The sequence below is a fragment of the Peromyscus leucopus genome, chromosome 22 (assembly GCF_004664715.2).
Source record: "Peromyscus leucopus breed LL Stock chromosome 22, UCI_PerLeu_2.1, whole genome shotgun sequence".
In the NCBI taxonomy this organism is placed as follows: domain Eukaryota; kingdom Metazoa; phylum Chordata; class Mammalia; order Rodentia; family Cricetidae; genus Peromyscus; species Peromyscus leucopus.
In genome coordinates this window covers 10323503-10395591 of record NC_051081.1, presented here as the reverse complement: position 1 = coordinate 10395591, position 72089 = coordinate 10323503, and the positions used below count along the sequence as shown (strand labels likewise).

The following is a 72089-nucleotide window of genomic DNA, read 5'->3' as shown; positions in this document are numbered from 1 at the left end:
GGTACATGGATGGAGCTGGAAAAATCATCCCAAAGGAAATAACCCAGACCCAAAGAGACAAATATGGTATATATTTGCTCCTATGTCAGTGTTAGGTGTTAAGTCTTTTGATAATCAGGCTAAAATCCAAATGACACCAGAGGATAGGTATAGATTAATTGACTAGTGGGGAGAAGTTAATAACCCTAAGAACAAGAAATAGAATAGATAGCTTTGTATGGATGTGGTGACCTGGAGCAGGAGGGTCACTTTGGGAAGTAAGAGAAGAGGGGGTGAAGGAGGGACTATGGGCCATTTGAGAGTGTGTAGAAATCTAATAAATTAAAAATGTCATAAAATATATACAAATATGAAGATCTAAATGGAATTATCAAATATGAGGGAGACAGAGGTTCAAATATGTATCTTTCCTCACCAAATGTCATTCCAATTCTGGCAAAAGGTTGCATTTAATTGAGTTGTTGGCTACAGAATCCCATGGGAATTGCCGAACAATCCACACTATTGCCAAGTATATTAGTTACTTTCCACAAAATGATGGTAATGCGCTAATGCTGAAGACAACACCTGTACAACTCACTGAAACATGGAGATGGCAAGCTGGTGCCTACCTAGAACCTTCACCTTTATGGACTAGTGTACGTGGTATTGGAAGGTACCCTGCATGCTACCAGAAAAAAAAGCCTGAAAGTAGATAGGCCATGGACATAGGAGAAAACTAAATATTACTGTGAAACATATGACTCCTAACAACATTCTCCTATACTCCTAAATCAATGTCTTGCTCAGACGTCATTGGAGAAGCTGCCTCCTGCACTATATGGATGTAAATACAGAAACACTCATTACGCAGAGCATGAATTATTGTAGAACACTTAGTGCTAAATTGGGTCTTTCCATTAGTTCCTTCCCCCTATAGCTCAGGGTACCTTGCAGAAGTGCTGGTGGAAAGAAAGTTAGTGCAAGAATGGATGGAGAACACCAAAAAAACACATCCTTCTAAATACATCAGTACTAATGCACATATGAATGCACAGACTACACCAGCATACCTAGAGTCTTGCACAGGTTTGGTGATCATGGTATCTTAGTGCTGAGTGTGGAGGTCAATAACAAGCCTCTATCTGTATCCCAGAAAGTATTTTCAAATGAAAACTACTCGTAAGAAACAAAAAATAGTTTTCTTTCCTGAGTGTCACAGGGTATAGAAGCCACTCTTGAGGCCAGGCCCCATACCCAGCAGTAGATAGCCAACATAAAGCAAACTGGATGGTATTGTTGTCTCATATTTTGTCTTGACATTTTCTTTCTTACTCTACAGGTCTTTTGCTTATGTATTATGGTTTTTGATTTTATGATTTTAGGGGATTCTGTGCATGATAAAATGTGTGTTTCTCTTTATATATGTATATCTTGTGCTTTTTCTTTGGCTCTATGTTTTTTTATTCATTTGTTTGTTTTCCTATTCAGGTTGTTTGTTATTATTTTATATTATTTCAATTTTCTGGATGCCTGTTTATTTTCTAATGATAGAGAACAAAAACATGTGGATTAGGGTGGGTGGAGAGGTGGGGAGAATCTTGGAGTAGTTAGGTGAGGGGAAACCATAATTAGAGTATACTGTGTGAAAAAAATCTATTTTCAATAAAAAAATAAAATTTTCTTCTTAGTGTCTTTGTAAAGTTTGATTGGTGAGCATAAATTTTTTAAATTTGTTTGTATCATAGTATATTCTTTTTCCCCTCTGATTTTAGTGATAGATTTGCTGGTTATAATCATCTAAACTGGCATCTGTGGTCTTTCAGAGCTTGTAGAACATCAGCCTAAGACCTTCTTGCTTTCAACTTGTTCATTGAAGTGTCAGCTGTTATTCTAATGCAGTAGTTTTCAACTTTCCTAATGCTCTGACCCCTTAATATGGTTCCTTATGTTATAGTGACTGCAACCATAAAATTATGTTCATTTCTACTTTATAACTTTAATTTTGGTATTGGTGGAATTGTATTGTAAATATTTGATATGCATATGGTCTTTGTTGACCCCTGTGAGAGGTCATTTGGCTACCAAAGCATTCACAACCCACAGTTTGAGAACCACTGCTCTATAGTAAAGTACATAAAAGGATATTTATTTTTAATATTTTTAAATTATGTACTGAAAATTTCATACATAAATAAAATGTGTTTTGAAAATATCTACCCTTAACTCATTCCAGGAACAACTTCTTTCCATATTCCCCTTCCATCTTCATGATTACTGTTATTTATAACCCACTGACTCCAAACTTAGTGTTACCTATGTATAAACCTGTGTTAAGTCATTCACTGGAGCATGGGCACTCTTCCAGAATCCATACCCCTGAAGAAAACTGACACTCCCTCCTCTCAGTCCTCAGCTGTCAACAAATCTTCAAGTATGGGCCAAGGCACATGAACCAACCACAAACCATTCCTGGATTTGTACAGATGTGGACCTTTGCAGGTCTTGTTAAGACAATGATATAACCTCAATTCATGAGTGCAGCATACCTCTGTGTGCAGATGTCACAACTTTAAAGTATGCCTCCCTGACCTATGGATTTTTCCGTCTTTCTGTCCCGTTTTCCCCAATGTTCCCTGAGCCTTGGGAGTAGGGTGTGTGATGTAGATGTCTCACTGAGGATTCTGAAGATAAATACATTCTTCATTTTGACAAATTATATACCTCTATTAACTGTCAGAGCTTCTTTGAGGAGTGCGGGGAATTTGTGTAATCTATTTGTATGGAGATAAATATTTTTTCTTTTTTTTATTAAGAGATTTTTTTCTATTCACTTTACATACCAACCACAGATTCCCCTGTCGTCCCTCCTCCTGCCCTCTAGCTTCCATCCCCCCCCAGGCAAGGTCTCCCATGGGGAATCAGCAGAACTTGGTACTTTTAGTTGAGGCGGGTCCAAGCCCCTCCTCCTTTCACCAAGGCTGCGCAAAATGTCTCACCATAGGCACTAGGCTCCAAAAAGCCGGCTCATGCATGAGGGGCAGGTCCCGATCCCACTGCCTGGGAGTCCCCCCTATACAGTTCAATCTAAACAACTGTCTAGCTTATCCAGAGAGCCTAGTCCATTACCATGGGGGCTCCTCAGCTATTGGTCCAAGTTCGTGCATTTCCACTGGTTTGACTAGTTGTCTCTGTACTTTTTGCAGTCATGGTCTCTGTTGATATCCCTTGTTCATAGAATCCCTCCCATCTCTCATCAGCTGGACTCCTGGAGCTCCGCCTAGGACCAGCCATGGATCTCTACATCTGCTTCCATCAATCACTGGATGAGAGATCTATGATAACAGTTAGGGTATTTAGCCAGCTGATCACCAGAGTAGACCATCTCAGGCACCCTCTCAACTATTGCCAGTAGTCTATGGTGGAGTCATCCTTTTGGATTCCTGGGAACCTCCCTAGCACTCTGCTTCTCTGTTCCAATGATGTCTTCATTTATTACGGTATCTCGTTCTGTGCTCTCCTCTGTTCCCATTCCAGCTCAGACCACCCCATCCCTTGCCCTCCACTACTCACCATCTCATCCTAAGTTTGCTCATGTAGATCTCATCCATTTCTCCATAACTGGGCAATCCATGCGTCCTTCCTAGGTTCCTCCTTACTAGCTAGCCTCACTGGAGCTGTGGGTTGAAGTCTGGTTATCCTTTGCTTTATAGCTAGTAACCACTTATGAGTGAGTACATACCATGTCTGTCCTTCTGAGTCTTCTTTGTTCTCACTCAGGATGATATTTTCTAGTTCCATCCATTTGCTTGCAAACCTCATGATGTCATTGTTTTTCTCTGCTGAGTAGTACTCCTTTGTACCGTATATGTACCACATTTTCTTTATCCATTCTTCAGTTGATGGACATCTAGGATGTTTTGAGGCTCTGGCTATTACAAATAATGCTCCCGTGAACATAGTTGAGCATGTGTCCTTGTGGTATGATTGCGTATTCCTTGGGTATGTGCCCAAGAGTGGTATAGCTGGGTCTTGAGGAAGATTGATTACCAATTTTCTGAGAAAGCACCATACTGATTTCCAGAGTGGCTGTACAAGTTTGCATTCCCACCAACAGTGTAGGAGTTTTCTACTTGTTCTACATCCTCTTCAACATAAGCTGTCTTCAGTGTTTTTGATCTTGGCCATTCTGATAGGTGTAAGATGGTATCTCAGAGTTGTTTTGATTTGCATTTCCCTGATGACTAAGGATTTTGAGTAATTTCTTAAATGTCTTTTAGCCATTTGATCTTCTTCTGTTGAGGATTCTGTTTAGCTCTATAGCCCATTTTTTTTTAATTGGACTGTCAGGTATTTTGATGTCTAGTCTTGAGTTCTTTATATATCTGGATATCAGCCCTCTGTCAGATGTGGGGTTGTTGAAGAACTTTTCCCATTCTGTAGGCTGCTGTTTTGTCTTACTGACTGTGTTTTGCCCTACAAAAGCTTCTGAACTTTAAGAGGTCCCATTTATTAACTGTTGTTCTCAGGGTCTGTGCTACTGGTGTTATATTTAGGAAGTGATCTCCAGTGCCAATACATTTAAGACTAGTTTCTCCTTTCTCTTCTTTCAGGTTCAGAGTAACTGGATTTATGTTGAAGTCTTTGATCCACTTGGACTTAAGTTTCATGCATGGTAACAGATATAGATCTATTTGCATTCTTCTCCATGTTGACAGCCATTTATGCCAGAAGCATTTGTTGAAGATGCTTTCTTTTTTCCATTGTGCAGTTTTGGCTTCTTTGTCAAAAATTAGGTGTTCATACATGTGCAGATTAATGTCAGGGTCTTCAGTTAGATTCCATTGGTCCATATGTTCGTTTATATGCCAATACCAAGTTGTTTTTTTAATTACTGTCACTCTGTAGTAGAGCTTGAGGTCAGGGATCATGATGCCTGCAGAGGTTGCTTTATTGTACAAGATTCATTTAGCTATCCTGGGTTTCTTGTTTTTCCACATGAAGCTGAGTATTGTTTTTGCCAGGTCTGCAAAGAATTGTGTTGGAATTTTGATGGGGATTGCATTGAATCTGTAGATTGCTTTTGGTAAGACTGCCATTTTTACTATGTTAATCCTACCTATCCATGAGCATGGGAGATCTTTCCATTTTCTGATATCTTCTTCAGTTTCTTTCTTCAGAGACTTAAAGTTCTTATCATACAGGTCTTTCACTTGCTTAGAGTTACCCCAAGGTATTTTATATTATCTGTGGCTATTGTAAAGGGTGATGTTTCTCTGATTTCTTTCTCAGTCCTTTTATCATTTTTATATAAAAGGGCTACTGATTTTTTTGAGTTAATCTTGTATCCTGCCACATTACTGAAGGAGTTTATCAGCTGTAGGAATTCCCTGGTAGAATTTTTGGGGTCACTTATGTACACTATCATATAGTCCACTAATAGTGAATTTTTGACATCTTCCCTTCCAATTTCTATCCCTTTGATCTCCCTTTGCTGTCTTTTTGCCCTAGCTAGATCTACAAGTACTATATTCAATAAATACATGGAGAGTGGACAGCTCTATCTTGTTCTTGATTTTAGTGGAATCGCTTTCAGTTTCTCTCCATTTAATTGATGTTGGCTATTGGCTTGCTGTAAATTGCCTTTATTATGTTCAGGCATGTTCCTTGTATTCCTGATATCTCTATGATATTTATCATGAAGGGGTATTGGATTTTGTCAAAGGCTTTTTCAGCATCTAGTGAGATGATCATGTGGATTTTTTCAGTTTGTTTATATGGTGTATTACATTGATAGATTTTCATATGTTGAAACATCCTTGCATCCCTGGGATGAAGCCTACTTGGTCATGGTGGAAAATTGTTTTGATATGTTCTTGGTTTCAGTTTGCCAATATTTTATTTAAAATTTTGGAATCAATGTTCATGAGAGATTGGTCTGTAATTTTCTTTCTTTGTTGCATCTTTTTGTGGTTTGTGTATCAGGGTAATGGTAGCCTCATGGAAAGTGTTTGTTAATGTTCCTTCTGTTTCTATTGTGTGGAACAATTTGAAGAGAATTAGAATTAGTTCTTCTTTGAAATTCTGGCAGAATTCTGTGCTGAAACCATCTGGTCCTTGACTTTTTTGGTTGGGAGACTTTTAATGCCTGTTTCTATTTCCTTAAGGGTTATGGGTCTATTTAAATAGCTTATCTGGTCTAGATTTAACTTTGGTATGTGGTACCTATCCAGTAAATTGTCCATTTATTTTAGATTTTCCAATTTTGTGGAGTACAGGTTTTTGAAGTATGACCTTATGATTCTCTGGATTTCCTCATTGTCTGTTGTTATGTCCCCCTTTTATTTCTGATTTTGTTAATTTGGATGTTCTCTCCCTCTGCCTTTTGGTTTATTTGGATATGGGCTTGTCTATCTTGTTGATTTTTTCAAAGTATCAACCCTTTGTTTTATTGATTCGTTGTATTGTTCTCTTTTTTTTGTTACATTGATTTCCCTGCTCATTTGATTATTTCCTAGTGTTGATTCCTCTTGGGTGAGTTTGCTTCTTTTTGTTCTAGAGCTTTTAGGTGCTGTTATGTCACTAGTGTTAGAATTCTCCATCTTCTTTATGTATGCATTTAGTGCTATGAATTTTCCTCTTAGCACTGCTTTCATAGTGTCCCATGAGTTTGGGTATATTGTACTTTCATTTTTATTGAATTCTAGGAAATCATTAATATCTTTCTTTCTCTCTTTCTTCCTTGATACAATGGTCATTCATTTAGTCATTGTCCAGTTTCCATGAGATTGTAGGCTTTCTGTAAATTTTGTTGTTGCTGAAATCTAACTTTATGCTATGGTGATCCAATAAAATACAGGAGGTTATTCCATTTTTTTAATCTGTTGAGATTTGCTTTGTGACTGAACATGTAGCCAATTTTAGAGAAGGTTCCATAGAGTGCTGAATAGAAGGTATATTCTTTTGTGTTAGGGTCAAATGTCCTGTAGATATCCATTAAGTCCATTTGAGTCATAACTTCCATTAGGTCCCTTATTTCTGTTAAGTTTCAGTCTGGCAGATCTATTAAGTGGATGAGTAGGATGTTGAAATCTCTCACTACTACTGTGTGTGGTTTGATGTGTGATTTAAGCTTTAGTAATTTTTCTTTCACAAATGTGGGTGCCCTTGTATTTGGGGCGTAAATATTCAGAATTGAGACTTCATCTTGGTAGATTTCCCCTGTGATAAGTATATAATGTCCTTTCTGATCTCTTTCGATTGATTTTAGTGAAGTCTATTTTATTAGATATTAGGATAGCTACACTAGCTTGCTTCTTAAGTCCATTTGATGGAAAGTCTTTCCCCAGACTTTTACTCTGAGGTAGTGTCTGTCTTTAAAGTTGAGGTGTTTCTTATATGCAGCAGAAGGATGGATCCTGTTTTCATATCCATTCTGTCAGCCTGTGTCTTTTTATAGGAGAATTGAGACCATTGATATTAATGGATATTAATGACCAGTGATTGTTAATTCCTGTTATTTTTTGTTGCTAGTGTTGTGTCTTTGTCTTCTTTGGTATTTGCTGGTGTGAGATTATCTATTGTCTGTATTTTCATTGGTGTATCTGACTTACTTAGGTTGGATTTTTTCTTCTAGTGCTTTCTGTATGGCTGGATTTGTTGATAGGTATTTTTAAATCTGGTTTTATCATGGAATATTTTGTTTACTCCATCTATGGTAATTGAGAGTTTTTTCTGGATATAATAGTCTGGTTTGGCATCCATGGTCCCTTAGTGTCTGCATAACATCTGTTCAGTACCTTCTGGCTTTCAGAGTCTCCATTGAGAAGTCAGATGTTATTCTGATGGGTCTGCCTTTATATGTTACTTGACCTTTTTCTTTTGAAGCTCTTAATATTTTTTCTTTATTCTGTATGTTTAGTGGTTTGATTGTTATGTGGCAAGGGGTCTTCTTTTGGATCCAGTCTATTTGGTGTTGTGTAAGCTTCTTGTACCTTCATAGGCATTTCTTTCTTTAAGTTGGGAAAGTTTTCTTCTATGATTTTGTTGAATATATTTTCTGTGCCTTTGAGTTGTTAGTCTTCTTTTTCTTCTATCCCTATTATTCTTAGGTTTGGTCTTTTCATGGTATCCCAAATTTCCAGGATGTTTTGTTGTAGATGAACAGTCTTATTAAATAAGAAACACAGAGCCAATTGCAGGGTTAAAAGCCCAAGAGGTCAGAGCAGTAGCTGAGAGCTGAGCTCAACCTTCACTGCCACTGCTGTTCTTCCTCTCAGCAAGAGCACTACTTCCTGTTTATAAACTTTCAGTTCTGCTTTCTCATTGGTTATAAACCCAACCACATGACCTCCTCATCACTGCTCATCTATACAGACCTCTAGGTCTTCTATGGTTGGTATTGAGATTAAAGGCGTGTGTCTCCACGCTGGTGGTATCCTTGAACACACAGAGATCTGCCTGTCATGTGATTGGGATTAAGGGTGTATGCTACCACTGCTACACTTCTGCTATGGCTTGCTATCAGCTCTGACCCCCAGGCAACTTTATTTATTAACATACAAATAAAATCACATTTCAGTACAAATAAAATATCACCATATTTTGCGTTACAACTTTTTTGGCTTTAGTGTTTTCTTGGACTGATGAATCTATTTCCTCTATTGTATCTTTAATGCCAGAGATTCTCTCTTCCATCTCTTGCATTCTGTTGGTTATGCTTGTATCTGTACTTCCTGTTCATTTCCTCAGATTTTCCATTTCCAGCCTTGCCTCAGTTTGTGTCTTCTTTATTGCCTTTGTTTCAGTTTTCAAATCTTGGACTTTTTTGTTCACCTGTCTAATTGCTTTTTCTTCACTTTCTTTAAGGGATTTACTGATTTCTTCCAATTTTTTGTTTGTCTTTTCTTTGAATTCCCTAAGATTAGTTTTCATTTCCTCTCTAAAGGCCTCTATCATCTTCTGAAAGTCATTTTTAATGTCTATTTCTTCTACTTCTTCTGCTTTAGGATGTTCAGGTCTTGCTAATGTAGCACCACTAGGTTCTGATGGTGCCATGTTGGTTTTTATGTTGTCGACTCTATCTTTTCACTGGCATTTACCCATCTCTTCCTCCATTCCATGCAAGTGCTGTCTGTATCTGAGGGATTCTCTTTTGGTCCGATTGATTTTCTTGATCTAATGGGAGCTATTGGTCTAATCTGGACTCTTGGTCCAATCTGTGCTCATGCCAATCTGTGCAGGGTGGGCTTATGTCATTGGCTTTTACTAGTATCACAGGGTCCTCTGAGATAAATATTTAAAAGATAGTTTTTATTATGTCAACATAATAAAACAGCAGCAATAGCCTCTCCCTTATGTCCTATGAACTCCACTGTCATTGGTGTCTGACATGTATTTCCTAATTTTTTAGTCTATTTTCCATATGCTGTTAGCCTTTTGCTGATCTTAATTTTCAAAATAAGGTATCACATTTTCCATGTTTGCTTCTTTACTTTTGATTAGATTAGAACATTTATTTCCATTTTTCCTTTCTAACATCATCATAATTTCTCTGTTCTTAAGGAACAAATATCAATCACTTAATGTATATCTCATCAAAACACTGATATATAGAATATTTAGTGCCAACTTACTATTGTATAAGGACACTGAACACAGAAGTTATCATGTTTTGTGACTTGTCCTGGTTAGTTATCTGTCAACTTAACATAAGCTAGGGTCATCTGGCAAGAAGAACTAAATTTGAACAATTGTATCCTTGTATTTATCTTGGCAAAATCTTGAGGAATTTTCTTGATTTTAATAAATGTAAGAAGGTCCAGGTCACTGTGGTAGCACCACCCCTGTACTTTGGTACTAGAAACCACTCCGGTAAGCTATGGAAACCAAGCCAGTAATTAGCCTTACTCTGTGACATCCACCTTAATTTTTGCATCCAGTTCCTGCTTGTGTTCCTACCCTACTTCCCTCTATGATGAACTGTGACATGGAGGCATAATCAAAGTAAACTCTTTGTTCTCAAGTTGCTTTGTATGAATGTCTTTATCACAACCATACAAACAGACTAGATCATAAGTAGCAGATATTTATTACTGTATTCACTAGGGGTGAATTCCCACAAAACTACTCCTGTTCCTAACTCTGTGAGAGTAATACCAACTTCTGTTCTAGGTGTGATGTACTTTCACGCCAGTGGTCAAAATGTATTGGGCATAAAATTTCATAAACAGAAAGCATTACCACTTTTTAAAAAATTAGACTATCCCTTCTCAAATTGAATTGTCATGGGTATCTGAAATTATAACTGAATCATCACTAAATCAAAATTAATATTAAATCTAATTTATATACATATCTGCATTTAGACACACATTCACACACACACATACACACACAAAATCACTTATTCACTCACATATACACACAGTTCAAAGCTGATTTTGAGACAAATCATAGAGACCCAGAGCTTATATTAAACATTTTAGGCAGGTAAACATTTTCTTTACATTTTGAATAGCATACAATACTTTGCTTTTCTAAAACAATTGTAAAAGAATACTATGTTTCCAATAAACATAATGTAGCCAAATGAAAACTAATGGTTACCCACTGGAGGCAAACCAAACCTAGTGCTGTTCCAAATCAAGCATGTCCATAATAGACAGGGATAAATCTCATAAAATAAATAGAACAGTATTAGTTTTAAATTTGGGGAAATGAATCTATAAAGAAAAAGTCAAGTTTCCAGAAATATTTAGAAATAGAGTTTAAACAATCCAGAAAGTCAATTATCAAATACAAAGTAGTGACACACAGACATGTGTATTTGAAAGAATTAAGCTTAGTGAAGTCAGTAACTTTCCCTTCTGTTCTATGACAAATTGAATCACCTTGTGACTACATACATTTTATTCTACAACTCTTCCTGTTTCTGTCATTTAAAGTTTCATATTGGAGTTTTTCTAATTTCAATCTAACCCTAACTCTACATAAAACTATTCAGGTTCAAAATAGAAAACCTACTTTAAAAAAACACCACAAATAGTGTTTGCTGTGTTAAATGTCAATGTATTTTTCCACAGGGACTTGAATATCATATGATCACTGTCATATTGCAGCACATCATCAACAACAGCACCTTAAAGTACATCCTGCCAGCAGGCAGTGATATTGATGGTAACCTGAGTAATGTTGAGAATTTCCTCTCCATTCCCTCATTGTGAACTCATAGATCTAGACAAATGAGCCCATATAACAGATATGGGTAGATTCGCTATGAAAAATTAAGTCAGCATAGAATGATTAAAAAACACAAAGAAAATGTTCTTTAAAATTATCCGGACAATGAGAATAATGTTTCCTGATAGAATTAAAATTATGATTAAGATCAGTGTATCTGTTTGCTTGAAACATTTTAGATATAAGGATTAAAATAGTTTTTGTCACTATCGAAAAAAAGGTAAGAGCTTTTCAAACAATTCTTCAGAAAGACATGCAAGCACATTACTAACTGTTTTTGAGTTCCTGTGACAATAAACAATTAAAAGGAGTTGTGGTGGATTGAGGTTTAAAATTCAAATGGATACAGGACATTATGGTGAGGAATGATGTTGGTCACTTGGTATGCAGTCAGGAAACAGAGAGTGTTCAGTCAACATTCTTCTATTGATGCTGTTAGAGACAAAAACCTGTTGGGAGCCATACCTATTCAAGACTTTCTCTGATCCCCTAGAGAAGACTGAGAGAACATTAATTCTGTGTCTTTGCCCAGGAGCAGACATGGCAATGCCAGTCTGGGGCTGGAACCAGTGCATCCAATGAGTTGATGCATTTTCTGGAGAGCCAACATATCTCATTGTACAGGAAAATGGTTGTTATTCTCACTCAAGTCCACTGTGTACTTGGTTTGTAATTGTCATTAGACATCCTCTGTTCCTTTTGTGCAGCATTGTTTAGTTGCTCCAGTTAACTTAGTTCCATTGTGTGGTAGTTTCTGCTAACTTTATCTCATTTGAAGATAGCAAATGAGAAATTGTACTTCATAACAATCTTGCTTGGCATAAGAAATGGAGTATTCAGGACCTCCTGATATAACAATCTTTATCTCTGATCCTCTGAACCTTCATTCTCAGGTTGCTGTCATTAAAGAATGACCTTGTCATCCAGGAATGGTGCCAGCCCCATATTTGGATCAGTCATCTTTCCTGCTCAGATCCTTGATTGCTATGTCTTCATTCCTCCTTTCAAGAACTAGAATGTCAGTTCTACATACTTGTCACATATTCACCATATGACTTGAATAATTAAGCATCAAGACAGAAAAATAAAGTACAAGTTAAATCCCTGTGCTTCAAAACAATATGGGACTCATTCTATGGAAAAAATTGGAATTTGGTTTCTGACCTGCAGTTCTGAAACAGCTTCAATATATTATGTGAATCCTGTTCTGATGTGCACATGCAGGCAATATCATTCTGGATGGTTGTCGATGGCTCAGAAGTGTGATTCAGAGCTGCTGCATGGGATGCTGCAGTCACAAAGTCTCTGCACAGTCAGGGCACCATGGAGAAACAGCATCTAGATGGGGGAAATGCTCCCACTTCATTTCATCTGGAATTAATATCCATAATACACAGAGTAAGAAAAATCTCAAACATCCAAATGCTCAGTCCACCCAAGTCTGAGAAGAGGTTGAGCAGAAGATATTAAAAATAATAATTATTTGAACAGTTTATGAAAAGAGATCAATTTTATACTGACAGAGAAAGCACAAGCTAATCCACATGAGATTCCATCCCAACCTATTGAAGACAGCAAACATTTAAAAAATAATTTCAACAAAGTAGGTGATGATGCAAGAATTCCCTCCTTTTGTAGTGGTAATAGAATCTATCTACTGTGGCCACTATGGAAATAAGTGTAAGGTTGGATCAAAAATTACAATTCAAACTAAGTGATCTCTCTCAACTACTTGTGGGAATGGAGCCAACATGTGTAACTCAACATCCTAAGACATATCCATATTAATCGACACATAATCCAGGGGAGACAGGATATGGAAATCACACAAATAACATCATTAGAGAAACTAAAATCATACAAGATATATTTTTCCATAAATAAATGTGGCAGTCACTATTTTGATATACTGTCTAAATATATTCTCTCTGTCATACATAATAATACATGAAAGAACCTAAGCCACACTCATTCATGAGATCTCTATCAGGCAATGTATATCCTGCATTCCAACAAAACAAAGGTTCTACATATGGACAAAGTCTTAAAGGAAGAGACTGCATCTGAAAATTAGATGTGATGCCCAGCAATAGGAGCAAGTGTGGAAGAAACCACAGTTCTGAGTGGAGACATGTTTCATTACAAGACACTAAATATGAGAACTGAATAGCAGACAAGGAGATCATGTTTTAGAACTTGTTTTGAGTGTAAACATCTGCATTGGTAAGAATATTGGACTGACTGAGTGGGTGTTGAGTCACAATAATTTATTAATTTCCTGGTCAATACCAGGCAATTTGGCAGGTTGACAGGTTATCTAGAAGGCAGGAAACAAGTATTTTCAGGAGATTCTGCATGTGTGACTAGCATACATTAGCACATGAACAACACAGAAAGTGCTTTGCTGCTGGCTGAATGTTGTATGTGATACTGTCCTTTCCTATCATGATCAAAAACGTACATGTTGTCCCATGATTCAGATCAAGCTCTAAATGACATAGGCCCTTTGTGATAATCTCATCTCTCACTAATATGGAAATACTGATGAAATCCACTGAAATGATCTCCAATGGTGTTCATGCACATGGTTGTTGAAACAGGATGAGGCCCAAGCTTCTCAGCAGGAGATTGTCCCTGGGGCATTTACACTATGGGCATGAATGAAATCATGGCACCTGAGGCTGCAGAATATGATTCTCACAACAAGTTTTCCTACCAGTGTTGATGAAAAGGTTGCAGACCTCAGATGCAGATCCTTAGACCAGAAATTTCCAGATGTATCCAAGAATCATGACACAGATGGGCACATGGGATCTGGGGTATATACACATGCTCCCATTCAGCAAAAGCAATAAATCAGGCACATATATTTAATTTCATATGTGATGTTTGTCTGCATGAGAAACAGGTTTCACCTCTGCTCAGTCTTAGATCTGGGAGACATGGGGAAGCTGTGTGTTCTTATTATTTCCCTCTTGCTCCCGAAGTTTTTTCTCATCTTGTGCAGTTTTATGGAAACCAACTGCTTTTGGAGAATAAAGAACAATGAAAAGGATGATGGAGATTTGAGGAATGACTGTGAGTTTTTACTTTTCCTGTCTCCAGAATCTATAGAGGAAGCTTTTTCTAATATTCTAATCAATTTAAGGTAAGTCATTTCCCACATAAATGTCATGAATTAGAAGTCTGTGCCTATGTAGAAAAACTTGATGAGTTTCTATCCTGTATTTCCCTCTGTAACATTTGAACTATAGAAAAATTTCTCCTTTATTGATCATTATTTTGGTATTTTCTAATGTATTTTATTGTACTGTGGTTTTCTTAGATTCCAGTTCACTAATCTAGAAGGTGAGAGAGACAGGTTTCTTTTTCTTGTCTCCTCATGCATCTCCTTGTGTTGAAAGTTGTCATTGCACAGGGTCTCATGATCTGACATGAAAACACAAATACAAACCACTGACATGAGTTTGGCATGAAGAGACTGTGTTACAGTGCCTCTTCAAGTGTGTGCCAAGGATTCCTACATCAGCAAGTATAACTAAAGTCATCATAAAGAGGTTACTTAATTTTGATCTCTAACCATAAGGCTCATGTTCATACGTAGAAATAGAGGTGTATGACTAGTATGTGTGATTACAATATCAAATATTACATACATATTTGTGAGTATACATATATATGTTACAATATATATACATATATGCAATATATAAAAATAAAAGTAATCTCTGTACTAGTCCCTAATGTCATTCTTGAGATGAAAATGAGTATGAAAAAAAAACCTGTCAGATGCTATGTCAACATAATCTTATTTTGCTTCACTTTCACACAAGTTTTGGGGTATGATTAATATCAGATAGGTGATCAATATTCCTTTTAATTAGTGAACAAATACAACATTAAGAGAATTATAGGAGAACTAATATATTCTTACTGGAAAAGTAGATGCAATTTGTCTATGAGGTTTTCAGATCCTATGTGTCAGATGTTAACACTGGTAGATGCAGAGCAGAGATAGAATAGAAGGGACACAGTATTGATATTCCTCGACTTTGCTGCTGTATACTGTGTCTGGACCTTTTTATCCACTTACTGAGGTTCTCTGTGCTTTCTCATGGGGATTTAAAAGAATCTATTGTAACTGTTACCTTAGTGTACTGTGCACACTTTGATTCTGATGGTTGCTTCACATTATTGTTTTTCAGTGTCAGGTCACCAGGGTTTGCATTTCTGTTGGCTCATCTTTGATATTCTGCCTCATAATGGAAATTCTCATTAGTGACACTTTTAAAAAGTTATTACCATGGCCTATACTTTATTACAAAATGCATTTAAGCAAATATATACACACATAATATAGCATTTAGATCTTTCACATAATTATTTGCATATAGATAGTGTATAATGATAAGCATAATTAACCTTTCCATCTCTACCAATGAAACAAAACATTTGATGAACACTTAATTATCATATTTACTTAGTGGACAAAATGTAATATAAGACTAGGCACAAACACACATATTAAGGAGGACAAAGCAAACTAGTAAGAGGAAAAGGGTCCCAGAAGCAGGCAGTAAAGTCAGACATACCCTTACTCTCACTGTTAAATGTCTCACAAAAACTCAAAGCTAAACAATCATAACATGTGCATAGGACCTAGCACAGACCCTCCAGACACTGTGATTTTCACTTCAGTTTATGTGACCCCTATGAGCCCTTCTTAGTTGATTCTGTGAGCTGTATTCTCCTGGTGTCCTTGACCACTCTGTGTCCTACATCCTTTCTCCCCCTCTTTTTCAGGGTTCACTAACTCTGCCTATTTTTTAGGTGTGGGTATCTGCATCTTATCCCATCAGGTGCAGGAGATAGTCTCTCTAATGATGTTTGAGCTACACTGTTCTATTGGTATAGCAGAATGACATTAGAAATCATTTCATTGATATCCTTCCTTTTAGATTTCTTTCTTCTTTTGTTTGTTCTTTCTTTCTTTCTGTCAGTCATGTTCAGTTTTACTCTATGTTTCTGAGCCACCCATCTTGCAGTTCCTGGCCATCTAGGAAGTATCTATCATGGGTTATCTCTCATGGCTAGGGCCTCACCATAGACCAATCATTGGTTAGTCCCTCTTAGAAGATCTGGATTGCCATTGCAACAACTAATCTTGCAGGTAGCACAGGTGTAGGCTTAAGTTTTTGTGTGTGGGTTGGTGTTTCAGTCCTACTCCTAAGAGTCTAGCTTAGTTACAGAAGATGGTGTGTTCAGGATCCATATCCTCCATTACTAGGATTTCTTGCTAGGGTCACCCTCACAGGATCCAGGATGTTTCTAGTGCTCTAGGTTTCCTCACAGCCCCCTAAATGCTCAATATTCCAGTTGTCTTTTTCTGTACTCTCTCCCTCCATTCATTTGTCCCTCACCTGATCCCTCCTGTTCACATCTCCACCCACTCCAAGTCCACCTGCAAAATCTATTCAATTTCCCCTTCATAGGGAGATTCATATGATCCCCTAGAACCCTTCTGCTCATTTAGCCTTTTTGGGTCTTTGGATTGTAGTATAATTATCCTTTACTTAGCTGCTAATATCCACATATACATAAGAACATACTCTGTTGTTCTGGATGGTCTCGTGGCAAGTTTTGTCTACTTCCATTCATTAGCCTGTAATGTTCATGATGCTATTTTCTTTAGCACCTAGTAATAATTCATTGGGTAAATATACCACATTTTCTTTATCCACTCTCCTCTTGATGGCCACCTGTGTCATTTACCGTTTCTGGCGGCTATGAAAACTCTGACTATGAACATAGTTGAGTAAATGTCCTTGTGTAGGATGAGGGCATCTGTTGAGTATATGTCCAAGAGTGGTATTGTTGAATTTTGAGGTAGATTGATTCTCAGTTTTCTAAGAAACAGCTATATTGATTTCCAAGGTGGCTGTACAAGTTTAAACTTTTATCAGTGAATTCTTCTCTTGCTCTACATCCTCTTCAGCATGAGCTCCAATTTGTGTAATTGGTCTTACATTCTGACAGGTGTAATATAGAATCTCACAATAGTTTTGATTTGTACTTCCTGTTGATTAAGGATGTTGAACATTTTTTTAAATGTCTGTCAGCCATTTGAGATTCATTTGATGAGAATTTTCTGTTTAGCTCTGTACCCCAATTTTAAATCGAATTATTTGTTTTTTTGTGGTGATATTTTATTGGTGCTGAAATGTGGTGATATTTTACTTGTGTTTTAATAAAGTTTACCTGGAGATCAGAGGAAAGAGCAAGCCATTTTAAGTAAACAAAGAAGTTGTGCAGTAGTAGCACACTCCCTTAATCCTGTCATTTAGCAGGCAGGGGCTCTATGTGTTCAAGGCCACACTAGGGAACAGAGTCAAGTGTGGTGACACATGCCTTTAATCCCAGTATCAACCATAGAGACCTGGAGGTCTGTACTGATAGACAGAAAGTGACAGAGCTGTGTAGGAAGAGGAAGTGAGGTAGTTGGGCTAAGAGAGCCAATGAGAGGGCAGAACAGCAAGGCAATAAAAGTGTGGGTAGGCAGGAAGTAACTCGCATTTGGAAGCTGCAAAATTGGTGAGGTAAGGTTGGCTGTTGGCTTTCCCTATTTCTCTGATCTAAGGATTTCACCCCTATATTTGGCTCCATGTTTTTCATTTAATAAGACCATTTTAGAAATTCATCAACAGTTTTGTTTGTATCTAGTTATTTGACTTCTTAATTTATTATTAGTCCATGATTCAAGGTGGAGTTGCTGAAAATCTTTCCCATTCTTTAGGCTTCTGTTGTGTCTTATTGATGGTGTTCTTAGTCCTTTGTCTTACAGAAGCTATTCACTTTCATGAGGTCACATTTATTAATTGTTAATATTAGTTACTGTGCTATGGGTATTCTGTTTAGGATAGTGTCTCTTGCTCCAATGCATTCAAGGCTATACCCTAATTTCTCTTTTTTTCAGTTTCTTGGTTTTTGGCTTTTCCATATGAAATTGAATATTGTCATTTCAAGATCTTTAAAAAATTATGTTTAAATTTTGATGGAGTTGCATTGAGTCTGGTATACATCTTTTGGTAGGATGGCCATTTTTAATTCTACTGATATATGAACATGGGCAATCTTTCCATTGATATCTTCTTCAATTTCTTTCTTCAAAGACTTAAAGTTTTTGTCAAATAAGAATTTCACTTGCTTGGTTAGTGTTGCATCTATGTATTTTATATTGTTTTTGGCTACTTTGAATGTTGTTGTTTCCCCCAACTCCTTTCTCAGTCTATTTATCATTTGTATGCAGGAAAGCTACTAATTATTTGAAGTTAATCTTATATCCAGCCACTTTGTTGAGGGTGTCTTTCAGCAATATGAGTTTCCTGGTAATTTTTTTATTTGCTCATGTATAGTATCACATCATTTGAAAATAGCAATACTTTGATTGCTTCCTTTCTGATTTGCATTCATTGATCTAATTCAGATGATTTATTACTCTGCTAAAATTTCAATTTCTGTATTGAATAGATATGGAGAGAGTAAGTGGAAAGCCTTGTCTTATTCCTGATTTTCACAGAATTGCTTTGAGTTTCTCTCCATTTAATTTGATGTTGGCTAAAGACTACTGCAAATTGCCTTCATTATGTTCAGTCTGTCCTTGTATCTCTGATTTCTCCAAGACTTATCATGAAGAGGTATTGGATTTTGTCTAAGTCTTTTTCAGCATCCAATGGGATGATCACGTGGGTTTCTGCTTTCAGTTTGATTATATGGTGGTTTATGCTGACAGATTTTCCTAGGTTGAACCATCCCTGCATTTCTGGGATGAAACTTACTTGATCATGCTGGATGATATTTTTATGTATTCTTGGATTTGGTTTATGAGTACTTTATTGACCATTTTCACATCTATGTTCATGAGGGAAATTGGTCTGTAATTCTCTTTGTGGAATTCATTTTTGTTTTGGGTATCCAAGTGACCGTGGCTCCCTAAAATGAGTTTGGCAATGTTTTTTTTGTTTATTTCTGTTTCTGTTTTGTGAAATAATTTGAGTAAATAAATTTTGTCTTTGAAAATCTGATGAAATTTATCTGTAATAACTGAACTTTGGTAAGTGGTATCTATCACAGAAATTATTCATTTCTTTTAGATTTTCTAATTTTGAGAAGTACAGGTTCTTTGTTTTTTCTTTCAGAGTCAAGTGTACTGTCAGTCAATACCAAGTAACCCCAGGTTTATTGCTTCACTTGCTTATATACAAACTAAAGGCAGAAGCAAGCACTTTACACAGCATAAGCAGCCAAGCACTACCATAAGAAAATAACCTCATTCCTACTCTGTCCTTGAATTAAGGGATACATACCTTTCTTTCTATCATGTGCCTCTTGCTAGTATCAACAGCCTGCATTAGCTAGATAATGGGTACTTTGCCAGGTGATTTATTGGCCCTTTCCCACAGCTTCTTAAGAGACAAGGGCAACTCTTTTGGGTCAGCATGGACTTCAGATTCAAACTGAGTCACCATGGAAAACTGAGTAACTGTAGGCTCCCACACCAAGCAACCAAGGACTTTAGTTTGAGCTGTGCAGACCCCTCTTCTAATAGTGCACTTGGTCATCTGAGAGCCTGTATGTACTGTGCACACACTCCACTCTAAACAATAGAATACATTTGTCTTCCCCTTAACAACCATCAGAATTAAACATTCTATTAAATCATATTCTGGTTATATTTAGGTATAAAAGTAGGAAGGCCTGTGACAGAGCAATGTTCCCTCCATCTGGTCTCAACTGGGTCAACCTTTGTTTTAATCTGAAACTGACACCCCCTTTAACTCCCTTCCACTGAGTGATTTGAAAGAAAATGGCCCCCAAAGGGAGTGGCACTATTAGGAGGTATAGTTTTGTTAGAGTAGGTGTGGTATTGCTGGAGGAAGTATGTTACTCTGTTGGTGGGCATTGAGGTCTCATATATGCTCAAGATACCACCCAGTAAGTCAAACAACTCCCTGTTGCCTGCAAGATGTGCAAGACTCACAATTACCTCTCTAGCCATGTCTGCCTGCAGGCCGCCATGTCCCACCATGATAATAATGTACTGAACCTTTGAAATATAAGTGAGCCACTACAATTAAATGTTTTTACTTTGTAAGATTTGCTGTGGCCATGGTATCTCTTCACAGCAATAAAAACCCTAAGACTAAGTATACCTTTTCTACTCCTGTTATGAAGTCTCATGAAAAAGTACTGAACCCTGTGTTAAAAACTTGGGTCCAAATATGCCAGCTAACTACATAATTTTGGCTTCTGATAAACTGCATGCTTACTTTACTTCACCCTGCCAACCAGGATGTAGATTTCCTGTGCTCTTTACCTTTAAAACTGCCTTGTAAAATGCATTCAGTGCTGCTTTCCAGGCAGTTGCCAGCTGGGTTAATGCACAGTCTCAATTTTCACTTTGGTCACTGTGAGTGGTCTTTTGGTCTCTACTCTGCAACAAAGCCAATCTTGACTGAAGTAGTTTTGAGTGCATAATAAAAGCAACTGTCCTCCAAGTGAACTTTCATGGATAATCCCCTATTAAGACTAACCGTCTTATGACTACAGAGCATTCAGTGTGTATATGATTAAAATCAGATACAGTTTGGGGACAGGCACAGTACAGAAGTAGTTATATACTTTAGTCTGCCAGTCAAAATAGAGAACCATACAAACTACATCCCTCCTAAGCAAACTCCTCCTGAGAACCCATGAAAAGAAGCCCCAACAACAACCTGGAGCCCTGGGCTATGTTATTCCATGTGGCCTCTTTTCTAATCAGTCTTCTGTTTAAAGTAAATTTCCTTGGTATGTTTACAGTGTTTGAGCCTTTATTACAGATCCTTGAGGAGGCCAAGAACCTGAAAACTCAGCCCAAACTTAAACTACTATAACAGCCATGCTAGAAATCTACTCACAAGGCCAAAGTTAAGATAAGAGTTCCATTTCATGTAAAATCATGACACCAAAAACTTTTAATGTAAACATTTTGGTATTTGGAGGAATAAAGGCTTCATGAAAACATAAATTTGCATGATCTCATTTTATTAGCTTGGCAGTGTAAGTCATTTAATGAATTAATACATACAGTTTTAAAGATTGTTGGTTGTATCTGAATGCATATGTGAACATATATGCAGAATCCTTTTAAGAACTAACAACTTAACACACTTTGAAGTGTGATGATGTTATTAAAGAAAAATAGAGCTTCCATTGGCTGTGATAGTTTCATGATAGTTTTGAGTTTATAAAGGTTTTAGTCCTGGCAAGAAGCCACATCTGAAATTAGCTGACAGCAGAGAGTTCATGCGATCCTGTCTCCTGAAGGCACAGATGAACAATCCATAGGCTCTGGCAAAGACTACAGAGCATGTGGGACAGAGCTGATCCACTTACCAGTTCTCAGAGGTGCTGTGGAAATGTCTGGGACTCCAGTCACATCTGAATGGCTTTAATTTTTTTTTTTTTGTTTAACACAAGACTAATAGGTGGTGTTTCTTTCATAATTTTTAAACTTGCTCACTTGCTTTAAAGGCAAAATCACACTCACTGGCTGGCAGTTTTCACATACTTTTCTCTCCTGAGGTATCTCAACTCGGACTTCTTCCTGCTCCTTTGTGTTAACAGAAAAACTACATCAAGGAATATGCTCTCTGTGAAATTTGTCCACAGCAGAGCAAGTCTGTTAGTGGAATCTCCAAAGCCACTGATGTGATCAGAGGACAGTCTGCTTCTGTGTAGCTCATTCTTAGCTCTGTCCATCTGGGCAGTGGCTTTGCTCTCTAAGATTATTTGGGACCATCAAACAGCAGTAAGATTTTCTATCCTATTGAAGTTTTCTGGCTGGAGATGAAGACAAGAACTGGAGCACTTACCCAGCATGTCCAAGACTCTATGGTAAACAACCCTGCACCTCTGACAGAAAACAAAGAAATGTGACATGTGATGTACAACACACTTCTGGCAATATTTAACTTACTTGTCTCAGCCTAATGGTTGTCTAGAACTACACAGTACTCACCAGTTAAAAAAAACAACTTGGTTACATATTTTAATTTAAACTTCCAATAAGAGGGTATAATGTATTTATTGGCTTATTTTCTTTCTTTTTTAAAAATAACATTTTTATTAGCTGTATGGTGTTTTTTCTGTATCTCTGTATGTGCACCACATGCATGACTGGTGTCTACGTAGGTCCAGGAACTGGAGTTACAGACAGTTGTGAGCTGCTATGTGAGTGCTAAGAATTGAACACAGGCCAGGTGGCAATGGAGCACACCTTTAATCCCAGCACCCAGGAGGCAGAACCAGGTGGATTTCTGTGAGTTTGAGGCTGGCCTGGTCTACAGAGTGAGATCCAGGACAGGCACGAAAACTACATAGAGAAATGCTGTCTCTAAAAACAAACAAACAAACAAACAAACAAACAAACAACTCAAACCAAAACAAAAGAATTGACCACAGGTCCTCTAGAAGAGCAGCTTGTTCTCTTAACCCATGACCCTACTGATTATTTTTTAAGAGCAGCAGTTATACCCCAAACAATCTGCTGGGCACCAGTGCACTTTGAAAACTTTATGCATGTGTTTACAAAGGAACTTGACAAATTTCTGTGTAGGTTAGTCTACTTGTTGCTACTCTCAGACTGCAGTCCAACTTCACATATTTCTGTTTTTCAAGGGAAATATCAAGAGGAGTGCATATCTGATTTGGATACCCATTATGTGCAGGCTTATTAGATGTGCCCTCATGGGCATGTTTATATAGAGCCAGCTCACAATTTCAAGCTCATCCTCTTTTGTGGGAGTGTCACTTAATTAGGACTAGGGGTTACACAGGCTGTGATATGTTATAAATACTGCTATATGAAGACTCAACCTAACCCCTGTCTGAAATGCAATCCTTTCAGTCATTTCATGAAATAAAGGCCCAGTTACAGAAATAATTGTTTCAACCTTGCACAATTATTCATGTACATTAATTTGCCAATTTGGAAGACTTCAAGCCTCTCACTGATGCCAGTTTTACTTTCACTTGCTCTGCTTCTTTTTGTTCTGTCCTAACCTAAGGGATGCACAAAGTAATAGGTGCCATTTCTTTTACCATTTCACTCCAGCTTTTCCTTCCTTAGTCACTAGCTGGTAGCTACAGAGAAACAATGGCCTCACAATTCAATACCATGACTGAATTCTTTGCATGAGGGGTAACAGAAATGACTGAGAACATGAACAATGCAATCATGGCAGGGTCAGAGTGACTGGCTGGCAAAGGAGCCAGAGTGCAGCACCAGGAAAGGCACAGATTTCCTTAAGTTTTGAACAAAGCCACTGACAGAGAAAGGCCTCATCTGAATCATCTCAGTAGCTGAGTCAAAATGTGGTATTTTAAAGTAAAGACCCTCTTGGGATGGAGAGATGGAGAGAGAGGTTGGGAATGTGTAGTGCTTTCAAAAGACCCAAGTTTGGGTCTGAGCACCCATGATGGGTGGCTCACAACTGCCTGTGACTCCTACTTCAGGAGATCCAGTGTCTCTAGCTTTCCTGAGAAATTGTACTCATATGCCCATACCCCCACACTAATGCACACATACACATAATTAAAAATAAAATAATAAATCTTTAGAAAATAAAATGAAGAGCCTCAAGATTGAAGTAGATGATGTTGTTTTCAGAAGATGAATTAGTTTTAAGTTATTCAAATGGTGTAACTGAGAGAAAGAAAAACTGAGAGAAAGAAAAAGCACTACTATATAATAAGGCTCTTCCTTTAAATTCAAACAGATAATTAGGAATCCTTCCAATTCCATGTGAGCATGAAATTCAGGTCTGACATGTCAGAAGCTCATTTTTTTTAAATCATGAACTCAGTGGCTGATGAAGATCTACATCTATGGAAGAGCATGTATTTCTGTATCTTTTGTTGATCTGCATTCATTGGTCCAACATTGATCTTTGCCACATCTTCTGTTGAAGGTTGAGGTCTCCTGTTTGGGTTATTTCTATAAAAAGCTTAATTTCTAGGAGTATCCTGTGTGCAAATGCCGAGTCCACCCCTATTATGTATTCTATTTCTCCCTCCTATTGCAATCCACATGTTCTCCATCATGTCTCCTATACCTAATTTCTCTGGATCTACAGTTTGTAGCTGGGTTATCATTTGTTTAGCAAATAATATCCACATATAAATGAGTATGGATCATATTTATCTTCTGGGTCTACATTATCTTACCTAGGGGAAGTGATGGTGATTGTGTTGAATCTATATATAGCTTTTGGTAAGATCGACATTTACTATTTTAATGCTACCAATCTCTGAGCATGGGAGATCTTTCCATCTTCTGATATTTCATTCACTACCTTTCTTCAACGACTTGAAGATTTTGCCATACAGGAATTTCATTTGCTTGGTTAGAATTACGTGAACATAATTTTAAATTTTTGTGGCTATTATGAAGGGGGTTGCTTTCCTCATTGCTTTTTTAGCCCATTGATCATTCATATATAAGAGGACCTGTGTGATATTTTTGAGTTAATCTTGTAGTCATGTTTATTGGCTGTAGCAGTTCTCTGATAGAATTTTGGGGTCACTTATGTATACTATAATAACATCTGCAAATATCAATAGTTTGACATCTTCCTTTCTTATTTGTATGCACTTGATCTCTTTTAATTCTAAGTAACAGCATAAGGCTAGGGAGGAGCAGGAGATATCTACATGGTGTTGGGGGCCAGGATCTATTGTATGACTTTTGATATACTCAATATGGTCAAGACACTTTACATACATAAATGAAATTTTTAGTTAATAAAATCTGTTAAACTTTAATCCTTCATTAATTACCCTTTAAAAATGAAAGGATAAAGTGCAATCCTGTAGATACATGGTTCATAAAATGGGTTTTTTCATGTTTCTCTGGAATGACAATCCTAAAACAAATATATAGCACACTTATTATCTAGGGTTATATTCTAGTTTATGGATGGCATTCAGGGATCACAAAAGACCTTTATGTATTTTCACATAGAGAAAAACTCTTACATCAGAATGTTCTATTTAGATGAATGCTGGAAATGCTTTCATCTTTAAAATCACTTTTTCTATGCCCTTACATGAGGATATATAGAATTAATACAGACATTTAGAGGGGCCATAGAAAAAGGTTTACTTCAATGGCTTTGAAAATTTCATATTTATAATGTCCTCTATGATGCTCTTATGTCATTTTTAGAATACCAACAAGGAAATTTGAGTTTTTTCTGGTATTGATTTTTGCTACTGAAGAGATCAACAAGAACCCATATATTTTACCCAACATGTCTTTGATATTTTCCGTCCATGCTGACATGTGTTTTGATTCATTGAAAGTAATCGATGAAATACATTCAACACAAAACAATGTCTCAAAACTTCCTAATTATGACTGTAGAAAATCTACATGTGATGTATCGCTTACAGGACCATCATGGAGTACATCTATAAAAATGACAACCTTTATCAAACATCCAAAGGTGAGACAGAGTGGTAAAAAGTAGAGATAACAGCTTGTCTATGCCAATCCCAAGTTTCTACAGAGAATGGGCAGCATGAGTTTGTGTGTGCTGATCTATATATTCTAAAGAATTAAGAAATCACATATTGGTATGTCACCAACCTTTCTTTGTATTACAAGATTAGATGATTTTGGGGAAAATGCAAAACTTTTGTTGAACATTCAAACTTGTCATAAATATTCTAGAATCCAATAGAACTAAAACACAATATTTACAGGTTAATTTTATTGTCTTCTATAGGAGTTCTGGAAGGTGAGTAACACAACTCATAACTATGAATGAACTTCCTTCATTGGAATGATAATCCAATATTATTGCTTTCTTTGTTCTTTATCCTTCAGATTTTCTTTGGACCATTTCATCCTATCGTGAGTGATAATGTCCTATTTCCCTATGTCTACCAGATAGCACACAAGGATATATGTTTGCCGAAGGCCATGGTCTCTTTGATGCTTTATTTTACATGGACCTGGGTAGGGCTGGTTGTCTCAGATGATGACCAGGGAATTCAGTTTCTCTCAGATTTGAAAGAAGAAATTCAAAGAAATGGAGTCTGTTTAGCTTTTGTGAATGTGATTCCAGATAGCATGCAATTATATACAGCAAGGGCTGGAATATATGACAAACAAATAATGACATCATCAGCAAAGGTTGTTATTATTTATGGTGAAATGAACTCTACCCTAGAGGTCAGCTTCAGAAGATGGGGATGTTTAGGTATAAAGAGAATCTGGGTCACCACCTCACAATGGGATGTCACCACAAGTAACAGAGATTTCAGCCTTGACCCCTTCCAAGGGACTGTCGCTTTTGCACACCACCATGGCAAGGTTTCTAAATTTAGGAATTTTATGCAAACAATGAACACTTCCAAATATCCAGTAGACATTTCTCAGATGAGAACAAAGTGGAATTATTATAATTGTTCAGTCTCTGAGACCAACTATAGTTCAATGAATCATTGTTCATTCAACACTACATTGGAATGGTTTTCACAACACAGATTTGACATGGTCCTGAGTGAAGAAGGTTACAATTTATACAATGCTGTGTATGCTGTTGCCCACACCTACCATGAAATCATTTATCAACTACTAGAGTCTCAACCTATAGCTAAACTAGAAGGAATATTCTATGACTGTCTTCAGGTAAATTATCTTACTTTCCATCATGCTTAAGTCATGATATTTTTATTTTTTTTAAATATTTATTTATTTTATTTTTTCTTTTCTTTTAATTAAGAGATTTTCTGTTGTTTTACATATCAACCACATATTCCACTGTCCTCCCTCCCCCCACTCCCAGCCTTCCTCCCACCCTATTTCCACCTCCTCTAAGGCAAGGTCTCCTCTGGAGTCAGTAGAGCCTGGTACCATCAGTTGAGGCAGGTCCAATCCACTCCTCCCTGCACCAAGGCTGAGTAAAGTGTCTCAGCTTTGGCACTAGGTCCCAAAAAGCTAGCTCATGCAATAAGGACAGGTCCCAGACTCACTGCCTGGGGGCCCCCTAAACAGTTCAAGCTAAACAACTGTCTCACTTATCCAGAGGGCCTAGTCCAGTTCCATGGGTGTTCCTCAACAATTTGATCACAGTTCATGTGTTTCCACTAGTTTGGCAGTTGTCTCTGTACTTTTTCCAATCATGGTCTCAATGTCTCTTTTTTGTATGATCCCTCCTCTTTCTCATCGATTGAGCTCCTGGAGCTCTGCCTGGGGTTTGGCCATGTATCTCTACATCTGCTTCCATCAGTAGGTCAGCTCAGGCACCCTCTCCACCATTGCCAGTAGTTTATAGTGGAGTCATCTTTGTGGATTCCTGGGACCTCTCTAGCACTCTGATTCTTCCTCTTCCCCTGGGGTCTTCATTTATCATGGTATCTATATCCTTGTTCTCCCATTCTGTTCCTGATCCAACTAGGACCTCCCGCTCCCCTAAGCTCTCCCACCCAACCCTGCACTTCATTCCCCTCTCACCCCCAGTTTGCTCATGTAGATCTAATCAATTTCTCCATCACTGGGCAATCATTGTGTCTTTCCTAGGGTCATCTTTACTAGCTAGCCTCCCTGGAGTTGTGAGTTGCAGTCTGGTTATCCTTTGCTTTACATCTAGTATCCACTTATGAGTGAGGACATAGCATGTTTGTCTTTCTGAGTTTGGGTTACCTCACTCAGGATGATATTTTCTGGTTCCATCCATTTGCCTGCAAACCTCATGATGTCATTATTTTTCTCTGTGGAGTAGTACTCCATTGTGGATATGCACCACATTTTCTTAATCCATTATTCAGTTGAAGGGCATTTAAGTTGTTTCCAGGTTTTGGCTATTACAAATAATGCTGCTATGAACATCGCTTTGCATGTGTCCTTGTGGTATGATTGAGCATTACTTGATTATATGACCAAGAGTGGTATAGCTGGGTATTGAAGGAGATTGAGACCCAATTTTCTGTGAAAGCACCATACTGATTTCCAAAGTGGTTGTACAAGCTTGCATTGCCACCAGCAGTGGAGGAGAGTTCCCCTTGCTCCACATCCTCTCCAACATAAGCTCTCTTCAGTGGTTTTGATCTTAGCCATTCTGATAGGTGTAAGATGGTATCTCAGACTTGTTTTGATTTGCATTTCCCTGATGGCTAAGGATGTTGAGCAGTTCCTTAAATGTCTTTCAGCCATTTGAGCTTCTTCTGTTGAGAATTCTCTTTTTAACACTATAGCCCACTTTTTAATTGGACTGTTAGGTATTTTGGTGTCTAGTTTCTTGAGTTCTTTATATATTCTGGATATCAATTCACTGTCAGATGTGAGGTTGTTGAAGATATTTTCCCATTCTGTAGGTTGTCATTTTGTCTTATTGACCATGTCCTTTGCCCTGCAAAAGCTTCTCAGTTTTAAGAAGTCCCATTGATTAATTGTTGCTATCAATGTCTGTGCTACTGGTGTTATATTTAGGAAGTGATCTCTGGTGCCAATGCATTCAAGACTACTTCCTACTTTCTCTTCTATCAGGTTCAGAGTAACTGGATTTATGTTGAGGTCTTTGATCCACTTGGACTTATGTGTTGTGCACAGTGACAGATATGGGTCTATTTGTAACCTTCTACATGTTGACATCCAGTTATGCCTGCAGCATTTGTTGAAGATGCTTTCTTTTTTCCATTGTACAGTTTTGGCTTCTTTGTCAAAAATTAGGTTTCAAAAATTACATATGTGGGTTAATGTCAGGGTCTTCAATTTGGTTCCATTGGTCTACATGTCAGTTTTTATGCCAGTACCAAGCTCTTTTTATTACTGTAGCTTTATAGTAGAGCTTAAAGTCAGGGATCATGATGCCTCCAGGGGTTGTTTTATTGTGCAAGATTCTTTTGGCTATCTTGTGTTTTTTGTTTTTTTCATATGAAGTTGAGTATTTTTTTTCCAAGTCTGTGAACAATTGTGTTGAGATTTTGATGGGGATGCATTGAATCTGTAGATTGCTTTTGGGAAGATTGCCATTTTTACTATGTTACTACTGAGCATGGGAGATCTTTCCGTTTTCTGAGATCTTCTTCCATTTCTTTCTTCAGAGACGTAAAGTTCTTGTCATACAGGTCCTTCCCTTGTTTAGTTAGAGTTACCCCAAGGTATTTATAAATTATTTGTGGCTATTGTAAAGGGTGATGGTTCACTGATTTCTTTCTCATCCTGTTTGTCATTTGTTTATAGGAGGGCTACTAATTTTTTTTAGCTAATCTTGTATCCTGCCACATTACTGAAGGAGTTTATCAGCTATAGGAGTTCCCTGGTAGAATTTTTGGGGTCACTTATATATACTGTCATGTAATCTGAAAATAGTGAAAGTTTGACTTTTTTCTTTCCAATTTGTATGCCCTTGATTTCCTTTTGTTGTCTTATTGCTCTAGGTCATACTGCAAGTACTGTATTGAATAAATATGGGGAGAGCAGACAACCTTGTCTTGTTCCTGATTTTAGTGGAATCACTTTGATTTTCTCTCTATTTAATTTGATGTTGGCTGTTGGCTTGCTGTAAATTGCCTTTATTATGTTTAGGTATGTTTTCCTGTATTCCTGATCTCTCCAGGACCTTTATCATGAAGGGGTGTTGGATTTTGTTAAAGGCTTTTTCAGCATCTAATGAAAGGATCATGTGATTGTTTTCTTTCAATTTTTTTTATATGGTGGATTACATTGACAGACTTTTGTATGTTGAACTAATCTTGCATCTCTGGGATGAAGTTTACTTGATCATGGTGGATAATTGTTTTGATGTGTTTTTGGAGTCTGTTTGAAAATTTTTATTGAGTATTTTTGCATCAATGTTCATGAGGGAGATTGGTCTGTAATTCTCTTTGTTTGTTGCATCTTTGTGTGGTTTGGGTATCATGGTAACTGTAGCCTCATAGAAGGAGTTTGGTAACTTTCCTTCTGTTTCTATTGTGTGGACCAATTTAAAGAGTATTGGTATTAACTCTTCTTTGAAGATCTTGTAGAATTCTGTGTTGAAACCATCTGGTTCTGGGCTTTTTTTTGATTAGGAGACTTTTAATGACTGTTTATATTTCCTTAAGGGTCACTGGTCTATTTAAATAGTTCATCTGGTCTTGATTTAAATTTGGTATGTGGTACCTACCGAGAAAATTGTCATTTCTTTTAGATTTTCTAATTTTTTTGAGTACAGGTCTTGGAAGTATGACCTCATGATTCTTTGGATTTCCTCATTGTCAGTAGTTATATCTGTCTTTTCATTTCTTATTTTGCTAATTTGGATGCTCTCTCTCTGCCTTTGGTTAGTCTAGATAAGAGCTTGTTTATCTTGATGATTTTCTCAAAGAACTATTTGTTTTGTTGATTCTTTGTATTGTTCTCTTTGTTTCTGTTTTATTGATTTCAGTTATCATTTTGATTATTTCCTGGCATCTCTTCCTCCTGGGTGAGTTTTCTTCTTCTTGTTCTAGAGCTTTCAGTTGTGCTGTTAAGTCACTAGTGTGAGATTTCTCTAAGTTCTTTTTTTTTTTTGTCTTTTTTTTTCTTTATTAAGAAAATTTCCACTCACTCCACATATCACCCACAGATCCCCTGTCCTCCCTCCTTCCAACCCCCAGCCTTCTCTCCCAAGCCATTCCACATCACCATACCCCCCAAATCAAGGTCTCCCATGGGGAGCCAGTAGAGCCTAGCATACAGAACCTAAGTAGGTCCAAGCCCCTTCCCACTGCACCAAGGCTGTACAAGATGTCACACCATAGGCACCAGATTCCCAGAAGCCTGCCTATGCACCAGGGACAGATCCCGATCCCCTACCTGGGTGCTCTCTAAACAGTTTGAGCCAAACAACAGTCTTCCATGTCCAGAGGGCCTAGTCCAGTCCCATGGGGGCTCCACAGCCACCAGTCCATGTTCATGGGATTCCACTGGTGTGGCCTGATATCTCTGCATGTCCTCTCATCATGATCTCAACATCCCTTGCCTGCTGAATCCCTCTACTCTCTCATGGATTGGATTCCTGGAGCTCAGCCTGGTGCCTGGCCGTGGATCTCTGCATCCTCCTCCGTCAGTCACTGGAAAAAGGCTGTATGATGACAGCTAGGGTTTTCACTAGATCAGTCACCAGAGTATACCAGTCCAGGAACCCTCTAGACTACTGCCAGCAGACCAAGGTGGTGTGATCCTTGTGGATTACTGAGACCCTCCCCAGCACCCTGCTTCTTCCTATTGCCATGTTGTCCTCATCTATCATGGTATCTTTCTCCCTGCCCTCCCACTCTGTCACTGTTCCAGCTTGACCCTCCCATTTCCCTGTGTTCTCATCCCCCACCCCTCACCTTCTGAGATTTTTCCTACTTCTTTATGTGTTCATTTAGTGCTATGAATTATCCTCTTAGCACTGTTTTCAAGTGTCCCATAAGTTTGGTTATGTAGTATATTTGATTTCATTGATCTCTATGAAGTCGTTAATTTCTTTCTTTATTTCTTGCATGACACTTTGGTGATTCAATTGAGCATTGTTCATTTTCCATGAGATTGTAGACTTCTGTAATTTTTGTTGTTGAAATCTAACTTTAAACCATGATGGTCTGATAGAATTCACGAGGATATTCCAATTTTTTGTATCTGTTGAGGTTTGCTTTGTGACTGAGTATGTGGTCAATTTTAGAGAAGGTTCCATGGGGTGCTGAGAAGAAAGTATATTCTTTTGTGTTAGGGTGCAATGTTCTGTAGATATCAATTAAGTTCATTTGAGTCATCACATCAGTTACGGCCCTTGTCTCTCTGTTAAGTTTTGATTTGGCAGATCTGTACAATGGTGAGAGTGTGGTGTTGAAGTCTCACTCTATTAATGTGTGGGGGTTGATGTGTGATTTAAGCTGTAGTGTTTCTTTTTCATATGTGGGTGCCCTTGTGTTTAGGGCATAAATATTCAGAATTGAAACTTCATCTTGATAGATCTTTCCTGTTATGAGTATGTAATGTCTTTCTTGATCTCTTTTGATTGATTTTAGTTTGAAGTCTATTTTTTTAGATATTAGGATAGCTACACCAGCTTTCTTATTAAGATCATTTGATTGGTAAGACTTTTCCTATCCTTTTATTCAGAGGTATTGTCTATCTTTGAATTTGAGGTGTGTTTCTTGTATGCAGCAGAAAGATGGGTACTGTTTTCGTATCCATTCTGTTAGCCTTTGCCTTTTTTAGGTGAATTAAGTCCATTGATATTAAGGGATATTAATGACCAGTGATTGTTAGTTACTGTTACCTTTTGGTTGTAGTGTGTGTGTATTTCTCTTCTTTGGGATTTACTGCTGTGGGGTTATCTATTGCCTTTGTTTTCATGGGTGTATCTGACTTCCTTAGGTTGGAATTTTCCTTCTAGTGCTTTCTGTAGGGATGGATTTGTGGATAGGTATTGTTTAAATTTGGTTTTGTCTTGGAATATCTTGTTCACTCTGTCTATGGTGATTGAAAGTTTTGCTGGGTATATTAGTCTAGGCTGGCATTCATGGTGTTAGTGTCTGCATTACATCTGTCCATGTCCTTCTTGTTTTCCAATTTCTCCATTGAGAAATTGGGTGGTATTCTGAAGGGTTTGCCTTTATAAGTCATTTGGCCTTTTTCCTTTGCTGCTTTTAATATTCTTTCTTTATTCTGTAGGTTTAGTTGTTTAATTATTATGTGGTGTGGGGATCTTTTTTGGAGGTGAAATCTGTTTGGTGTCCTACAGGCTTCTTGTATCTTCATAGGTATTTCCTTCATTAAGTTGGGAAAGTTTTCTTTTATGATCTTGTTGAATATTCTGTGCCTTTGAGTTGGTATTCTCCTTCTTCTATCCCTATTATTCTTAGATTTGGCCTTTTCATGGTGTCCAAGATTTCCTGGACATTTTGTGTTATGACTTTTTTGGCTTTGGTATTTTCTTTGACTGGCAAATCTATTTCCTCTATTGTATCCTCTACACCAGAGATTCTCTTTTCCATCTCCTTTTTTTTCTTTATTTATTTTACAATACTATTCAGTTCTACATAATATCCACAGATTCCCTTATTCTCTCCCTTCCTGCCCACCTCCCCTTTCCCCCAGCCAATCCCCCATTCCAACCACCTCCAGATCAAGGTCTCCCCTGAGGACTGGGATCGACCTGATAGACTCAGTCCAGGCAGGTCCAGTCCCCTCCTCCCAGATTGAGCCAAGCGTCCCTGGATTAGTCCCAGGTTTCAAACAGCTAACTCATGCAACGAGCCCAGGACCTGGTACCACTGCCTAGATGCCTCCCAAACAGATCAAGCCAATCAACTGTCTCACCTATTCAGAGGGCCTGATCCAGTTGGAGGCCCCTCAGCCTTTGGTTCATAGTTCATGTGTTTCCATTCATTTGGCTATTTGTCCCTGTGCTTTATCCAACCTTGGTTTCAACAATTCTTGCTCATATAGACCCTCCTCTTTCTCACTAATTAGACTCCCAGTGCTCCCCCATGGGCCTAGCTGTGGATGTCTGCATCCAGATTCCTCAGTCCTTGGATGGGGTTTATGGCACAACTATTAGGGTGTTTGGCCATCTTATCACCAGAGTAGGTCCGTCCCGGCTGTCTCTCAACCATTGCCAGCAGTCTTTTGTGGGGGTATCTTTGTGGATTTCTGTGGTCCTCTTTAGCTCTTTGTTTCTTTCTTTTCTCATGTGGTCTTCATTTACCATGGTCTCCTATTCTTTGCTCTCCCTATCTTTTCTTGATCCAGCTAGGATCTCCTGCTCTCTTTTCCTCGACCCTTGCCATCCATTGCTTCCACTCATGTCCATGCTGTTCATGTAGCTCTTATCCATTTCTCCGTGTCTTTCTTGGGGTCCCATTTTCCAGGTAGCCTCACTGATGATGTGAGTAGCAGTCCAGTCATCCTTGTTCCACATCTAGCATCTTCCTATGAGTGAGAACATACCATATTTGTCTTTCTGAGTCTGGGTTACCTCACTCAGGATGATTTTTTCTAGATCCATCCATTTGCCTACAAACCTCATGATGTCATTGTTTCTCTCTGCTGAGTAGTATTCCATTGTGTATATGTGCCACAATTTATTTATCCATTCTTCAGTTGAAGGGCATCTAGGTTGTTTCCAGGTTTTGGCTATTACAAACAATGCTGATATGAACATAGCTGAGCAAGTGCTCTTGTGGTATGATTGAGTCCTTGGGTATATGCCCAGGAGTGGTATAGCTAGATCTTGGGGGAGATTGATTCCCAATTTTCTAAGAAATCACCATATTGATTTCCAAAGTGGTTGTACAAGCTTGCATTCCCACCAGCAGTGGAGGAGAGTTCCCCTAGTTCCACATCCTCTCCAGCATAAAGTGTCTTCAGTGTTTTTGATCTTAGCCATTCTGACAGGAGTAAGGTGGTATCTCAGAGTTGTTTGATTTGCATTTCCCTGATGATTAGGGATGTTGAGCAATTCCTTAAATGTCTTTCAGCCATTTGAGTTTCCTCTGTTGAGAATTCTCTGTTTAGTTCTAAAGCCCATTTCTCAATTGTACTGTTGGTCGTTTTGATGTCTAATTTCTTGAGTTCCTTATATATTCTGGATATCAGTCCTCTGTCACATGTGGGGTTGGTGAAGATCTTTTCCCATTCTGTAGGCTGTCACTTTGCCTTGTTGACTGTATCCTTTGCTCTACAAAAGCTTCTCAGTTTCAAGAGGTCCCATTGATTGATTGTTTGTCTCAGTGCCTGTGCTACTGGTGTTATATTTAGGAAGTGATCTCCTATGCCAATGAGTTCAAGACTACTTCCTACTTTCTCTTCTAGCAGGTTCAGAGTAGCTGGATTTATGTTGAGGTCCTTGATCCACTTGGACTTAAGTTTTGTGCATGGTGACAGAATTGGATCTATTTGCAGCCTTCTACTCGTTCATATCCAGTTATGCCAGCACCATTTGTTGAAGATGCTTCCTTTTTTCCATTGTACACTTTTGGCTTCTTTGTCAAAAATTATATGTCCATAGGTGTGTGGGTTAATGTCAGAGTCTTCAATTCGATTCCATTGGTCCACATGTCGGTTTTTATGCCAATACCAAGCTGTTTTTATTACTGTAGCTCTATAGTAGAGCTTGAAGTCATGGATTGTGATGCCTCCAGAGGTTGTTTTATTGTACAGAATTCTTTTGGCTATCCTGGGTTTTTTGTTTTTCCATATGAAGTTGAATATTATTCTTTCCAGGTCTGTGCAGAATTGTGTTGGTATTTTGATGGGGACTGCATTGAATCTGTAGATTGCTTTTGGTAAGATTGCCATTTTTTACTATGTTAACCCTGCCTATCCATGAGCATGGGAGATATTTCCATTTTCTGAATCTTCTTCAATTTCTTTCTTCAGGGACTTAAAGTTCTTGTCATGTAGGTCCTTCACTTGCTTGGTTAGTGTTACCCCAAGGTATTTTATGTCATTTGTGGCTATTGTAGAGGGTGATGTATCTCTAATTGTCTTCTCATCTTCTTTGTCCATTTTATATAGGAGGGCTACTGATATTTTTGAGTTGATCTTGTATACTGCTATGATGCTGAAGGTGTTTATAAGCTTTATCAGTTCCTGGGTGGAATCTTTGGGGTCACTCAAGTATACTATCATGTCGTCTGCAAATAGGGAAAGCTTGACTTCTTCCTTTCCAATTTGTATCCCCTTAATCTCCTTATGTTGTCTTATTGATCTGACTAGAACTTCAAGTACTATATTGAATAAGTATGGGGAGAGTGGACAGTCTTGCCTCGTTCCTGATTTTAATGGAATTACTTTGAGTTTCTCTCCATTTAATTTGATGTTGGCTGTTGGCTTGCTGTAATTGCCTTTATTATGTTTAGGTATGTTCCCTGTATTCCTGATCTCTCCAAGACTTTTATCATGAAGGGGTGTTGGATTTTGTCAAATGCCTTTTCTGCATCTAGTGAGATGATCATGTGGTTTTTTTCTTTGAGTTTGTTTATATGGTGTATTACATTGATGGACTTTCGTATGTTGAACCACCCTTGCATCCCTGGGATGAAGCCTACTTGATCATGGTGGATAATTGTTCTGATGTGTTCTTGGAGTCTGTTTGCCAGTATTTTATTGAGTATTTTTGCATCAATGTTCATGAGGGAGATCGGTCTGTAGTTCTCTTTCTTAGTTGCATCCTTGTTTGGTTTAGGAATCTGGGTAATTGTAGCCTCATAGAAGGACTTTGGTAATGTTCCTTCTGTTTCTATTATGTGGAACAATTTAGAGAATATTGGTATTAACTCTTCTTTGAAGATCTGGTAGAATTCTGCGCTGAAACCATCTGGTCCTGGGCTTTTTTTGGTTGGGAGACTTTTAATGACTGTTTCTATTTCCTTAGGGGTTATTGGACTATTTAAATAGTTTATCTGGTCTTGATTTAACTTAGGTATGTGGTACCTATCCAGAAAAATGTCCATTTCTTTTAGGTTTTCCAGTTTTGTGGAGTAGAGGTTTTTGAAATATGACCTTATAATTCTCTGGATTTCCTCAATGTCTGTTGTTATGTCCCCCTTTTCATTTCTGATTTTTTTGATTTGGATTCTCTCTCTCTGTCTTTTGGTTAGTTTGGATAAGGGCTTGTCTATCTTGTTGATTTTCTCAAAGAACCAACTCTTTGTTTCATTAATTTTTTGTATTATTCTCTTAGTTTCTAATTTATTAATTTCACCTCTCACTTTGATAATTTCCTGGCGTCTATTCTTCCTGGGAGACTTTGCTTCTTCTTGTTCTAGAGCTTTCAGGTGTGCTATTAAGTCACTAGTGTGGGATTTCTCCAACTTCTTTATGTGGGCATTTAGTGCTATGAATTTCCCTCTTAGCACTGCTTTCATAGTGTCCCATATGTTTGGGTATGTGGTGTCTTCATTTTCATTGATCTCTAGGAAGTCTTTAATTTCTTTCTTTATTTCTTCCTTAACCCATTGGTGATTCAGTTGATCATTATTCAGTTTCCATGAGATTGTAGGTTTTCTGTAGTTTTTGTTGTTGTTGAAATCTAACTTTAAACCATGGTGGTCTGATAGAACACAGGTTATTCTAATTGTTTTGTATCTGTTGAGATTTGCTTTGTGGCCAAGTATGTTGTCGATTTTAGAGAAAGTTCCATGGGGTGCTGAGAAGAAGGTATATTCTTTCTTGTAAGGATGGAATGTTCTGTAGATATCTATTAGGTCCAATTGGGTCATGACATCAGTTAGTCCTTTATTTCTCTGTTAAGTTTCGATTTGGGAGATCTGTCCAGTGGTGAAAGTGGGGTGTTGAGATCTCCCACTATTAATGTGTGGGGTTTTATATGTGGTTTAAGCTTTAGTAATGTTTCTTTTACATATGTGGGTGCCCTTGTGTTTGGGGCATAAATGTTCAGAATTGAAACTTCATCTTGGTGGAACATTCCTGTGATGAGGATGTAATGCCCTTCTTGATCTCTTTTGATAGATTTTAGTTTGAAGTCTATTTTGTTGGATATCAGGATGGCTACACCCACTTGTTTCTTAAGACCATTTGATTGGAAAGTCTTTTCCCAGCCTTTTATTCTTAGGTAGTGTCTGTCTTTGAATTTGAGATGTGTTTCTTGTATGCAGCAGAAAGTTGGGTCCTGCTTTCTTATCCATTCTGTAAGCCTATGTCTTTTTATAGGTGAATTAAGTCCATTGATATTAAGGGATATTAACTACCAGTGATTGTTCATCCTCGTTATTTTTGGTGGTAGTGTGTGTGTACTTCTCTTCTTTGGGGTTTATTGTTGTGGCTTTATCTATTGCCTGTGTTGTCGAGTGTGTATCTGACTTCCTTCGGTTGGAATTTTCCTTCTAGTGCTTTCTGTAGGGCTGGGTTTGTGGATAGGTATTGTTTAAATCTAGCTTTGTCTTCGAATGTCTTGTTCCTTCCATCTATGATGATTGAAAGTTTTGCTGGGTATATTAGTCTGGGCTGACATCCACGGTCTCTTTGTGTCTGCATTACATCTGTCCAGGTCCTTCTGGCTTTCAAAGTCTCCATTGAGAAATCGGGTGTTATTCTGATGGGTTTACCTTTATAGGTCACTTGGCCTTTTTCCTTTGCTGCTCTTAATATTCTTTCTTTGTTCTGTACATTTAGTTGTTTAATTATTATGTGTCGAGGGGACTTTTTTGGGGGGTCTAGTCTGTTTGGTGTTCTATAGGCTTCTTGTATCTTTATAGTCATTTCCTTCTTTAAGTTGGGAAAGTTTTCTTCTATAATTTTGTTGAATATATTTTCTGTGCCTTTGAGTTGGTATTCTTCACCTTCTTCTATCCCTATAATTCGTAGGTTTGGTCTTTTCATGGTGTCCCAAATTTCTTGGACATTTTGGTTCATGACTTTGTTGGCTTTAGTGTTTCCTTCGACTGGTGAAACTATTTCTTCTACTGTATCTTCAATGTCAGAGATCCTCTCTTCCATCTCTTGCATTCTGTTGGTTATACTTGCATCTGAAGTTCCCGATCTTTTACTCAGGTTTTCTATTTCCAGCATTCCCTCTGTTTGTGTCTTCTTTATTTTTTCAATTTCCCTTTTCAGGTCTTGGACTGTTTCCTTTATTTGTTTCATTGCTTTTTCATGATTTTCTTTCAGTACTTTATTGTTTTCTTGCAGGACTTTATTGTTTTCTTCTAATTTGTTTGCCCTTTCCTCTAGTTGTTTACAGTGTTCTTCCAATTTTCTTTTCTTTTCCTCTACACAAGCCTCTAACTTCTTCATGATGTTACTCATAAGGCTACTTTCTTCTGCTTCTTCCAATTTTTGATGTTCAGGTCTAGATGTTGGAGGCGGCCTAGGTTCTGGTGATGCTGTATTACTCTTCATTTTGTTGTATGTACTTCTGCCTTGACGTCTGCCCATCTCCTTGTGGTTCCTTCTTGGTCTTATCAGTGTACTTGGTTCAGAAAGAGCTGACAGATTCAGGAATTCTCTCTCTCTTGTCCAGATGGGAGTTCTCTTGTCCAAATGGAAACTCTGGGGCAGGATGGAAGCTCTTATCTACACCGGAAGTCTCTCTGGCCCAGAAGGGAAGTCGGGGGCAGCATGGGAGCTCTCCATCTCTTTTATTCTGTTGGTTATGCTTGCATCTGTGTTTCCTGTTCATTTACTCAGATTTTCTATTTCCAGTATTTCCTCTGTTTGTGTCATTGTTTCTTTTTCCCTTTTCAGGTCTTGAACTCTTTCCTCACATGTTTAATTGCTTTTTCATGGTTTTCTTGGCTTTCTTTAAGGAATTTATTGATTTCTTCCAATTTTTATTTGTTTTCCTCTATTTTTATTTATTTCTTCCAATTTTTGTTTGTCTTTTCCTCAATTTCATTTTTCATTTTTCTTGAAAGGCTTCTATCATCTTCATGATGCTATTCTTAAGGTCTCTTTCTTCTGTTTCTTGTAAATTGTGATGTTCATGTCTTACTCTTGGAAGAGGGCTAGGTTCTGGTGATGCTGTATTGCTCTTTATGTTGTTTTATGTATTTTTTCTTGATGTCTGCCCATCTCCTTCTCTAATAGGTATAACAGGTGCCTGTGTCTGAGCAAGTTGCTATTCGTCCACTCTGTGCTTGTTGTGTCTATGTCTCAGGGGGCCCCTCTGAGTCCAATCTTAGTTCTTGGTCTAATTGGAGCAGGCAGATTCTGTGTCTCAGGGAGCTCTTCTTGGGTCAACCTAAGCTTGTTGATTCTGTGACTCATGGAGCTGGTCTTGGTCTTCTCAGGGCTCTTGGTCCAGTCAGAGCTGACAGATTCCGTGTTTCAGGAAATCTCTCTTGGTGGCAGATTCTATGTCTCAGAAAGTCACTCTTGGTCTCTTGGTCCAATGAGAGCTATTGGTTTGCTTTCCATGTTTCAGGAAGTGGCTGGGTTCTCAGATGGATGGGTATGGGGGCAGGGCGTGTAGATTGCAGGGTCTGGTAGGGGGTCTTGGTGAGGAGCGGGCCCTCCCTAGGTGCCCTGCCTGCTGGCCAACAACTGGGACAGAGTTGAGCAGGGGTTCCCGGAGATGAGCTGTGTCCCAAGGATCTGTTTAAGGGCCCAATCATGATATTTTTAAATGTCCCCACAAATGTTCATATGTATTTGTCAGGGACTGTTCTCTCAATACACAGATTTCTATTCCACAGAACTCCCTAATATGAAACTTTCATGTTGGTAAATAAATGTCACATGATTAACATTCAATGGATGTCAACTTTTTGTATGAAAATCAGTTATTTTTGTGAGAATGTGTTTCAACAGTTTTTTAATATTTTTTGATTAAGAAATTTTTTTTTCATTCATTTTACACACCAAAGATCCCCTTCTTCCCTCCTCTGATTGCCCCAGACTCCCATCCCAACCCATCCCTCACTCCCTCCCACATTCAGTAGAGGCAAGTCCAACCTGCCCCCCCAGCCTCGAGGCTGCATGAGGTGTCCCAGTAGATCAAGCTACACAACTGTCTCACCATGCAAAAGGCCTAGTCAAGTCCCATGTAGGCTCCACATCCTTTGATCCAACTTTCATGAGTTCCCTCTAGTTTGGTTTGGTCATGTCTGCTGTCTGCGTGTTTCCCCATCATAGTCCTGATGCACTTGCTCATAGAATTCCTTGTCTCTCTCTTTGACTGGACTCCTGGAGCTCTGTCTAGTGACTGGCTATGGATCTCTGCATCAGTTTCCATCAGTCCTTGGAGAAAAGTTCTGTGATGACATTTAGGGTATTCACTGGTCTGAACTCTGGGTGAGCCAGTTCCATTCAGGCACTCTCTCCACTATTGCTAGTAGCCCAGGCTGGGGTCATCCTTGGTGATTTCTCATAACTTACCTAGCACAGGGTTTTTCTCTATCCCCATGATGTCTCTCTCTATCATGGTATCTCTTTTCTTGCATTTCCCCTCCTTCTCTGTTCCAGTTCAACCATCGCATTCCCTTATGCTCTCATTCCCTTTTCCCTACCCTCCATTGCCCACCTCTCATCCCCAGTTTACTCATGGAGATATCATCTATTTATACTTCCCAGGGCAGTACATGAATCCCTCTTTGTGTCTTCCCTGTAAGTTAGCTTCTCTGGAGTTGTGGGTTGTTGCCTGATTACCCTTTGCTTTACATCTGGTATCTACTGATGAGTGGATACATACCATGCTTGTCATGAGTCTGGGTTACCTCACTCAGGATGGTATTTTCTAATTCCATTCATTTGCCTGCAAATTTCATGGTATCATTGTTTTTCTGTGCGGAGTAGTACTCTTTGTGTGTATGTACCACATTTTCTTAATCAATTCTTCAGTTGAGGGGCAACTAGGTTGTTTCCAGGTTCTGACTGCTATGAATAATGCTGCTATGAACATAGGTAAGCATGTGTCCCTGTGGTATGATTGAGTATTCCTTGGGTATATGCCCAAGTGTGGTATAGCTGGGTCTTGAGGTAAATTGATTCTCAATTGTCTGAGAAACCAACATACTGATTTCTGAAGTGGTTGTACAAGTTTGCACTCCCACCAACAGTGGATGAGTGTTTCCCCCTGTTTCATATCCTCTCCAACAGAACCCGTCTGCGGTGCCTTTGATCTTAGCCCTTCTGCCAAGTGTAAGATAGTATATCAGAGTCATTTTGATTTGCATCTCCCTGATAATTAGGGATGCTGAGCAATTCCTTAAATGTCTTTCAGCCATTTGAAATTCTTTGAGAATTCTCCCTTTGGCTCTATAGCCCATTGTTTAATTGGGTTTTTTGTTATTTTAATATCTAGTTTCTTGAGTTCTTTATATATTTTGGAGATCAGCTCTCTGTCAGATGTGGAGGTTGGTGAAAATCTTTTCCCATTCTGTAGACTGTCATTTTGTCTTTTTTACTGTGTCCTTTGCCTTATTGAAGTTTCTCAGTTTCAGGAGTGCCCATTTATTAATTGTTTTTCTCAGTGTCTGTGCTACTGATATTATATTTAGGAAGTGGTCTCCTGTGCCAATGCATTCAAGACTATTTCCTGCTTTCTCTTCTATAAGGTTCAGTGTAACTGGTTTTATATTGAGGTCTTTGATCTACTTGGCCTTGAATTTTGTGCATGGCAATAGATGTGGATCTATTTCCAATCTTCTACATCCAGTGATGCCTGCAGCATTTCTCGAAGATGCTTTCTTTTTTCCATTGTACAGTTTTGGCTTCTTAGTAAAAAGTCAGGTGTTCACAGTTGTGTGGGTTAATGCCAGGGTGTTCAATTTGATTCCATTGATCCACATGTCAGATTTTATGCCATCAACAAGCTGTTTTTATTATTATAGCTCTATAGTAGAGCTTAATGTTAGGACTGGTGATGCCTCCAGAGGTGGTTTTGTTGTACAGGAATCTATTAGATATCCTGGGTTTTCTGTTTTTCCAAATGAAGTTGAGTATTGTTCTTTCCAGGCCTGTGAACAATTGTGTTGGGATTTTGATGGAGATTGCATTGATTCTGTAGATTGCTTTTGGTATGATTGCCATTTTTACTATGTTAATCCTACCTATCCAGGAGCATAGGAGATCTTTTTATTTCCTGAGATCTTCTTCCATTTCTTTTTTTCAGAGACTTAACATGCTCATCATGCTGGTCTTAGAGTTACCCCAAGGTATTTTAAATTATTTGTGGCTATTGTAAAGGGTGATGTTTTGCTGATTTATTTCTCAGCCCATTTATCATTTGTATATAGGAGGGCTACTGATTTTTTGAGTTAATCTTGTATCCTGCCATAATTCTGAAGATGTTTATCAGATATAGGAGTTACCTGGTAGAATTTTTGGGGTCACTTATGTATACTATCATATCATTTGAAAATAGTGAAAGTTTGACTTCGTTCTTTCCAATTTGTTTCCCCTTGATATCCTTTTGTAGTCTTATTGCTCTAGCTAGATCTTCAAGTACTATATTGAATAAATATGGTGAGAGCAGACAGCCTTTTCTTGTTCCTGATTTTAGTGGAATCACTTTGAGTTTCTCTCCATTTAATTTGATGTTGGCTGTTGGCTTGCTGTAAATTTAATTATGTTTAGGTATATTCCCTGTATTCCTGATCTCTCCAGGACCTTTATCATGAAGGGGTGTTGGATTTTGTCAAAGGCCTTTTCAGCATCTAATGAAAGGATCATGTGTTTTATTTTCAGTTTGTTTATATGGTGGATTACATTGATAGATTTTCATATGTTGAACCATCCTTGCATCTCTGGGATGAAGTCTACTTGATCATGGTGGATAATGTTTTTGCTGTGTCCTTGGAGTTGGTTTGCCAATTTTTTATTAAGTGTTTTTGCATCAATGTTTATGAGGGAGATTCGTCTGTAATTCTCTTTCTTTGTTGCATCTTTGTGTTGCTTGGGAGTCAGAATAACTGTAGCCTCACAAAAAAAAGTTTGGTAACATTTCTTCTGTTTCTATTGTGTGAAACAGTTTAAAGAGTATTCATATTAACTCTTCTTTGAAAATCTGGTAGAATTCTGCATGGAAACCATCTGTTCTTGGGCTTTTTTTGGGAAGACTTTGAAGACCGTTTCTATTTCCTTATGGGTTATTAGTGTATTTCAATTGTTCATCTAGTCTTGATATGGTACCTATCTCTGGTATGTGGTACCTATATAGAAAATTGTCCATTTCTTTTAGATTTTCCAATTTTGTGCAGTATAGTTATTTGAAATATAACCTTATGATTGTTTGGATTTCCTTGCCGTCAGTTGTTATACCTCACTTTTCATTTCTGATTTTGTTAATTTGGATGCTCTCTCTCTGCCTTTTTGTTAGTGTGGATAAGGGCTTGTCTATCTTGTTGATTTTCTCAATGACCCAACACATTGTTTCCTTGATTCTTTGTATTGTTCTCTTTGTTTCTATTTTATTGATTTCAGTTATCAATTTGTTATTTCTTGGCATCTATTCCTCCTGGGTGACTTTGCTTCTTCTTGACCTAGGGGTTTCAGGTGTGCTGTTAAGTCACTAATGTGAGATTTCTCCTACTCCTTTATGTGAGCATATAGTGCTATGAATTTTCCTATTAGCACTGCTTCCATAGTGTCCCATAACTTTGGTATGTAGTACATTCATTTTCATTGAACTGTAGGACATCTTTACTTTCTTCCTTTATTTCTTCCTTTACCCACTGGTGATTCAGTAGAGCATTATTCAGTTTCCATGAGATTGTAGGTTTTCTGTAGTTTTTGTTGTCGTTGAAATATAACATGTGTTCTGATAGCCATGGTGTTCTGATAGAATACAGGAAGTTATTCCAATTTTTTGTATCTAATGATATTTGCTTTTTGACTGAGTATGTGGTCAATTTTTAGAGAAAGTACCATGGGATGTTGTGAAGAAGGTTTATTATTTTTTGTTAGGGTGGACTGTTCTGTATATATCAATTAAATCCATTTGAGTCATAACATCAGTTAGGTCCCTTATTTCTCTGTTATATTTTGATCTGTCAGATCTGTCCAGTGGTGAGAGTGGGGTTAAAGTCTCCCACTATTAATGTGTGGGGTTTGATGTGTGATTTAAGCTGTAGTAATGTTTCTTTCACATATGTGGGTACCCTTTTATTTGGGGCATAAATGTTCAGAGTTGAAGTTTCTTCTTGGTGGATTATTCCCGTGATGAGTATGCAATGTCTATTTCGATCTCTCTTGATTGATTTCAGTTTGAAGTCTATTTTGTTAGATATAACCAGCTTGCTTCTTAAGTCAGTTTGATTGGAAAGAATTTTCCAAGCCTTTTACTCTGAGGTAGTATCTGTCTTTGAAGTGGAGGTGTGTTTCTTGCATGCAGCAGACAGATGGGTCCTACTTTCTTATCCACTCTGTTAGCCTTTGTCTTTTTATAGGTGAATTAAGTCTATTGATATTAAGGTATATTAATGACCAGTGATTGTTAATTCCTGTTATCTTTTGGTGATTGTTTGTGTGTATTTTTTTTCTTTGAAGTTTACTGCTGTGGGGTTATCTATTGTCTGTGTTTTCGTGGGTGTATCTAATATCCTTAGGTTGGAGCTTTTCTTCTAGTGCTTTCTATAGGGATGGATGTGTGGATAGCTATTGTTTAAATCTGGTTTTGTCTTGGAATGTCTTGTTCACTCTGTCTATGGTGATTGAAAGTTTTGCTGGGTATATTAGTCTAGACTGGCCTCCATGATCTCTTAGTGTCTTCATTACATCTGTCTAGGACCTTGTGCCTTTCTTTTTTTCCCCTTTTATTTTATTTTACAATACCATTCAGTTCTACATATCCCTTGTTCTCCCCGCTCTTGCCCCCCTCTCCTTTCCCCCCAGCCCACACCCCAATTCCCACCTCCTCCAGGGCAAAGCCTCCCCCGAGGACTGAGATCAACCTGGTAGACTTAGACCAGGCAGGTCCAGTCCCCTCCTCCCAGACTGAGCCAAGTGTCCCTGCATAAGCCCCAGGTTTCAAACAGCTAACTCATGCAGTGAGCATAGGACCCAGTCCCACTGCCCGGATGCCTCCCAAACAGATCAAGCCAATCGACTGTCTCACCTATTCAGAGGTCCTGATCCAGTTAGAGGCCCCTCAGCCTTTGGTTCATAGTTCATGTGTTTCCATTCATTTGGCTATTTGTCCCTGTGCTTTATCCAACCTTGGTTTCAACAATTCTCGCTCATATAAACCCCCCTCTTTCTTGCTAATTAGACTCCTGGAGCTCCCCCAGGGGCCTAGCTGTGGATCTCTGCATCCAGATTCTCAGTCCTTGGATGGGGTTTCTAGCATGACAATTAGGGTGTTTGGCCATCCCATCACCAGAGTAGGTCAGTTCCGGCTGTCTCTCAACCATTGCCAGCAGTCTATTGTGGGAATATCTTTGTGGATTTCTGTGGGCCTCTCTAGCACTTTGTTTCTTCCTTTTCTCATGTGGTCTTCATTTACCATGGTCTCCTATTCCTTGTTCTCCCTCTCTTTTCTTGATCCAGCTGGGATCTCACGCTCCCACAGGCTCTCTTTCCCTCGACCCTCGCCCTTCATTACTCCCACTCATGTCCAGGTTGTTCATGTAGATCTCATCCATTTCTCCTCTATTGGGGAATCCCTGTGGCTTTCTTGGGATCCTGTTTTCTAGGTAGCCTCCCTGGTGATGTGAGTAGCAGTCTAGTCATCCCTGTTCCACATCTAGCACCCTCCTATGAATGAGTACATACCATATTTGGACCTTGTGGTTTTCAAAGTCTCCATTGAGAAGTCAGGTGAGGTGTTATTCTAATGGGTCTGCCTTTATAGGTCACTTGGCCTTTTTCCTTAGCTGCTCTTAATTTTCTTTCCTTATTCTATATGTTCTGTTGTTTAATTATTATGTGGCGAGGGCACTTTTGGGGGGCTGTAGTCAGTTTGGTGTTCTATAGGCTTCTTGTATCGTCATAGGTACTTCCTTCTTTAAGTTGGGAAAGTTTTCTTCCATGATTTTTGGAATACATTTTCTATTCCTTTAAGTTAGTATTCTTCTCTTTCTTCTATCCCTATTATTCTTAGATTTGGCCTTTTCATGGTGTCCCAGATTTCCTGGACATTTTGTGTTATGATTTTTGTGGCTTTGATATTTTCTTTGACTGATGAATCTATTTCCTCTATTGTATCCTCTATACTAGAGATCCTGTCTTCCATCTCTTTTATTCTGTTGGTTATGCTTGCATCTGTGTTTCCTGTTCATTTACTCAGATTTTCTATTCCCAGCATCCTTTGTTTGTGTCTTCTTCATTGTTTCTATTTCCCTTTTCAGTCTTGAACTCTTTTCTTCACATGTTTAATTGCTTTTTCATGTTATTTTTGGCTTTCTTTAAGGGATTTTTTTGTTTTCTTCCAACTTTTGTTTGTCGTTTCCTCAGTTTCTTTGAGGAATTTTTCATTTTTCCTTTAAAGGCCTCTAGCATCTTCATGAAGCTGTTTTTAAGGTCACTTTCTTCTGCTTCTTCTATATTGTAATGTTCAGATCTTACTCTTGGAGGAGGGCTAGGTTCTGGTGCCACCATATTGCTCTTTATGTTGTATGTAGTTTTGCATTGACGTCTGCCCATCTCTTCCTCTAATAGGTGCAAGAGGTGCCTGTGGTCTGAGAAAGTTGCTATTGGTCCACTTTGTGCTTGTGTCTGTATCTCAGGGGGCACCTTTTGGTCCAATCTTAGCTCTTTGTCTAATTGTAGCTGGAAGATTCTGAATATCATGGAGCTGCACTTGGCCCAATCCCAACTAGCTGATTCTGTGACTCAGGGAGTCACTCTTGGTCTTATCAGGGTTCTTGTTCCAGTCAGAGTTGGTGGATTCTCTGTCTCCAGAAGCCACTCTTGGTCCAATGAGAGCTCTTAGTCCAATGTGAGCTGGCAGATTTCTTGTCTCAGGAAATTACTGGGGTCACAGGCAGATGGATATTGGTGTAAGGCTTGGGTTTTGTAGATTGCAGGGTCCAATGGAGGGGTTTTGGTTGGGGAGCCTGGTCACAGGGAGTTTTCCTTGTTGGCCAGCCACTGGGGCACAGTTGGGGGTTACCGGGGACTGGCCTGTCTCAACATTTTCATGAATGAATTCAACATTGGAAATAGTAACTGAAAATTTTATCATAAAATCATTAAGTGACAACTAGAAGAGAATTTCTTTCTAGAGATGCAAAATATGTGTTGATAAATGTCATAAATAATTATTTATATGAAGTATCAATTAAGGATGTAGTATATTAACACTGCTTGGTGTTAATAATTTTATTTTTATCTCATATATGTATGTTGTATTTGCATGATATGCATTCCCTATATTCCTTTCATAAACTTCCAGTCTACTCATTTCTTAATTTTACATCTACTCTTTTTGTAAAATTAATTTTTGCTACACACACACACACACACACACACACACACACACACACACACAAATTATTTGCCCCACACTCATGTAAAATCATCCCTTTGGACATTTTTCATGCAAGTAATAAATGTTCAGGTCTCTTTCACTAAGTTATTAATTATTTGATAATATTTCTTCTATTTCCACCAAGAAAAATGCATATGAAGTATAACAAAATTTAATTACCCATGAGATATCTTGTATTTCACTAGATAGGATATCTAATATAGTTGCCTTTTCTGGAAAACATTGAAAATTACAGTTCATTAACAATGTCACTTTGCCTTACTGGAGGAGCATATGTAATCATTTAATGATGCATCTCACTTAGATGGCTTCTTTGCTGAAGAGCAGGGTATTTACTAACCCTATTGGAGAGCTGGTGGACATGAATCTGAGAGGAAAACTGTGTGCGGACTATGACATTTACAACATTTGGAATTTCCCACAAGGTTTTGGATTAAAGGTTAAAATAGGAGGTTATTCCTCCTATTTCCCACAGAGCCAACAACTGTACATTTCTAAAGACTTAGAGCAGACCATGGGAGCAACACTGGTGTGTACACCATCATTTCATTCTTTGTAGTACATGTGTGTTATAAAAATTTGTGGGATCAGAATGATGGCTTGGTGGTTAACAACAATCACTGCTCTTGGGAATGGTCCAAGCTCAATTCACACAGCATCTGTGTTTGATGGTTCACAACTTCCTATAAGTCTAGGTCATAGGGATACACCCCTTTTGGTATCCATGGATACCTAGAGCATATCTCAATTCACCTCACACCACAGAAACAGGTATACAAAATAAAAAATTTTTAGATTATTCAAATTTTGTAACTAGATATAAATCATAAAATTTTGTGATTCTGTGTGAACATCTTTATAGCTTAATCAAGGACAACATGCAATTGTTTCCAGAAACATTTTTTCGTATCCTAAACTTTTATTTTAACTTAAAAATTAAGCCTGTAACAGTCTCCTGCAACATCCTTTGTTTTCTTCATTCCATGACTCTACATTATTCCACCCTGTTTTCTCTCCCATCCAAGTCATAATCCTTGATTTTGATTTTTAAGCCCTTCAGCAGCAATGCATGTCTGCTAATCATGCATTTTGGATCATTTCAATCAGGGAAGAAATAATTTCTAATCCTTATAATTAAACATTATACATACAATGTTACTCAGTGTACTAAATATTACATGGCTTTCAATTTCACTGCAGGTTTATAGAAAATACTCAGATACCTGAATCTGATATATAATATATGATAATAGAAGAATATTTGTATCTTTGCCTGTTATCTTGTTTGCCTCAGGTTCCAACTTCTACATGCAGTGTGACGTGCACTCCTGGATTCAGGAAATTTCATCAGAAAGAAACAGCAGACTGCTGCTTTGATTGTGCCTGGTGCCCAGAGAATGAGGTTTCCAATGAGACAGGTATGTATTTGTGTGCAGAAGAAATTGCTGAAACTGAATATCTTTTCTTTTCAAAACTAGAAAGTTCCTGGAAGGAAACTAAAGACATAAAATATGTGATTTTAATTTAATGATTTTCCTGATATCAATCATAGTATGAACTCTGTAATGAAATTGAACTGTCTTCTTTAAACAGCACATGTTGCTTACACAATGAAGGCTACAGATTTCATATTTTCCAAAAAATGTTCTTTTCATTAAGAATTTTTTTTCATTTTACACACTAATGAGAGATCCCCCTCTTCCCTCCTCCCACCCCTTCACCCCCCCAACCATACACCATTCCCTTGCACAAGAAGGCAAGACCTCCCAGGGGGAGGCACATCCAGCAGAGGCAAGTCCAAGCCCTTCCCCCTGTGTCAAGGCTGTACCATTTGTCCCATCATAGGTAGTGGGCTCCAGAAAGCCCCTTCATGCACCAGGGATGGATTCTGATTCTACAGCCATGCCCGCCCCCCCCCCAGTAAATCATGCTACACAATTGTCTCACCATATAAAGGGCCTATTCAAGTCCCATGCAGGCTCCACAGCCATTGATTCAGCTTTCATGAGTTCCCACTAGTTTGGTTTGGTAATCTCTGCAGGTTTCCCCATCCTGATCATAATGCACTTGCTCATAGAATCCCTCTTCACTCTCCAACTGGACTCCTGGAGCTCTGCATCTGCCTCCACAAATCATCAGAGAAAAGCTCTGTGATGACAGGGTATTAACTGGTCTGATCTCTGGGGCAAGCCAGTTCAGTCCAGGCACACTCTCCACTATTTCTAGTAGTCCAAGCTGGGGATATCCTTGGGGATTCCTGGCAACTTCCCTAGCAATGAGTTTCTTCCTATACCAATAATATCTCCCTCCATCATGGTATCTTTCTCATTGCTTTCCCACTCCATCCCTGTTACACCTCGACATCCCATTCCCTTATGTTCTCATTCCCCATGCCCTACCCTACATTGTCCAACTCTCACATCCATTTCACTGATTGAGATCTCATCTATTTCCCTTTCCCAGTATGATCCATGTTTCCCTCTTTGGGTCTTCCTTGTTAGTTAGCTTCTCTGGAGTTGTGGGTTGTTATCCTTTGCTTTACTTCTAGTGTACACTTTTGAGTGGGTACATACCATGTTTGTCCTTCTGAGTCTGGATTACCTCACTCAGAATGATATTTTCTATTTCCACCCATTTGCCTGCAAATTTCATGATCTCATTGTTTTTCTTTGCTGAGTAGTACTCCATTGTGTTTATGTACCACATTTTTTTAGTCAATTCTTCAGTTGAGGGGCATCTATGTTGTTTCCAGGTTCTGGTTATTATGAATAATGCTGCTATGAACACAGTTGAGCATGTGTCCCTGTAGTATGATTGAGCATTCCTTGGGTATATGCTCAAGAGTGTTATTGCTGAGTCTTGAGGGAGATTAATTCCCAATTTTCTGAGAAACTACCACACTGATTTCCAAAGTTGCTGTACAAGTTTGTACTCCCACCAGCAGTGGAGGAATGTTTCCCTTGCCCCATATCCTCTCCAACATAACCTGTCTTCAGTGTTTTTTATCTAAGCCATTCTGACAGGTGTAAAATGGTATCTCAGAGTCATTTTGATTTGAATCTCACTGATGACTATGAATGTTGAGCAATTCCTTAAATGTCTTTCAGCCATTTGAAATTCTTCCTTTGAGAATTCTCTGTTTAGCTCTATAGCCCATTTTTAAATTGAATTGTTTGTTATTTTGATGACTAGTTTTTTGAGTTTTTTAAAAAATATATATTTATTTTGAAGATCAGCCCTCTGTCAGGTGTGGGGTTGGTGAAAATCTTTTCCCTTTCTGTAGGCTGTGTTTTTGTCTTATTTACTGTATCCTTTGCCTTATAGAAGCTTCTCAGTTTCACGAGGTCCCATTTATTAATTGTTGCTCTCAGTATCTGTGCTGCTCGTGTTATATTTAGGAAGTGGTCTCCTGTGTCAATGCATTCAAGACTATGTCTTACTTTCTCTTCTATCAGGTTCAGTGTAACTGGATTTATGTTCAGATCTTTGATCCACATTGGACTTGAGTTTTATGCATGGCAATAGATATGGATCTATTTGCAACCTTCTGCATGTTGACATCCAGTTATGCCAGCAGCATTTGTTGACGATGCTTTCTTTTTTCCATTGTACAGTTTTATCTTCTTTGTAAAAAACACACCTATCAGGTGTTTATAGGTGTGTGGGTTAGTGTCAGGGTGTTCAGTTTGATTCCATTGGTTAACATGTTGGTTTTTAATGCTAATACCCAACTGTTTTTATTACTATAACTCTATCGTAGAGCTTGATGTCAGGACTGGTGATGCCTCCAGAAGTGGCTTTGTTGTACAGGTTTATTTTCACTATCCTGGGTGTTCTTTTTTCCCAAATGATTTTGAGTATTGTCTTTTCCAGGTTATGAAGAACTGTGTTGGTATTTTGATGGGGATTGCATTGATTCTGTAGATTGCCTTTGGTATAATTGCCATTTTTACTATGTTAACCCTACATATCCATGAGCATGGGAGCTCTTTTTATTTTCTGAGATCTTCTTCAATTTCTTTCTTCAGGGACTTAAAGTTCTTATCATACAGGTCTTTCACTTGCTTAGTTATAGTTACCTGTAGCAGGAATCTTAGAGAGTCTTATTAATCAAATCAAACCCGGGCCAGGTATTGGGGTGAACACTGGAAGATCAGAGAACCAGAACAAGCCACAGCTACCTCACCTTGCCGGATCCTCAGCTGGTCTTTTTTCCTCAGACTGGAGGCCTCTGAGTCCTCATCCAGAATGGGTCTCAACTGAATTGCTGCTCAGAAGCCTGAATGCTTAACCAGGCCAAATGCTTTTAGTTTCTGATCCTCACGCCTTATATACCTTTCTGCTTTCTACCACCACTCCCTGGGATTAAAGGCTCGCTTTCTGGGATTAAAGGTGTGAGTCACCATGCTTGGCTGTATCCTTGAACACATGGATTTCTGCCTAGCTCTGCCTTGCAAGTGCTGGGATTTAAGGTGTGTGCTACCACTGCCTGTCCTCTATGTTTAATATTGTGGCTGTTCTGTCTCTGACCCCGGATGAGTTTATTAGGGTGCACAATATTTTGGGGAACACAATACCACCACAGTTACCCCAAGGTATTTTAAATTATTTGTGGCTATTGTAAAGAGTGATGTTTTGCTGATTTCTTTCTCAGTCCATTTATCATTTATATATAGTAGGGATACTGGATTTTTTGAGTTACTCTTGTATCCTGTCACATTACTGAAGGTGTTTATCAGCTATAGGAGTTCCCTGATAGAATTTTTGGGGTCTCTATATATACTATCATATCATCTACAAATAGTGAAAGTTTGACTTCGTTCTTTCCAATTTGTTTCCCCTTGATATCCTTTTGTAGTCTTATTATTCTAGCTAGATCTTCAAGTACTATATTGAATAAATATGGTGAGAGAAGACAGTCTTTTCTTGTTCCTGATTTTAGTGGAATCACTTTGAGTTTCTCTCTATTTAATTTGATGTTGGCTTTTGACTGGCTGTAAATTGCTTTTATTATGTTTAGGTATGTTCATTGTATTCTTTTTTTTTCTAAGATCTTTATCATGAAGGGGTGTTGGATTTTGTCAAAGGCCTTTTTGGCATCTAATGAAATGACCATGTGCTTTTCTTTTTTTTTTTCAGGTTGTTTATATCGTTTATTACATTGACAGATTTTTGTATGTTAAACCTTCCTTGAATCTCTGGGATGAAACATGCTTGATCATGGTGTGTAGATGTAACAGTCTTATTAAATAAGAAACACAGAGCCAAATGCAGAGTTAAGAGCCCAAGAAGTCAGAGTAGTAGCTAATAGCTGAGACTAAAACTGCCTCCTTATCACTGTTGCCACTGCCATCCTTCTACTAAGAAAGAGACCTACTTCCTATGTGTTTGTCTTCTTATTGACTTTCTGTTCTGCCTTCTCATTGGTTGTAAACACAACCACATGACCTCATTCATCATCACTGCCTGTCTACACAGACGTCCGGGTCTCTATGGTTGGAATTGAGGGTAAAGGCTTGTCTCTCAGCTGGCTATGTCCTTGAACACACAGACTATGCCTGCCATGGGATTGGATTAAATGCGTGTGCCACCACTTCTGCTATGGCTTGATATTAGCTCTGACCACCAGGCAACTTTATTTATTAATATACAAATAAAATCACATTTCAGCCAAATGAAATATCACCATAATGGTGGATAATTTTTTTGATGTGTTCTTGGAGTCTGTTTGCCAATGTTTTATTGAGTATTTTTGCATCAATGTTCATGAGGAAGATTGGTCTGTAATTCTCTTTGTTTGTTGCATCTTTGTGTTGCTTGGGAATCAGAGTAACTGTAGCCTCATAAAAAAAGTTTGGTAATGTTTCTTCTGTTTCTGTTGTGTGGATCAATTTGAGGAGTATTGGTATTAACTCTTCTTTGAAGATAATGTAGAATTCTGCATTGATACCATCTGGTCCTGGGCTCTTTTTGGTTGGGAGACTTTTAATGACTGTTTTTAATTCCTTAGGGTTTATTGGTCAATTTAAATTGTTTCTTTGGTCGTGGTTTAATTTTGGTATGTGGTACCTATCCAGAAAATTGTCCATTTCTTTTATATTTTCCAATTTTGTGGAGAATAGTTTTTTGAAGTATGACCTGATGATATTCTGAATTTTCTCATTGTTTCTTGTTTTGTCTCCCTTTTCATTTCTGATTTTGTTAATATGGATGCTCTCTCTCTACCCTTTGGTTAATTTGGATAAGGGCTTGTATATCTTGTTGATTTTCTCAAAGAACCAACTATTTGTTTCATTGATTCTTTGTATTATTTCCTTTGTTTCTATTTTATTGATTTCAGCTCTCAATTTGATTATTTCCTGGCATCTATTCCTCCTGGATGAGTTTGATTCTTTTTGTTCTAGAGATTTTAGGTATGCCATTAAGTCACTAATATGGGATTTCTCCACCTTCTTCATGTGGGCATTTAGTGTTATGAATTTTCCTCTTAGCACTGCTTTCACAGTGTCCCATAAATTTGGGTATGTAGTACATTCATTATCATTGAATTCTAGAAAGTTTTTAATTTCTTTCTTTCTTTATTTCTTTACCCATTGGTGATTCAGTAGAGCATTATTCAGTTTTCATGAGATTGTAGACCTTCTGTAATTTTTGTTGTTGTTGAAATCTCATTTTTCCCATGGTGGTCCAATAGAATACAGAAGGTTATTCCAATTTTTTGTATGCACTGAGAATTGCTTTGTTAAAGATTGTGTGGTCAACTTTAGAGAACATTCCATGGCATTCTGAGAAGATATATTCATTTTTTTAGGACAAAATGTTCTGTAGATATCTATTAAGGGCATTTGAGTCATAATATCTGCTAAGTCCCTTATTTCTATGTTAAAATTCAAGCTTGCAGATCTGTCCAGTGGCGAGAGTGGGGTGTTGAAGTCTCGCACTATTAATGTGTGGGGTTTGATGTGTGATTTAAGATTTAGTAATGCTTCTTTGACATATTTGGATGCCCTTATATTTGGGGCATGAATGTTCAGAATTGAAACTTCATCTTGGTGGATCATTCCTGTGATGAAGATGTAATGTGATTCTCGATCTCCTTTTATTGATTTCAGTTTGAAGTCTATTTTGTTAGATATTAGGGTACCTACACCAGCTTGATTTTTATGTCCATTTGATTAGAAAGTTTTTTCTGAGCCTTTTACTCCGAAGTAGTTTCTGTCTTTGAAGTTGATGTGTGTTTCTTGTATGCAGCAAAAAGTTGGGTCCTACTTTCTTATCCACTCTGTTAGCCTATGTTTTTTATAGGTGAATTAAGTCCATTGATATTAAAAGATATTAATTACCAGTGATTGTTAATTCCTGTTATCTTTTGGTGATGGTTTGTGCGTATTTCTCTTCTTTGAGGTTTACTGCTGTGGGATTATCTATTGCCTGTGTTTTCATGGGTGTATCTGACTTTCTTAGGTTAGAATTTTTCTTCTAGTGCTTTCTATAGGGATGGATTTGTGGATAGCTATTGTTTAAAACTGGTTTTGGTCTTGGAATGTCTTGCTCACTCTGTCTGTTGTGATTGAAAGTGTTGCTGGATATATTAGTCTAGGCTGGCCTTCATGATCTCTGAGTGTCTTCATTACATCTGTCCAGGACCTTGTGGTTTTCAGAGTCTCCATTGAGTAGTCAGGTGTTATTGTAATGAGCCTGCCTTTAGAAGTCACTTGGCCATTTTTCTTTGCTGCTCTTAATATTATTTCTTTATTGTGTAGGTTTAGTCATTTAATTATTATGTGGCAAGGGGACTTTCTTGGGGGTCTAGTCTGTTTGGTGTTCTATAGGCTTCTTGTATCTTCATAGGTATTTCCTTCTTTAAGTTGGGAAAGTTTTTCTCCCTGATGTTGTTGAATATATTTTCTGTGCCTTTGAGTTGGTATTCTTCTCTTTCTTCTATCTCTATTATTCTTAGGTTTGGCTTTTCCATCATGCCCAAAATTTCCTAGACATTTTTTGTTATGACTATTTTGGCTTTGGTATTTTCTTTAACTAATGAATCTATTTCCTCTATTGTATCTTCTACACCAGAGATTCTCTCTTCCATCTCTTGTATTTTGTTAGTTATGTTTGCATCTGTGTTTCCTGTTCATTTACTCAAAATTTCTATTTCCAGCATTCACTCTGTTAGTGTCTTCTTCATTGTTTCTATTTCACTTTTGGGTCTTAAACTGTTTCCTTCACATGCTTAATTGGTTTTTACCTGGTTTTCTTGGCTTTCTTTAAGGGATTTATTGATTTCTTCCAAATTTGTTTGTCTTTCCTCAATTTCTTTAAGGGAATTTTTACTTGCTCTTTAAAGGCCTCTAATATCATCATGAAGTTATTCATAAAGTGGCTTTCTTCTGCTTCTACATTGTGACGTTCAGTTCTTGCTGTTGTAGAAGGGCTAGGTTCTATTGATGCCATGTTGCTCTTTATACTTTTATATGTATTTTTGCACTGGAGTCTACCTACCTCATCCTCCAATATGTGCAAGAGGTGCCTGTGTCTGAGTGAGCTGCTATTGGTCCAATCTGTGCTTGTTGTGTCTGTGTCTCAGGGGGGCCCTTTTGGTCCAATCTTACCTCTTGGTCTAATTAGAGCTGGCACATTCTGTATCTCAGGTAGCTGCTCCTTGTCCAATCCAAGCTAGCTGATTCCATGGCTCAGGGAGCCACTCTTGGTCTTATCAGGACTCTTGGTCTAGTCAGAGCTGACAGATTCTGTGTTTCAGGAAGTGTCTCTTGATTTAATGAGAGCTTACAGTTTTTTTCCATGTCTCAGGAAGTTACTGGAGTCACAGGTTGATGGGTATTGTGGTAGGGTGTGTTTCTTGTAGATTGCAGGGTCATATGGGGGTTTTTGTAGGGTGGCCTTCCTGCAGGAGTTTTCCCTGCTGGCTAGCAGCTGGGGCATAGTTGGGTAGGGGTACACAGGGACTGACTCTGTCCCAGAGCCTGAATCCTAGAGGCAGGACTCTCTGGGTGGGAGAAGCATTACTCACTGCAAAAAAATGTTTAATGAAAAACAAATACTTTGTAAATGTTTGAACACAGTAGTGCTATCCATATGTGTAATCTTCCTTAACCATTTGTACCAATTGAAATTAAAACAGGATCAGCCAGTCCACATTATTGTCTACGAGGCACATAGCTTGTCACTGATGAGGACCAGAGAGAGGTTCAGACTATTGTTGTTTAATGAAATATATTTAAGACCTTGGAGAATAGCTTTCAGAACAAAGCAATTATTGTGAAATGTTTAGAAAGAGTTCAGACCCCAAGAATACACCCAAAGATGTGATAGTGTTCTTCAGCAATCACATCCTACCAAGAGATAAGGAAAGTACTCAGAATATACATCATCTTGCACAGCATCTAGGTTGGAATGTGTAGTTGGGAACAAAAAGAGACTACCCAGCCTGTCAGTGGTGGCACATGCCTTTAATCCCAGCATTCAGGATGCAGAGCCAGGGGGATCTCTATGAGTTTGAGGCCAGCCTGGTCTACAGAGCAAGATCCAGGACAGGCACCAAAACTACACAGAGAAGCCCTGGCTCCAAAAAAAGAATCCACTAAAAAAAAGACTACACAAAAGAGAGGGAACTGAGGAAAAACATCCGATTGAACTGCAAATGCATGCAGAAATGCATGTGTGCTCACACTGACATGCAAAAATCACTTACACATAAAATGATATGTACACATGTATATATACCATATAAACGTAAGAATATATTTAATTTAAATTTATTTTAGTTTAAAATTAATAATGTCCCCTTCATTTCTCCCTTCAGTACCAGCATTAGCCTCACTTGAAACACATTGACATGTCTACTCCATTCTCAAATCAATAGCAAAATGACTAGGGAGGTAGATTAAATCCAAATACATTATATGTATGAATTTTAAATACAATGTTGAAAACTATCTATATTTTTATGTTGTAACTTATTCAAAATTCATGATTAGTTTAGATTTTCTTTTTTCTTCTAATACACAAGTGAGTAGTGTCAAGAACAAATGTAAATGTGAATTTATAGCATACACCAGACATCATAGGAATAAAACATAATGGAAAATGTAAATGTCCCTTTTTCCCAAATATTTATGTTAATTGTTGATGTTATGAATTAAAAGTGAAGGGCATTTTGTTGCACCAGAGTACAGCTTCTTTAATCGAATATTGTTTTATGCAAACATTATGTACCTGAGATAATTGTCAATTATTGACTCTGTATGAAGATACAGACCAAGGGCACAGGCAAAATGTACATACATAATATTATATCAGCTGCCTTTGTGATCTGGACATGCTGTCTTAGTGTTCTATTGCTATGAAGAGACACCATGAACATAAATTTTTTTTTGAGAAAAGCATTTAATTCTGGCTCACTTATGCTATCAGAGGTTTAATCCATTATTGTAATTACAATGAGCCCAGTGGCACACAGGCAGGTATGGTTCTGGAGAAGTATCTGAGTGTTCTCTTTTCAGATATTCAGGCAGAAGGAAGAGAGAGACAGTGGGGCTGCTTGTGTTTTTGAGAAACCAAAGCCCATCCATCGTCAGTGACACACTTCCTCCAAAAGTGTCACATGTACTCCAACACGAATAAATCACTCAATTCTTTTCAATCATGCCTCTCCATGGTGTACAAGCATAATAATCTACAAGCCTATGGGGGTCATTCTCACTGAAACCACCAAGTAACAGTCCTTGGTCCGCCTTGGCTTTTAAGAACATCATAATTTAAAATGCATTTAGTCAAACTTCAAAAGTCCAGAAGTCCAAATTCTGCATCTCCATGTCTGTTTTGTAAAGCACTCTTCAGATCTCCAACACCTTTCTGTTTTGTTGATTGGAACAAACTACTCTCTTTTGGGCTAGTACAACATCCTGTCTGCAGGTATCTTGGCAGGTACCCCATGACTCTGGCATCTCCAACATCTTGGGATCTCCATTGAAATCTGAGCTTTCACCCACTTCACCCAATGGCATCTTTTGGCCCCCATGCATGGGCACCTTGGACATATACCTGTCCTAGTGGCTTTATTTAATCATGGAGGTGGAGATTCCACATCCACCTTCTTCTATCTTTTGCTCAAAGCCAGAACCATTTGACCAACTCTTCCAATGTTTTCTGCTTACTAGGTTTGGAACTTGGCCCCCTTGTTCAAATACAGTTTTACCCAATTTTTATTTTTGATGATTTCTTTCACTGGAACCTTATGTATTTTATTTCACAAATTGGAAGCTTAGCTCAGTAGTCTTGCCCTGATGTTGCCATTCCCTTTATTTCATTTATCATCAGGCTTTCTTTAAACTTTTTATCTCTTTAACCTCTGCAATTACCTCCATTACACTTCCTGGTGCTCCTTTTCTTCTCAAACTATTTGTTTAGTATTTTTCCATGCTCATCTAGCTCTTTTTCATTACAGATTTGAATAAGAGTGAAAACTAATAACGCTATATGGAAGTCAAGACTAGGCTATCGTAAAATTTCCTCAATTTTCTTAATTCAGAACTCTTCAATTTGGCTTCAGGCATATTTTTGGACCAGGGCAAAAAGGAACCACATTCTTAGTCAAAATATTAAAGTAACAGTCTATGAACCTTTTACTAATTTTTATGTCTATGAAACTACTTGAGTTTCAGAGGTTCCCACTGTTCAAATATCCCCCAGGGCTGCCTTCAATGCTTCCAATAGTATGGCCCATTAAGCCTTACTTAAAACATTCAACTGCTTTTCTAATCCATAGATCCAAAGTCCACATTCTGGCAACAACAAATATTTTTCTCTTAGTGTCTGTTATATTAGAGTGAAGAGACACCGTAACCATGACAATATATATATATATATATATATATATATATATATATACGTATATATATATATATACATATATATATATATACGTATATATATATATATATATATAATTTAATTGGGGCTTGCTTGCAGTTTTAATCCATTGTCATAATGTCAGGGAACATGTCAGAACAGAGACACACACATTTCCAGAGTAGTAGATGTGTGTTCTACATCCAGATCCTCAGGAGCATGTAGGGAGAGACACTGGGGTTGGCTTGAGATTTGAAAACCGAAAGCCCATCCTCAGTGACAAACTTCTCCTAACAAGGTCACACCTACTTCAATAAGAACACATATTTTAGTATTTTCAAATAGGGCCATTCCCTAGTGACCAAGCAATCAAATCTATGACCATATAGGAACACTCTCACTTTAACCACCACACATTCACAGTACACAGATCTGTACACAATAAATATAATATCTGAGTAATTAACTCATTTAAGCTATTTTTATTACCACTTATAAGACCTAACAAGCCAAGTATTTTTCTTATTTTTAAAAGTTTTCATACATATGGAAATTGATAAACAGGAGTAAGAAGCTCCTGTTTATCATGAAGGTGGCAAGTTTCATCACCAACGATGGATTGCTACAAAGCAGCCTGACCTCACTGCTCCATACAGCAACAAGGAAAAAATTGTTATTGAAAACCAAAACAGTTAGTGAGGTATCCTCTGATTAATACAGATACTAAAAGATTAAGAATATAATGATGAAATTTTAGGAGAATTTGTTGTTAATTTCCTTCTGCAGATATGGAGCAATGTGTGCACTGTCTGGAGGATCAGTATTCCAACACAGAGCACACACACTGCCTGCAAAGACATGTCTCCTTTCTAGCATATGAAGACCCATTGGGGATGACTCTGGCCTGCATGTCCCTGTGCTTCTCTGCCCTCACAGCTCTTGTCGTTGGTGCTTTTGTGAAGTACAATGATACTCCCATTGTGAAGGCCAATAACCGCATTCTCAGCTACATCCTACTCATCTCTATCACCATATGTTTCCTCTGCTCATTGCTCTTCATTGGGCATCCCCACATAGTCACCTGCATCTTTCAGCAGATCACATTTGGAGTCTTTTTCACAGTGGCTGTGTCTACTGTCTTGGCTAAGACTATTACTGTTGTCTTGGCCTTCAAGCTCACTACTCCAGGAAAAAGGATGAGAGGGATGCTGGTATCAAGGGCACCTAAATTTGTCATTCCCATCTGTACCATGGTCCAATGCATTCTCTGTGGAATATGGCTGGTAACATCCCCTCCATTTATTGACACAGATACACACTCTGAACACGGACAGATCATCATTGTGTGCAACAAAGGCTCAGTCATTGCATTCCATTTTATGTTGGGATATTTGGGCTCCTTAGCTCTGGGAAGCTTCACTGTGGCCTTTTTGGCCTGGAATCTTCCTGACAGATTCAATGAAGCTAAATTTCTGACCTTCAGCATGCTGGTGTTCTGCAGTGTCTGGGTCACCTTCCTTCCTGTCTACCACAGCACAAAGGGGAAGGTCATGGTGGCTGTGGAGGTCTTCTCTATCCTGGCCTCCAGTGCAGGGTTGTTAGGGTGCATCTTTGTCCCAAAATGTTATGTTATTTTGATAAGACCAGATTTAAATTCTCTTTAAAAGTTCAGGGATAGATCACTTTATTCATAGTTTTAAGATTTTAGATTTTACTTAAAATATCTCTGTTCCATTTCCTTGGGGTGACCATCTCTTCCATTTCCAGCTTTCATCATTTTCCCATCCAGTTTATGAGGCTTTATAATGTCATCTTTGTTTATCTTATATTTTGATGGTATTGTGGTGAGACTTTATTGTATACATTCTGCTATTCATAGTAGACATATTCTCATTGGAATCTCCCTCATCTTCTGGCTCTCAAGGTATTGCTTCCTTCTTCAATGTTCTCTGAGTTTCAGGTTGGGACTACTTTGTAGATGGCTTGATTGCTTGGTTCTAAGTGTATATGTTGAATGGGAGGAATCATTAATAAATGGGCCCCTGTTAGTCTTTATTCCCACATATTTTTTTCTGTGATATCATGCAGAGTACTTTATAGAAACTTGCACAAGAAACATATTGGAAAGAGGCAGAAAGACACTAAAACCAGTAAGACCTGGAAGACTAGGGTACCTGCTGAGAGAAAGTGTCTTCTCTATAACAATGAAGCTGAAGCTGAACCTATGATATCTTAACAAGTTTGTTACCTAAATACAGCCTACACAGTGAAAAATAGATATGCCAAAGATATGGGAGAATTCTTACATTCCACACCTTTTGATGGAGAACTACAGGCAATCAATGGGTGCTGAGAGATGGTGATTCCATCTTCTGTGTGGATGAGCTCAAGCTAGAAGCAGTAATTGTGCTCAACAGCTGTTTGTGTCTCTTTTTGTTGGTGTGCACATCTCTCTCTATGTTTATAAAAATAATGTTAAAAAATTTATGAATTTTAGATGGAGGGTAGGGACATTAGATGGGGTAGAGGGAGAAGATGTGGTGGCAATGATGTAAATACAGTTCTTCTGAATGAAATTCTCATCAAGTAACAATAAAAAATCAGATTCCACAAATATATTGTATAAAATGTCCAATGAAATAAAAAAATACATATTTCTAAAAGGAAATGCAAATTAAAATTCTGTTAAGACACCATGTCACACAGAACCCCCCTGCACTGATTGATGGAAAATATGAGTTTTCTAGCTCCCAATTAGACAGTCCTTCTATCTAGATCCTAAGTCATGGGGGCACATTCCATGCCACTTCCCAACCCACCACAGCCTCAGAGACTGGTCCACAGCACTTTCCACATGCCACCATACACCACATCAGTGACCACTTGGGACACAGGTACCACCTGCACAGAAGAGTAACCACTGAACCAAATGCCCCCAGTACTCCAATTGTTGGAAGAATGACCATCAGAACAAAAGGCCCCATCTGCACCAACTGATAGAACAGCAACCACTGGAGTCAGAGGCCCTACATGCATTGACTGGTGGAAGAGTGACCCCAGGAGCCACAGGCCCCACCTGCTCCAAATGGAGAAAGAGCCCTAGCAAATGTGAGGCATTATCTCCTGAGGACTCAGAAATCCCAGGAGTCACAGGTCCCACCTGTAATAGTTGGAGGATGAGATGGGTAGAGTGTAGTATAAGAATACATTCAACAACATAAAGAGCAATATGGCACCACCAGAAATTATCAGTCCTACAACAGCAAAACTTGAACTTTGTAATGCAGATGAAACAGAAGAAAACAACCTTAAAAATAACTTTATGAAAATGATAGGGGCCCTTAAAGAGAAAATGAAAAATTCCCTCAAAGAAATGGAGGAAAATACATACAAAAATGGAAGAAACCAATAAATCCCATAAAGAATGCCAAGAAAGCCAAGAAAAAAAATCAATGTATACATGAGGGAAAAGGTTCAAGACTTGCAATTTGAAATAGAAGCAATGAAGAAGACATAAACTGAAGGAATGCTGGAGATGGAAAATCTGAGTAAACAAGCAGGAACTGTAGAAGCAAGTATTACCAAAGAATACAAGAGATAGAAAAGAGAATTTCAGGCATTGAAGATTCAATAAAAGAAATAGATTCACCAGTCAAAGAAAATGTTAAATCTAACAAATACTTAACATAAAACATCCAATAAATCTGGGACACCATGAAAAGACCAAACCTGGGAATAATAGGGATAGAAGAAGGAGAAGAATTCTAGCTCAGACCCACTGAAAATATATTCAACAATTCATAGAAGAAAACTTTCCCAACCTAAAGAAGGACATGCATATGAAAGTACAAGAAGCTTACACGATGCCAAATAGACTGGACCAAAAAAAAAAATTCCTTTACCCCATAAAAGTCAAAACACTAAAGAAACAGAATAAAGAAAAAATACTAAGAACAGCAAAGGAAAAAGTCAAAGTAATATATAATGACAGATCCTTCAGAATTATACCTGACTTCTCAATAGAAATTTGGAAAGCCAGAGGAGTTATATATTTGGCTGCATAGTTCTAAGATGATCCAATTTCCCCAGCCACTTATTCTATAGCTTACCTCTATGATTATATGAACTAGCTTGTTTATCCAAGACTTATCATTTCCCACTAAAATGTAATTGAAGATATATCATATTTGCCTTTCTTGTTCTGGCTTACTTCACTCAGTATTTTTTTCTAACTCTATCCATTTATATGCAAATTCCATGATTTTATTTTTTTAAACAGCTGTGTAATATTCCATTGTGTAAATGTACCACATTGCCTTTATCCATTCATTAATTTATGGAGATATAGTCTGTTTCCAACTTTTTGCTATATGAATAGAGCAGCAATGAGCATGGTTAAGCAAGAGTTTCTGTAGTAAGATGTAGAATCATTTGGGTGTGTAACTAAGATTTCTAATAATTAATCTTGAGGTAGTTCTATTCCCTACTTTATAAGGTATTACCACAAAGATTTACATTGTGTTTGAACAAATTTACTTTCACATCAGCAATGGATGAGTGTTCATCGTACTCTACATCCTAACCAACATGAGCTACCACTTGTTTTATAGATCATAGCTATTCTGATGGGTATAAGATGAATTATCAGAGTAGTTTTGATTTGCATTTCCCTGATGGCTAAAAATAATGAACATTTCTAAACATGTTTCAAACATTTGTTTTTCCTATTTTGAGAGTATTTTGTTTAGATCTGTACACCATTTTAGGTTAGATTTTTTATTTCCTTCATGTTCAGAATTTTGAGTTCTTTATACATATGAAGTCCCCTCAAAAAGGAAAAAAGGCAGAAATCAATGAAACATAAAGAAAAAGAAATTAAAAGGGGAGTTAATTATCAAAAAAATCAATAGGATTGATATACCTCTAGGCAAAATAACCAAAAGAATGCGGTAACATATTGAAATTAATAAAATTAGAGAAGAAAAGGGAAACAGTTTCAACAGACACTGAGGAAAGAAATAAAAGAACTTAGATACTTTAAAATTAAAAGATATTTTTAAAATCTTTATTTATTTTTTTAAAATTTATTTATTAAATTTAATTTTACATATCAGCCATGGATTCCCTTGTTCTCCCCCCTCCCCCCTCCCCACCCCCTACCTCCACCTTCCCTCCAGCCCACCCCCCCAATCCCATCTCCTCCAGGGCAAAGGCTCCCTTGAGGATTGATTTCAACCTGGTAGATTCAGTCCAGGCAGGTCCAGTCCCCTCCTCCCAGGCTGAGCCAAGTGTCCCTGTATAAGCCCCAGGTTCCAAACTGCCAGTTCATGTACTGAGGACAGGACCCGGTCCCACTGTCTGGATGCCTCCCAAGCAGATCAAGCTAATCAACTGTCTTATTTATCCAGAGGGCCTGATCCAGTTAATTCAGCAAACTAGAAAACCTAAATGAAATAGATAAATTTCTTTTTATATACAACTTACCAAAGTTAAATCAAGATGAAATAAATTATTTAAAAGGACTCATAAACTTTGGTGACATAGAATCAGTAATTTAAAGTATCCCAACAAAAACCAACTCATAGCAAATCGATTCAGTTTAAAATTCTACTAGTCCTTTGTATAAAAATTAATGACAAGATTCCTCAAATTACCACACAAATTAAAGACAAAAGAAACATTTCAAAATTCTTTTTACAAAGAGATTATTACACTGAAATCAAAACCACAAAAGACAACAAAAACAAAATTACAGATCGACATTTATTATGAACACATAATCACAGAACTTCTCAGCAAAATACTTGCAAATCTAACTCAAGAACACACCAAAATATTTCTCCACTTCATTTTATATTAAAAACAATGATTATATAGTTTTAAAAACAATACTGAAAACTAAAAGAGAGAAAAGTAAATTCATATATAAATGCAGGGCCAAAAGTACAATACCCGATTTTTTATGAATCTTTAAAATCCAGACGTCTTGGAAATATGCATTTCAAGTTTAGAAATATCACAACTCCAAATATACATTGAAATATTACAGCTAATGTCATCTAAACAATACGTCATGACTTAAGAAGACATACTTTTCACGATGTTACCAGGCTAACACAGTTAATAGCAATAAGCTTAGCATTATTGAGGATAGGAGAAGGAATGCTTAGGATTCACGAGTGTGATAAACATAACATAGAATCAAAATGGTGATGATAACAACAGTTGCTGAGGAAAATTGGAGCTAATAAAAACAAAAGAATACAAATTTTACCAAGTGATGGGAATCAGTAAATACCTTTCAATAATAACACTGAGTTTCACTAGTCAAAAATCACCTATGAAAAACACACAATAGCTGTCTTAGGGGTTTTATTGCTATGAAGAGACATCATGGCCATGGTACCTCTCCTAAGAAAAGCATGAACTCAGATGGCTTACAGTTTCAGAAGTTTAGTCCATTATTATCATGATGGGACATGGCAGCATGCAGGCAGGCATGGTACCAGAAAAGGAATTGAGAGTTCTCCATCTTGACCTGCAGGCAAAAGGTAATGAACTGTCTGAGTGTGAAACTGAGTGAAGCTTGAGCAAAGGAGATCTCAAAGCTCAAATCCACAGTGACATACATCCTACAAGAAGGCCACATTCTACTTCAACAAAGCCATACTTCCTGATTATGAAACTCCTTGTAAACTTATGGGGACCAATTACATTCAAACTACAACATTACACTCCATTGTCCCCATAAGCTTGTAACAGTATCACAATGCAAAATGCATAGTCCAACTTCAAAAGTTCCCATACTCTATCATAGTCTCTACAATATTTAAAAATCCAAAGTTCTAAGTCTCTTCTGAGATTCATGTAATCTCTTAACTGCAATCCCTTATAAAATTAAAACCAGATCACAAACTTCTAACTTATAATGGGATAGAATATATATTGCTGATGCAAAATGTAGGGAAAGGAGCATAGTGAGAAAATATGGGACCAGAGAAAGACCACAAACCAGCTGGGCAAACTCTAAATTCTTAATCTCCATGTCTGTTGTCAAAACACTCTTCAGATATCCAATTCCTTTCAGTGTTGTTGACTGCAACATACTTCTTCCTCTTGGGTTAGTTTATTTCCTATTAGCAGCTTTCTTTGGCAGGTATCCCATGGCTCTGGCATCTCTAACATCTTAGGGTCTCTAAAGCAGTACAGGCTGCAATTTCACAGCTTCACATGATGGCTTCACTAGGCCCCCATTCAGGACACCCCAGACATATGCCTGGCCTCAGCAACTTTCTTTAGGTATTGAGGCCAATTCCATAACCTGATCTTCTGCCAGAACCACATGGCTCAAGTTGCCAAGTTGTGCTGCTTACTGGAGTTGGAACATGACTCCCTTACTCAATTACATAATCACCAGCTTTCTGTTTTGGAAGGTTTCCTTCAATGCATAAACTTGCCTGTCCTGAAAACTGGATCTGTAGACAACCTTGAATTGAGATATGCATCATAGTTCTATTTTTTTTTAAATTTACATTCTGCCCACAGTTTTCCCTCCTTTCTCCCCTTCCAGTCCTTACCCACTTCCCTTTACCCTCCCCAACAAACTCCTCCTCTGTTTCTATTCAGAAAAGTGCAGGCTTCCCATGGATATTGACAAAACATGGCATATCAAGTTGTACTAAGACTAAGCACTTCACCTTGTTTTAAGTCTGAGTAGGGTACCCAGTATGAGGTATGGTCTCAAAAGCCAGTAAAAGAGTGAGAGATAGCCCTGCTCCCCATGTTAGGAATCCCATAAGAAAAACAAGGTATACAAATGTCACATATATATGCAGAGGTTCCCTAGTTGTCTTATCAATCTCTATGGGCTCCCATAAGCCAGAATAATTGATTTTGTGGGGTTTCTTCTGATGTTCTTGAACCCTCTGGGTCCTACACTTCTTCCTCTGTGTCTTCTGCAGGATTTCCCAAGCTCAGTCTAGTGTTTGACTGTGGGTCTCTTAATCTGTCTCTACCATTTCCTGGATGAAGCTTCTCTTTTATCAACTGGGCTCAATTGGGCTAGACACCAATATACAGGCAGAGCAGAGAATATCATTAGGTATCATTACATTGACATTTTCCCCTCCAGTCCTGTTTGGTTCTAGGATAATTATGCTACAACTCACAAATTCAGAGAGGATGGGTAACAAGTATGGTGGAAGGGGTATGTTCAGATTTCCAAGGGAAGGTGGAATAGAAGAGATTTTGTGAGTGGACTGGGGATGGGTGGAAATAGGAACATAAGGGATCAGGTAGGGTGGGGTGAGGGGAGATTATGGAAAGAGACAACTTGAAAGTAAGGGCATTTCAGGGTCAGATATAAATCTGATGCCAAAACAAACAAACAAACAAACAAACAAACAAAAAACAAAAAACTCCCAGGTATCTACAAAGATCATCCCAGCTTATACTCATAGCAATTGTGGATGTTTATCCTGAACTAATCATCTCAGTGACCAAGCAAGACTTCAAGTGGATAGATTGTGACACCAACCAAGCCTCATAATCTTTGACCTACAGTCTGTCTTTCCTATGAGATGTGCTGTAGTCAGAGTGGCACAGAGATTGTGGGAGTGGGCAACCAAAGACTGGTCCAGCCTGAGACCCATATCACAAGAATGGCACCATGCCTGACACTGCCTAGAGTGCCACAGTTGTTATTTTTATTTGGTGCTGTGTTATTCATTAAGGGATGATGCTGTGGGATGTTCTGTATGGCAAATGTGTTAATAAATAAAACACTGATTGGCCAGTAGCCAGACAGGAAGTATAGGTGGGACTAACAGAGAGGAGAATTGAGGGAACAGGAAGTGAAGGGGGAGACTACCTGCAGCTGCTGCCAGGGCAAGGAAGATGTAAGGTACCAGTAAGCCACGAACCACATGGCAAAGTATAGATTAATAGAAATGGGCTGAATATAAGAATAAGAGCTAGACAATGATAGGACTGAGCTAATGGCCAAGCAGTTTAAATAATGTAAGCATCTGTATGCTTATTTTATAAGTGGGCTGAGGGACTGCTGGGGCTTGATGGGACCCAGAGAAAACTCCAGCTACAGGATGATTCACTAAGCAGTGCTGTTTACCATGCCAGATAAATCATGAGGTACAACAAAGCCCATTATGTTAATTTATTGAGGAAAGATGTGCTTAGAACTATGGAAATGATCATGCAAGGAGAGAGAAGAAGAAGAAGGGGGAGGAGTCTGTGACCTGCTTTTTATGGATTGCCCCTTCACATGTGCATGTAGGCTTACATAGCTATGCCATGCATGCACATTTATTGCATGATCACACTGTGTGCAAATTATGCCACCACATAGTGCATGGATTATGCAGGATGTAAAGGCCCCAGGATAATTAAGCCTCTTTCTTTGCTACTGGACAGTATATGTGCAGTCATGTAGCAACAATAGTCCCACTTGTAATAGCCTTAAAAATAAAGAGGAGGTCCAGGATTTCCACTATAAAAACTTCAATCCTCTGAATAAATAAGAAAGAAAGACTTCCTAAATATAACACCAGTAGCACAGACACTGAGAGAAACAATCAATGGGACCTCTGGAAACTGAGAAGCTTTTGTAGAGCAAAGGATACGGTCAACAAAGCAAAGTGACAGTCCACAGAATGGGAAAAGGTCTTCACCAACCCCACATCTGACAGAGGACTAATATCCAGAATATATAAAGAAATCAAGAAATTAGATATCAAAATGCCCAACAGTCCAATTAAGAAATGGGCTATAGAACTAAACAGAGAATTCTCAACAGAGGAAACCCAAATGGCTGAAAGACATTTAAGGAATTGCTCAACATCCCTAATCATCAGGGAAATGCAAATCAAAACGATTCTGAGATACCACCTTATGCCTGTCAGAATGGCTAAGATCAAAAACACTGAAGACAGCTTATGTTGGAGAGGATGTGGAGCTAGGGGAACTCTCCTCTACTGCTGGTGGCAATGCAAGCTTGTACAACCACTTTGGAAATCAATATGGTGCTTTCTTAGAAAACTGGGAATCAGTCTCCCCCAAGATCCAGCTATACCACTGTTGGGCATATACCTAAGGAATGCTCAATCATACCACAAGGGCACTTGTTCAGCTATGTTCATATCAGCATTGTTTGTAATAGCCAGAACCTGGAAACAACCTAGATGCCCTTCAACTGAAGAATGGATAAATAAAATGTAGTACATATACACAATGGAATACTACTCAGCAGAGAAAAACAGTAACATCATGAGGTTTGCAGGCAAATGGATGGATCTGGAAAAAATCATCCTGAGTGAGGTAACCCAGACTCAGAAAGACAAAAATGGTATGTACTCACTCATAGGAGGATACTAGATGTGGAACAAGGATGACTAGACTGCTACTCACAACTCCAGGGAGGCTACCTAGAAAACAGGACCCCAAGAAAGACACAGGGATCACCCAATGACAGAGAAATAGATGAGATCTACATGAGCAAACAGGACATGAGTGGGGTAATGAAGGGCAAGGGTCGAGGGAAAGAGATCTTAGGGGAGTGGGAGATCCCAGCTGGATCAAGAACAGAGAGGGAGAACAGGATAAGAGACCATGATAAATGAAGACCACACGAGAATAGGAAGAAGCAAAGTGCTAGAGAGGTCCATAGAAATCCACAAAGATACCTCCACAATCGACTACTGGCAATGGTCAAGAGACAGCCTGAACTGACCTACTCTGGTGATAGGATGGCCAAACACCCTAACTGTCATGCTAGAAACCTCATCCAATGACTGAGGGAACCAGATGCAGAGATCCATGGCCAGGCCTCCGGTGGAGCTCCAGGAGTCCATTTGGCAAGAAAGAGGGGGGTTTGTATGAGTGAGAATTGTTGAGACCAAGGTTGGAAAAAAGACAGGGACAAATAGCCAAATGAATGGAAACACATGAACTATGAACCAATAGCTGAGGAGCCTCCAACTGGATCAGGCCCTCTGGATAAGTGAGACAGTTGATTAGCTTGATATGTCTGGGAGGCATCCAGGCAGTGGGACCAGGACCTTTTCTCAGTGCATGTGCTGGCTGTTTGCAACCTGGGACTTATACAGGGACACTTGGCTCAGCCTGGGAGGAGGGGACTGGACCTGCCTGGACTGAATCTACCAAGTTAAACTCAATCCTCAGGGGAGTCTTTGCCGTGGAGGAGATGGGAGTGGGGGGTGGTTTGGGGGGAATGAGGGGGGCGGGAGGGGGGAGAACAAGGGAATCTGGGGCTAAAATTAAATTAAATTATAAAATAAAATTAAAAAAAGAAGACCAATAGTGTTAAATTTCTTTAGAGAAGAGCAGAAACAAACATTTAGGAAGACTTATGAAATTTTGTAGATGATATACCAATAGGCCATTTTAATCTTTTTCTTGGGACAGATGATTTGTCCTTTTTCTTCAGTTGTCTCATTTGTCCAGTGTTTTTCATATTACTTAGCCTTCATTCTCCTAAAAGAAAAAAAACCAAAACCTTTCCCCAAGACTAATTTTGGGGAGGTTCCCTTTTGGCAAGTTATTATCTGATTAAATAAAAAGCATGTGTTAATGATATAAGTTAGTTTAAATTGGATTGTCATGCTGGTTGGTCGGGCCTGAGGCCTAGGCTGAGCTGGCCTGAGCTGGGAAGCCGGGGAGCCAATGGGCTGCAAATCCACCAAGCTGAGCCAAGCAGTTTTTAATGAATTCTTGCCATGTGGGCACCAAATGTAGATGTAACTGTCTTATTAAATAAGAAACACAGAGTCAAATGCAGAGTTAAAAGTACAAGAGGTCAGAGCAGTAAGTAGCTAAGAGCAGAGAAACCCTTTCTTACCTATGGTGATATTTTATTTGTACTGAAATGTGATTTTATTTGCATGTTAATAAATAAAGTTTCCTGGGGTCAGAGCTAATAGCAAGCCATAGCAGAAACTGGGTGGTGGTGGTGCATGCCTTTAATCCCAGCTCTTGGGAGGTAGAGCTAGGTGGATCTGTGTTCAAGGATAC

At 38.2% G+C, this 72089-nt stretch overlaps 1 protein-coding gene across 3 annotated transcripts; it reads left to right on the top strand.

Annotated features, from left to right (window-relative positions):
- Positions 1-14162: 14162 nt before the first annotated feature.
- LOC114686211 (vomeronasal type-2 receptor 116-like) lies at positions 14163-61708 on the top strand. 3 transcript variants are annotated; one of them, XM_037198248.1, is made up of 7 exons: positions 14163-14368; positions 25487-25766; positions 26150-26956; positions 48478-48702; positions 49468-49591; positions 52376-52378; positions 60831-61708. In XM_037198248.1, exons 1-7 carry the CDS (start codon positions 14163-14165, stop codon positions 61706-61708), a joined length of 2523 nt encoding a protein of 840 aa, XP_037054143.1. The 3 variants fall into 3 exon arrangements, with proteins under 3 accessions (XP_037054143.1, XP_028716699.1, XP_037054144.1); XM_028860866.1 differs by lacking the exon at positions 52376-52378 and adding an exon at positions 50736-50738; XM_037198249.1 differs by lacking the exon at positions 52376-52378.
- The last annotated feature ends 10381 nt before the right edge of the window (positions 61709-72089 follow it).

Coding starts and splice junctions, on each gene's coding strand:
- LOC114686211 (XM_037198248.1), top strand. CDS start 14,163: ATGGGGAAGCTGTGTGTTCTTATTATTTCCCTCTTGCTCCCGAAGTTT. Junction 14,369..25,486: donor AATATTCTAATCAATTTAAG/GTAAGTCATTTC, acceptor TGTCATTTTTAG/AATACCAACAAGGAAATTTG. Junction 26,957..48,477: donor TATTCTATGACTGTCTTCAG/GTAAATTATCTT, acceptor CATCTCACTTAG/ATGGCTTCTTTGCTGAAGAG.